The sequence below is a fragment of the Coturnix japonica genome, chromosome 5 (assembly GCF_001577835.2).
Source record: "Coturnix japonica isolate 7356 chromosome 5, Coturnix japonica 2.1, whole genome shotgun sequence".
Taxonomy (NCBI): Eukaryota; Metazoa; Chordata; class Aves; order Galliformes; family Phasianidae; genus Coturnix; species Coturnix japonica.
In genome coordinates, this window is record NC_029520.1 from 34,614,397 (window position 1) to 34,672,072 (window position 57,676).

General features: G+C 50.4%; 3 protein-coding genes across 4 annotated transcripts; 1 reads left to right on the forward strand and 2 right to left on the reverse strand.

Moving 5' to 3' along the window:
• Window positions 1–265: 265 nt before the first annotated feature.
• NEK9 (NIMA related kinase 9) lies at window positions 266–20,247 on the reverse strand. Of its 2 annotated transcripts, XM_015865087.2 has the most exons (22): window positions 19,944–20,245; window positions 19,332–19,509; window positions 17,791–17,846; window positions 16,892–16,962; window positions 15,471–15,576; window positions 12,775–12,906; window positions 12,307–12,417; window positions 11,698–11,762; window positions 10,717–10,767; window positions 9,964–10,156; window positions 9,404–9,548; window positions 8,478–8,678; window positions 8,045–8,091; window positions 7,030–7,185; window positions 6,745–6,853; window positions 6,038–6,199; window positions 5,478–5,648; window positions 5,201–5,260; window positions 4,462–4,652; window positions 4,057–4,221; window positions 3,162–3,374; window positions 266–2,773 (listed from the first exon to the last, which is right to left on the reverse strand). In XM_015865087.2, the coding sequence occupies exons 1-22, from the start codon at window positions 20,130–20,132 to the stop codon at window positions 2,651–2,653; spliced, it is 2,895 nt and encodes a 964-aa protein (XP_015720573.1). In that variant the 5' UTR covers window positions 20,133–20,245; the 3' UTR covers window positions 266–2,650. The 2 variants fall into 2 exon arrangements, with proteins under 2 accessions (XP_015720573.1, XP_015720574.1); XM_015865088.2 differs by lacking the exon at window positions 6,038–6,199 and having other exon boundaries at window positions 19,944–20,247.
• A 2,457-nt stretch (window positions 20,248–22,704) lies between these two features.
• TMED10 (transmembrane p24 trafficking protein 10) lies at window positions 22,705–37,369 on the reverse strand. The gene is made up of 5 exons (XM_015865099.1): window positions 37,109–37,369; window positions 33,698–33,818; window positions 29,425–29,498; window positions 25,423–25,549; window positions 22,705–24,969 (listed from the first exon to the last, which is right to left on the reverse strand). Exons 1-5 carry the CDS (start codon window positions 37,325–37,327, stop codon window positions 24,848–24,850), a joined length of 663 nt encoding a protein of 220 aa, XP_015720585.1. The 5' UTR covers window positions 37,328–37,369; the 3' UTR covers window positions 22,705–24,847.
• Window positions 37,370–54,128: 16,759 nt separating this feature from the next.
• On the forward strand, window positions 54,129–56,813 carry FOS (Fos proto-oncogene, AP-1 transcription factor subunit). The gene is made up of 4 exons (XM_015865233.2): window positions 54,129–54,430; window positions 54,862–55,110; window positions 55,228–55,335; window positions 55,447–56,813. The coding sequence occupies exons 1-4, from the start codon at window positions 54,290–54,292 to the stop codon at window positions 56,050–56,052; spliced, it is 1,104 nt and encodes a 367-aa protein (XP_015720719.1). The 5' UTR covers window positions 54,129–54,289; the 3' UTR covers window positions 56,053–56,813.
• The last annotated feature ends 863 nt before the right edge of the window (window positions 56,814–57,676 follow it).

Consider the following 57,676-nt stretch of genomic DNA (forward strand, 5'->3'; position numbering starts at 1 on the left):
CCCACTTGGCATTAAAACTGTTGAAAAGCCACACACACAAAAGGGCCCCTGACGTCACCAGGAGATACAGCAATAAAAGGGCCTTTTTTTTTGCTCCTAAGAATCAGAAAACATGACACTTTTTCCCATAGCAAGGAACCTGTAAGTCCTCAGGTCCCCTTTCCAGGACATAGAAGAAAAAAAACATATCAAACAACATGATGCCTCTGATAACATATGTATGTTTCCCCTTACTCTTCTGCAAAAAGAAGTCAGAACACGAGCAAACGAGTTTAAACATTTATTTAAACAGAAACTCCAAACCACTCCACCCTTTAACCTTTCAAAAAAAGACAACGACAAACTAGTTTTCAGCCAGAGTGTCAGAGCAGGCAAAAGTTGTGTTCCACTATAACAACTCAGTAGCAATACTAGCAGGAGACCGACACATACGGAGCTAGCACTGCAAGAAGGGGAGAAGTCAAAAGGATTTGAAACCGCTCAGAGGCACTTCTGCCCACTTGCCCTTCCAATTTCAGCCCATGACTAAGGTGCTGCTGGCTTTAAACTGCTTTTTTGGTTGCATAGCTGGCTGGTGTGAAATCTGTGGTCTGTAACAGGCACAACCTGGATAGCGTGAATCCTCTAAGGCACATTTGAGATTGTGGAGCACAGGGCACTCTATGTCAGGACCCTCATTCTCCACTAGATCCAAGGGGAATCCAGTCTGTGCACCTAGCTTCCCAACTGCAGAGCATTGAGAAATGAGGATAGCAGTGCACTGCAGAAGAGCGACTCCCATCAGCTTGGTGCTTGTTGGTTCGACATGGCTCAGGCTCAACTCTTTGCTCCTCAAAGGCACTGCTGCAACATGACCTACTCGATCATTTCCAAATGCAACAACAACCCTCAAGCCGGGCCCCTAACCTGAGAACTGGCTCCAACACACACGAGGGGAAAGGAGGGCAAAATCACAAGGGCAACCAAGAAACGTGGCCACACCAGAGCACTTGATGCCACCTCCCAGGGGGGCTGTCCTCCTGCCCTTCATTAGGGATGGACAAGCACATGGGTACTGTCCTTTTCCCGGACACTGCACTTTAGGGACTGCACTCAGTTCAGCTCCAAGATGCAAACAAGAGGCACCAGAAAGTATTTAAGAAGAATAAATTGCAAGGAGAACAGTTTGGCATCCACCTCTAGACCCAAAGGGGAATGCTGGCACCCAAAGGACAGTCTCTCAAAGAAAGACATCTAGAAGAGGTGATAGGATAACCAACTCCATTTGACCTAAGACAATTCTAGTGACATGTCTTTGATGGGGACTGTTTACTGAGATCCTAACTCCACTCTCACAGCAAAGGTGAGAGGGACTCAGGATTCCTTGGAGGCTTCACATAAGGTGGGGGGAGGCGAGCTTCTCCCAGTCATCCTACCACTCCTGAAAGCTTAGTTCAAAATCAGTTTGCTCAAAGTTTTGTGGGAAACAAAATTTACTTCATTCTTTAATGGGAAATGAGGAAACCCTGAGCATCAGACCGTGCCTCTTCCCATCTCCAATTTACTTTGGGAAAACCTCTTGCTTCTAGAAAGAAGGTGAATTCCAGACAGAGACTTGATCCTTCGTGGTCATGGGGGAAGGCTGCATCCTGTGACCGCAGCATTAATGACCTATTCTGGGTAGGAAAATGCATTCCAGCTTCATCACAACATTGAGTGGAAAAATACCGATTCTTCCCACACCCACACCAGGGGCTAAGCAGAACAGAAGCCAAGCAGGGAGCAGCTACAGGCTTATGCCAAGAAACCAGAAGCTCTGGCACCCAAACCAAATTGACAGCTGAAGCAAGAAACGCATGACTTAGTCTGAGGACCAGACGCTCAGCATCTGGTTGGGAAGCAGGTGGTCTAAAACCAAGTACCAGAGATCCCATCTCAATCAGTCCCTGCTACAGCTGTCAGAAACTGCATCCGATTCACTTATCTCTGTGCACTGCCTGGAAGTTGGAGTGCTCTAGGCACCCAGAATAAGGCCTTTAAACTCCCTGTACAGGCCACTGGACACAGCCATATGGCCAGAAGCTGCACCTCAGGACCAGGGACATGCTGTCTGCCATTATCTTCCTTAACAGGAAAATCTCCACTGCCTCCAGAATGAGATGCTCTCTGCTCCCTCTGCTCAGGGGCTGAGCCTCGCTGACTGGGCCTTACTGTGTGGCAGGGCCAGGATCCTAGCCCTTCACCCCTTTAAGCGAAGGTGGTGAGTGTTAGGGTTCAGCCAGCTTCAGTACAAAACACATCTCTTCCTCTTAGAGATGCAGCAATGAATACCGGGGTCCCAAAGGCAGCTCCCAGGAAGCAGTGAAACAATGAAAGGGCCACAAGCTGCTACCGGAGCTGTCACCATAATGGGGCCATACTGCTTCATGTGCAGAACTGACAGATAAGGTACAAAAAGGAGCTGCTGCTGCTTCAATCACTGAGCTGGCCTAGAGCTCAGAGGCCCTTCCCCTCTCAAAATCACTCCTAGTTCATATCAAACGTACATGAATGCTGCTCTGGAGCCTCCGGCCTCGCTCCTTGTCTGTGAGTGACCTGAAGCCAGGAAAGCCGCTCTCTGCATTCAGTTAGTGTGCTGTGAAGTTAGATGGATCCCTGTGGGCTCAGGAGACTAGAGGCTGGAGCGGCACGAGTCCGTTCCCAGGAGACACCAAGAATCTGAATCCAAGTCAGGTTTTGGATCCACTTCCATCTCCTCTTTGGCTGTCTGGGTTCCTTTGAAATGAACCTCCACCTGCCAAAACACACAGCAACCCTCTTAACAGCTCTAGGACTAGCTGCAAAGAAGCTAGAAGCTGCACAAGGCATGATTCCTATTCTCCACATCCACTTGGGACTCTCCACAATATCTGACTGCTGATCTCTTCTAACCAGGAGAAATAAAGGGGAATCCCAGGTCCCTCAAGATCTGGGCTGTCCCCAATGGAAACCAGCTTCTTGGCTTCTTTCCCATTGTTACTAGCAGAGCCTGAATCAGCAGCTCAACCAAGAACGAGGCAACACACTTCTACTCTTATGGAGGGGTCTGTTAAAAGCTGCTTCCTTCTCTGCAGCCTACATAGGACTAGGATCAGGGTACTAATCCCTGAGCATGGATATGCGCTCAGGTGATGGGTCCTCACCTGCTGCGTTCCCCCTGTTCCACTGCAGAACCTCTGGAGCTGGGCACTCAGACGAAGGGTTTCCTGCTGCAGTTTCTTCTGGTCATCCAGACACTGTAAGACCAGGCTTCGGAGGTGCTCCACCTCTGCTTGAAGAGCACTGCACATGCAGCCCGGAACAGGAGGCACAGCCTTACCTTCACTGCATGGCAGGTGTGGACTCAGGCAAGGAGGCTGCAGAGACAGAAAGAGAGGTCAGACTGAGTTTGGGTGGAAGGGAAGGAACCTTTAGGCCAGTTCTGTATGCCACAAGGAGAGGAAGTGTCACCTCATTTGAGTTGTTGACCTCCCAGACTTGTAACAGCCAGGTCACCAAGCTACTAATAGTTATGTCTTCTGTACAAGTCACCAATATCCTTTGGGAAAGCTGATCTTGTCCTTGCCAAAATTAATCTGGTCAAACCCCCTTCCCTAAGCCTGGGATCTGCACCTCCTCCTGGGGCAGAAAACTCCTGGAATGAGACAGTCTAACAGCAATTTCCTATATCAGTCCCACTTCCTATATATCACAGCAATTTCTGCTTTCTAAGTTTCTGCTTTCTGCTAGGCTCTTGCGCTCCAGGTTTCTCCTTTTTTTTTGTTCTTTTTCCCTTTCTATTAAATTAACCACATTTTTTCATATAACCGATCTCATTATTTTCCATTTGGCCAAGTCCCGGCTTCACATTTTAGATTCCTGTATAAAATGTTCTCTTTGCAGCATTGTCTCTTCTCATCAACCCTCTTTTCCTCATCCAGATGAATTAAGGCAGTCCAACACCCTCTTCCCAGCTCTCCTCATACTTCAGACATCACCATTTATGGTCCCAAGAGCTTCTGGCTAAGCATTCACTATGAAAGACCTGAATAACATTACCCAGGGCTCTGTTTTGGGCTTGTTGAACCCAGTAGGTTCCTCGGGGGCCACTTTGAGTCCTTGAAGCTCCTGGTAAGGCAGAGTCTCCTTCTCAGGCTCTGAGGATGCCATGCTCATAGGAAAAGGGCTGTCAGGCATGGGGATGAATTCAGCATTCTCTAGCTCCTGGAAACAGCAAAGAAGTACTGTTAGGTGTCTGCCATCCCAAAGCTGACCTCATCTCCTCTATCAGTGCATCAGCACCCTCTTGTGGTAAAAAGTAAAAGACAGCTAGACCTAACAGGCCCCCCTACACACCACAGGTCTGAGAACCTTCCCAAGCATCCCTTAGAGGCAGAAGTAGAACCACTTGCCTTTCTTCAGCCTTAAGCCCCATTTTAGTGCATTTCTAAAATACCACATTACCTTCCTCAGCCAGCCAGGGCAGGAGCTGATGTCAGCACTGTCACCCCCCTTGGCTTCTGTGGTACTGATCCAGCCCCCCATGCCACGATCTGCTTCCATGGTTCCCCGAAAGCCTCCACTGGGATCAGGCGTTTCTGCTTCCCGCTCATTTTCCTCTTCCTCTCCTCCTCCGGTGGTGCAGCTCTGAGCCACTAGCACACAAAATGACAAGTTTACGCTTTCCTACCTCTGCTATTCCTCTGTCACCAAACCCCGTCTGGAGCAGAAAAACTGGGGCTGTGTACCCACAGTGATGAAAGCACATGCTGGTGGCATCTTCCTTGACAGCTGCTTATCTCCTAACGCTCCCTGCAGGCCTTCCCACAACAGAACAGTAGTCTTTTGCAGCACTGTGGCCTCCCCCACAGGTCCAAGAAACTGGACTTCATATCTCCAGCTGCTGCCTCATAACCACCCCTTCCCTCACCAGTCCCCTTCAGCAAATTCTTCTCAGCTCTTTCTTGTCAAAGTGAAGATTCTCAACTCCAAAGGCCTTGCTGCATCTACGTGCTTCCCCTCTGCTTCAGTTCTCTCTACCCCTCCAGCCTGGTGCATTCCCTCCCAGGTACTGCAGCAACTTCTTCCCTTTGAGTTCTTCTGCAAAGCTTTTCAAACCCAGAGAAACAGTGCTGCTGAACCAATCTGTGCACAGTCAAATGAACACCAAACTTAGAACAGCTCCCCAGGGCAAGTTACTCACCAGTACCAATGGAGAGGCCACTGCTGTTTGAGCGGATAGTTTTAGAATTCAACACCTTTTCTGAAGGGAGAAAAAACATTGTTTTGGTTAGAAAGATATAAAGCAAAGGAACAAAAAAAAAAGCAAACAGCACACGATGGCAGTGCTGCGAAGCCTACAGCTCAGAGCAGCTACCCACATTCCCCAGAGCCACTCGGCCTGCTCCCAGGCAGGATTTACAGCCTTGTTCCCATCATCATAATCAAGATCTCAACATTTAATCCTAAACTTCACTTACCAACAACAATGATGGTATGCCAGCCACGGCATGACAGGTCTGGAACATGATGTAAAGATCCAAATATTGGCCGAGGCCATGAGGTACAAATATCAGAACCGTGTGCTCTCTCAGTTGGTGTCATTGCCAGACGCCCATTCCCACCATTACCCCAGGCAAAGATATGGTTGTCTGAGGAAAAGAGAAATTCAAGAGACTCAATTTGCTTGCTCCCTGTCAGCCTGTAATTGTTATAGGGATCACAGCCTCTCTTCTGTGACTGCTGTCCTGAAGCATTTGATCAGCCAGCTCCATTTTGCCAATGGGAGGACAAAGCAATAAACCTACTAGGCATCCTGCAGGCCAGCACTGCAGCCCAAGGGGCAGAAAATGCTTGCTGCTACACCGACAGTGTGGCTGGAGCAGAATCCCAGTCTAGGATGACCTTATTTATTTATTTACTTTAAAATATCAGAGCAGTGCTGTGGGAGGGCTCTAAGAAATGCACAGTGGGAGCCAGTTAACTACCCTGCAGATCTAGTTCAAAAGAATCCACCGCAACCTTGTAGAGACCCACTCACCGTCAGTAGCAGCTATGGTGAATTCATCTCCACATGAAACCCTGATCACCTGCTTACCCCCCAGGGGGCCTGCCAGCAGGTTAATTCCCAGGTGCTTCTTATAGTCCCCAACACCAAGCTGTCCGCACTTGTTGGAGCCGAAGGTCAGCAGGCGGCCTCGCTCTGAGAGGAGGAACGAGGAGACAGTCACAGCGAGGGCCCAACTCTGGAAGCAGCCATGCATGCAGAGAACTAGCAGCACCAGCCCATAACCAGCAAGGACACTGCTGAGAAGCCAGCCAGACTGGGAGAAAACAGTGCTTGCCTCCAGAGGAAAAGCTTCAGCCTGGAAACACCACCCCAGTTCCTCTGGCTGAGTTAGGCTTTGATCAAGTGACATCAGTCATAAATGATTCCTTCACTATCCCACAGGATAGTGGATTTCCCAGAATTTTTTCAAAAACAAACAAACAAAAAAAATACCCCAAGAAAAAATAAAGATTACTCTGGCAGCTGATGCTGCTGCTTCTCAGTTGAGGAATGGGAAATCTTGGTTCCTGGAGCACGCATGAGCCCTGATACCAAGAACATAACCTTCAAGGTCAAGGGGCTGGCAATCATTGCCTTGATAGCGCCACTTCACCAAGAGAAGCCAGGCTGAAAGGGCAAAGCTGATGTAAAGGAATGAAGCAAGTAGTAGTATTTGTTTCTTAACACATGTGGCTCACCATCAATGGAAGCTGTGTGCGTTTTCCCTGGAGAAATGGTACGGATCTTGTAGAAGGAGAGCTGCTTGGCCAAAGTCAGGGAAGTAGCATAGGGTACCTCACAGTATGTCTGAGGAAAGACACATGGGTAAGCACAGAGTGAAGGATCACACATTTATCAGCTAAGACCTACTCAAGCAGGTCTTGACAGACCACGTTAACCCAGACAGTCCCCCAGCACAGGTATAATTCCAGCATGTGCTACTGGCTGTTGGAATCTGAGGTCAGGGACCCAAATGTACTTACATCATGGTTAATTATCCCTGATGTGCACTGATTCAGGCCCAGCTTGTTAAACTCATTGAGTCCACACGCCAACACTTTGCCTGTCTGGGTGAGCAGGAAGGTCCCATCACAGCCACAGTGAACAGATACGATGTTCAAAGTCTTTGGAACATCCACCTATGTGGAAGAAACATACCCTGAGAAAACCAAAATCCCAACCAACGCTACATAGAAGCCAGCATAGGAAAAACATATGGAATTAAAAAACAGCAGTTCAGCCAGCCTGGGCACTAACAGCACCTAATTCAGTTGATTTGAATACGAGTGCAAGAATACCATAAAGTCTATAGCGTACTGAAATTCTGGTAGCAGTGCAGAAATTCCAAACATCCTAGATCTTGTGTGCAGACACCTCTGACCCAGCAGAGGAACCAGACCGGGACACATCCCGGTCAGCTGAGATCTACGAGTTGCAGCATGAGGCAGCCAAGCAGGGCTGGGTCTGTGCTATGTGGGAATGATACTGTGTGGCTGCAGAAATTTGGCTACCAGGCACACCCTCACTGGTTTCTAACCCTCAGTGGGTTATTTTACTTTAATTATCCCTTGCACCATGTTTCAAGAGGGTTCTACTTTGAACTCATCTTTAACACATTAAGTGAAATTCAAAGACTCCCATTTGTTTGCAGTGTTGCAAGTTTCCTGTACAGACCTGAGGCATGCAATTTGGTATTTCCTATGATTTCTATAATACTAAGTTCAGCATTTCCAGTTTCAGCTTGGAGATCAGCTCTAAGTCATGATGCTGGCTAGTCTGGAAGTAGCACATCCCTTTGCCATGATCTCTAGGGATAAATGAAGCAAAATGAAGTGAGTAAATGAAAATAAAACCCTTGCAAACTCTATGATACCTTAGCAAACAGACAAAAACCAAACAAAAACCCTGCTTGAGCCTCAGGCAGCTAACATTTCCAAACAGCAACAAATGTGGAGTTAGGCCCACGCAGATTTTGGGAAGAAGTGGTCACAGTCCTACCTTCTGAGGTGTATAGTGATCTTCTTCGGAATCCAAACCCAAGCGCCCTGTAGCCATGAAAACAGTACAGTCAGAAAGGGCCTCACAGGTGCCTACTCCGAAGAAATTCTGTGGTCTCTCCCTAGTCCCAAATATCCTCATAGAACTAGAAACCCACTTCCCTACAGACTGCCTGTCAGTCTTCAAAGTAATCAAATCCCATTCACAGAATGACTGCCCTATTCACAAGAAAGCCAGGTGGTGCCCTAGAGCTTCTCAGAGAGAGGTCTCAAGGACTCAGTCCCATTTCCCATTCTCACAAGGAAAAAAAGCTCCAAAGACACAATGTTCTTTGTCCCACAGCACACGCCAAACAGCCTTCAACCAACATGTGCACCATGTTGCCAACTGGAGCAATGCCCCAGTGCCTTTAGATTCCGTGGAGACTACCTACCATACTCTCCACATCCCCACGTGTAAACTTCTCTGTTCCTGGTCAGCACTGCCACGTGGTTATCTCCACATGAGACCTGCTCCACAGGGTTGGTAAGGAAGAAATCCAGCTGCAGGGGCTCAAGTACTTCAGAGCCATAAGCCTTGTCAATGCCGATGCATCCGTAATAGTCCGAGCCAAATGCATACAACTGGCCCTCATCTGAAGGAGGCAATGGAAGTTTGGTTAGCACACAGAGATTTGATTAGGCTGCACATTAACCTCTTAGGACATGGCCAAAGCAACTTTTTTCTCTAATTGCTCATCATTTTTTGTGCAGAATAATGTCACCAGGAGGCTATGGAGCTCTTTCTTGATCACACTAGGATGGATGACCGTGCAGCACAACATGCAGCTTTTTCAGGCCACCAGTGTAAAAAAATCTTAGGTTGAGCCTATCACATTTTGTAACAGAAACCCACAAACTGACCCTGTCGCTCCCAAATTAAGTCCTCCACATGCTGAGCATCTGAGCTCATCCCTGTCAAACCTGCACTTTTCCAAGCTTCTGTCATAACTGAGGCACCCTTTCCTCACACAGTCCAACAAAACATCACACAAGAGATGTGTGAGAAACAACATATGCGCCAATAAGAGTACGGATGCTGCACAGCCACAAGGAGTTCTGCACAACCATCACTTTCATCAACAAAAAAAGATGTATCCTCAGGAAAAAAAAAAATCACCCAGATTTCTTGGGAGTCAACATGTTCCCATGCAGACTGACTTTCATCAGCTCCACTACTGGACGTTTGGTCCACAAAATTGAAAGCTAAGTAACACACAGAACTTCCTCCTCTTTGCATAATGCCACTCTGTTGACCTTCTGTGAAGGCAAACAATTCCAGAGCATAGCAAAGTGACAGTAGTACCCTTCCATGTCTCACCTGTGATGCACACTGTGAAATCATCTCCGCAGGACACCTGGCGAATGGCTTTTCCCTGAAGCTTCTCCACATGCTTTGGCTGCCGGTAGGATGCTCTATCCCCATGGCCCAGCTGCCCATGCAACTTGGTGCCACCCTGCATGTTCTGCAAGAAAAAAAACCAAACACATCTGGTGAGGTTATGTATTTGCAACTCCTGATACGGTGCCGAGAATTACAGTGGCTCCAAGGAAAGACAGAAGACTGCACAGGACAAGAGAAAACATTAAATACTCTAGGAAAGAGATTGCTACCTAAGTGGCAACACTTTAAACATCAGCACAGTTCAAAAGCTGGGCACAAATGACTGATGTGGTCTCAGGCTTCACCCAAAAGTACGTTTGTCCTGGGAGACCTGAGTCAGTGCCAAAGCAGATGGCCTCCCACAGCGTCCACTGCAATCAAATCTGTCTATTTCCAGGCTGCTTCCCATCCAACTTTAACACACTCATAACTGGTTGGTGGTGGATTCTGACTTTCCCTTCCCCCCAACCCCCCTTCCTGCAGTTTCTCTCACTTACCACCCAGGTGTAGAGCTCCTTCTCCACCGTCACCACAGCAAAGTGAGTGTTACCAGCACACACCTGGCGTGCACTGCAGCCACTTTTGATGGCATCCAGCTTCTGGGGGGTGGACTTCCCGCCCCCCCAGACATACACCTCGCTAGTGCGTGAAGTCACCACTGCAATGGGAGCCTCATTCACGGTACTCGACCTGCACAAGGACCCCCCCAGAACACACATGCTTTTAATAATTTTGACATCACTGTCATCATTCATTTTCCTACTGCTCTCCCTCTACTGGTCTCCCCAAGCCCATGTTGCAGTCCTTCACAACCATTCATGTCTATATTTTCACAAACTGCTCTCTTCATTCAGTCATTTTGAGGCCTCAACTGTTATAGAATGGCTCTGGATCAAATACACCTCTGAGCAGAAGTGAAAACAGCCTCCAGCAAGCGTTAAAGAAAGCCTACAATCTTATTTGATGTCATTAAAAACAACAAAACCACTGGGTTTTCAATGAATTGCCACGGAATTGTTCTCATTTGTAAAGAAGTCACAAAATCTTGCTCAAATGTTTCTGAATCCCCCCATCTCCACTTTATTTAAATTACAGGCAGAGTAAAATGTGGGATGACAACAATGGATCAAACATGTCTAGTTCCTGGCATTTAAGGAAGGGCTGTCATAGATTAACACTCTCAGCAAAGTTCCTCACCGATGAGCTGTTCTACCCAGACTTCCTTTCCAAACATGTGCCAAAATAATTACCTTGGTCGCTTATTTGGCCCATTGAGCAGTGTGACTTTCTCTTCCATCTCTCTGCCAAAGGACAAAAAGCATCTTAGGAAACAAAACCACATCTCCCAAAGTAATTTACTGGTAAACAGCACACACATAGACTGATTTCCTTTCCTATTACCTGCTGCTCCCTCTTGGAGGAAATATGGCAGCTGTTTAACAGCTTACTGCAATACACAGAGTAGGGCAGAAGCAATGTGCCACAGAGCTAACAAACTAGATATATTTCAAAACTTGGCCAACCAATAGCCATATTGCACTAGGATTACCTTGATGGGCTGTATTTTATCAGGGTTTGGGATTTATGGTGGTGCATACAGCAAGACAAAACTCAAACTTCATTGATCACCAAGTAGAACAATATAAATATAATGGACTAAGATTACTACCCCCAATGCAACTGAAGGGGGATCCAAAGAGTTCAAAATACTGCTCTATCTTTAAAAAAAAGACTGTGTGCAGGCTGGTGGTCAAACTAAGTTAAAATAGACTATTTTCAGTACAACTCTCTCAGGAAAAAAGATGTACAGGAAAAAAAAATGTAAGTGTCTACACTGTGTGAGATATGTATTATGAAAGGCTTTTTTCAATGATCCTGACAGGGTCTAAATATAACACTTCATTCAGAGATCTGAAAAGCAGAATCTAGCATTCCTCCAAGGACTGACAGATGCTTCCATGTTCTCAATATACCAGCTCCTGAGACCAGAAATGCAGATATCTTTCTCAACATATCTGTGCTTCAACAGGCAGAGCAACTGACCAGAAAACAAAAACACGCTTCTCTCCTAAAGATGATGAAGTATACTTCAAAAACTGCCTCACATCAGGACAACTTAACTTAAGGACTTTGTTTCACAATTATAAATGCCAGTAGTCTGCACAAATCCTCCTGCTCTTTCTACCACCTGGCTTGATCAGATTTTCAGGCAAGACCATCTATCCAATTACCTCCTCCGTTTGCTGAGAAGGGGTTGTTCAAGCAGCTCGTCTGCAGTGGGTCTCTTCTCTGGATCCTGAAAGAAGTGAGCAGTAAGTCATTCTTTGGGAAACGTCCATCATCTACAGTGATATATTGGTACAAGGTTGCATGAACCTTCTTCCCTGCCTCCCTCCGAAAGAGAAAGGAATTAATTAAACATTTGGAATGAATTGGGATAAATGCTTGAGATATGCAGTACAGAATTATCCACTCTGAATATATTCACACTATCCTTGCTTCCAAAAAAATTATTTCCTACAGAAATCAGCAGTCATGGTCAGAAAGCCAGACTGTACGGAGATGAGGCTTCCACCTCCATAACACTGCATGAGAAAATAATTTCTTCTGTGAGTCTGTAAAATAGTTGCCATCACAGCAAACCCAGCATCCCTCCAGAGCCTGCAGAACTGAAAGGCATCCTGCGACAACTGGAGGAAGCCCAGCCTTAGTGATGCCTCGGGCCTCACAGAGATTACCCTGCAACTACCGCCCTCATCCTGAAACAGGCATATCATTCCCCTTTGCACCTGAACTGCACATATGGGCAGGAATTTCTGAAAATTAAGTATTTCACCAACCTGATCCAGGCAGGAATTCACCATCTGGATTAGCTCCCAAGAGTAGACAGAGGAATCAACTTCCATGGCGCGATTTCCCTGAACAATCTTCACACACAGGTTCAGGGGATTCTAGGCACAAAACAAAAGCCAGCCATAAGGGAACTGAACGGTGTACTGTGCCCAGAGGGAGAGGTGGTGCTGGTCTCCATTATTCTCTTTATCATTCTCCGATCAGGACACTCCAGAAACCTGATAGTAAGTACTGCAGTGCAGGTACCTCCAATAGTTAGGACTTGGTGACATCTGCCTTGTAATCAAATTCTCTAACAGTAAGAGGAGAACATGTTCCTCTCTGTATGCAAGCTCCTACACAGTATACAACACCACACAGTAGCATAGCTGATGTGAACTCTATAGCCAGGAAATTATGGTATTTTCACATGATTCTTTTAAGGTTATTCAGTCCATCCTGGTTTGCAGACTTACAGTAGCATCAAAGGTCCTCTTCAAAGTAAGAAGCTCAAAGATGACACAGCCCACAGCCCAAATATCTGATTTGAAGTTGTATTTCACACCCTGGCAGAGTTCTGGAGACATGTAGTAAGGAGTTCCTACCAGCTAGGAAAAAAGAACATTTAAAGATCAGAAACAACCCAGCAGTTCTCAGTTCTGAAGCATCTCACCTGTTTACAGAGGTTCGTGAGCATTAGGATTCAACAAAGCCCTGACACAGCATCAGTGATACAGATCACACATCCCCCAACATGTGCTGGAGGGATGGGAACAAGCAGCACACTTCTTCCTCCCTCGCCCACAAGCTTGTGCCTGCATTTCTAACAAGATCCTGGACATCTCTGCTCACCTTCTGATGTAGTACATGGCTCTCAAAAGAACAACAGTCATAGCAACACAACAAGGACTTGCCCCTCTCTTAACCATACTGCATTTAGGGGTAATTAGGCTTCACATACTGACCAACTATACAGAAACCCTGACAAGAGATTAATGGAAAAGGGACCTAGCAAAGTTTCTAACAGAGATGTCAGCCTGCACCTATGGAGCCACTCTGATGATAAGGTTCTACCAGACAAAGGCTACTTTGTCTGATTAAGGAGGGTTTACTTTGGGGTCAGTATGTAGAAAGCTGGCACTGGTCCTACCTGAAAGGCTCACAATTCAGAAGTGGGCTTTCCTGAACAGTATTTAAGCCCCCTGCCTCAAATCCAAGAACCCAGCACTTAAATAGAGAAGCCTTTGCAGCTGTAACAGAAATAGTGGTAAAGCTCAAAGTCACTAAAAGGAGATACACAGAGAGCAGGTTAAAAGGTGTAAGAATTAAGCTTCCCTGAACTGAGCTCATTTCCTAGCAAGCAACCAGACACTGAAATAATACAAAAAGACGAGATTTGAGAAAAGGGGAAATATTTATAGCTGCCCTTTCAACTTTCTCACAAAACTGCGAGGACTACAAAGGCTGTCTTTCATTAGACCCTGGTAGATTCTGAAAGTGCTTGTTAGGTATTTGGTGTACCATTTCCATTCTACCTTCCATTTCCTTTTACACGGTATGACAGCTATAGAGCTGCACAAGTCCTAACCACAGGAAGGCTCAGAACCTCAGCTAGACAGAATAGCACAAAAAGAACTAGGACACTGCATCTTTTTCAAGGAAAGGATAATGTAAGGCATATTTTTCTATGTCTTCCTTGGTAACTGGGAGGAAGGGTAACAAATTAAGAGACAAACATTTAGGAAGCAAGATGTACCTATTTTACAAATTCATAATTCGCCTGTTACAAATTTGATAATGGAAAATACCAACAATAATATGGTTTGCACTCATTTTACAATGGACAACTTGCAGACCGCCACTAGTCAAGCCATTAGACCGCAAATTGAACAGCTGGCCTGGAGCACAGCCAGCAAATACAAAAGAAAGATGGTTGGAAATATTTAACTAGAAGATTTTCAAAAGTCAGAAACAGGATGGAGGAAAAAAAACCGTTGTACGGATGAATATACCCAACATGGGCAAAAATAAGAGAAGGAAAATTCATAGCACAAACTGCAGGTTCTCTGAAAGTCAGCAAGCCATGAAAAAGGAGACAAAACAAATGGTTTTGCTACAGCCCAGCCTAGCAAGGGCTTTATGCAGCAGCCTTGAGGTCCCACTTACTGTGCAACTGCACAATACACTCATATTCTGGAAGGAAGTTGGCAAGCATTTAGCTCCACATCTTAACAGAGCACCAATAGCTTACATAAATCTAATAATAAGGCCTAGTAAGGGGATGTGCAGGTTGGCTTGCGTCCTAAACTGCAATAAAGGCCTTTAGCAGATAGGAGACATCCAGACAACGTTTCCCTTTCCAACTCTAGTGCGCAATCACAGAAATTAACAGAGCTGGGAAATCTAAGTCGATCATTCAGGTGCCTGCAATACAGCTTATCCTGTTTCATAACCACGGCTGTGGAACTGCTTTCTGGAAGGGTCTGGAACAAATCCAAATTTGACAGCCTTCTTGTAGAATTACTTTTTTCTGCAAGCTTTCCCACCCACCAACAGCATTACCAATAAACTATACATCTACCATAAGAAGCACCTCTCTTGCTTCTTCATAATTCAGAGTCTAAATATCAAAGAGACAAGAGGTCTATCTATGGCACAGTGCTATGTCAGGGAAATAGATCCAAGCTATCTCAGACCCAGCTGAGCCAAAATAGTCCTGCTAGCACAGCAGCATGACCAGGTTAACTTAACCTGCTGAAATGGGTTTCACTAGTCCATAGGGAGTGGGTTAGAAATGATGTGACCGTGCTCTCTGTGCCCTCAGATAGCAATACCTTCATGTTATGTAGATTCACCTTTGGAAGTGCCTAGGTACTAGAGAAAGAACAGTGCTCTCTAATGTAGTTATGCTGGCTCTGGTGCAACTCTATGCCAACGGTATCACCTATCTTTAGTTTAAAGCTCAGAAAGATAACCTGGGAACAAGGATAATTGGAGGCTACAACACATCAGCAAATACACAGAGATCAGAGTTAGGGGAAAGAGGAAGGAAAAACACAGAAAATAAGTTGAGCATTCCTGATTTTCTGCAAGGCATGCAGAGATTAAATGGAAAAACAAGAAAAAACAAACTCCAACCCTCAGTTCTTCACAAAACAAAACATATACTCACAGTCTCAGCCATAGAATACTCAGAGTTCAGCTTCTTTGCCAACCCGTAGTCTCCCAGCTTAATCAGGTTTGCTTTGGTTAGAAAGATATTTAATGTCTTTATATCTCTAAAAGGAGAAAAAGAAACATGGCTTAAATATACTTCCAGATTTCAGTCTCCCACACACTACTATGCTCCCCCTCCCCATAAGGCAACTGCTACTCTAAGAGCAAACACTCACACAAACAGCTCTCCAAGTCCCTCAGCTTTACACCTTTGTAACATTCCTTGTCCTCTATAGCTTCCCAGTGTAGATCAGGACAATATCAAGTAAAGCAGCACTTTGCTTTTGTCCCCTTGGGGCATCACAAAGTCCTGGGTCCCTCTGACAATGTCTGCAGCAGAAGGAAATCACTGCAAACATTTAATTAACTGTTCAATTAATTGTTATGGATGGACGTTGGGCCACACGTTCCCCAGCTGCAAAGATGGGCACCAGAAAGCAGGAAACTACTGCAAAGCAGCACAGACACAACATCTGCTTTAGGTCAAAAACTTAGGTGATGCTTTGTTGAACACAAGGTACTAACTGTTCATTACCAAGACTTGCTGATTAACCAGAGATTCAGACTGTCAGCAGCCAGGATGCTGTCTCAAACATGTGAGAACCCTCACACAGCTCTACTCATTACAGAAGGACGTTGTGCAGCACGCAATCCAACCTTGCTGGAAACTACTGTCTATGTACGCAATACTCTATGGAACGTCACCACCTCCTCACTCTGCCCACATACTGGGCACTCTTAAGCACACGTAAGCAATGAAATTTACCCCTCCTAAACAGACAAAAAGCAGCAGAAAAAGATAACTTAGCTTCTCATTAAAATCTCAGAGTCAATGTGTAAATAAATTACCACTACCTGCTAACTTTCTTAAATAACAGATTAATAACATGGTATTCAGCCAAGCCTGGGACAAACCCTCATCTCAGTGACCTTACAGCAAAAAGCCAACACAGAACCTCCATTGCTATGAGCCTCCAGGAATCAGATGGGTAAGGATGTACATATTGTTCTGAAGCTATTGCTTGTCCAGCAGGCGTGAAGTGCCCTCGGCCAGTAGTAACCGTTCTTCCTATCCGCTTTAGCAAACACCATTTATGTGCTGTGGCAGTAAAGGACCAATTTACTCCTTTCCTACATGAATTAACTCTTTGTTCTCAAAGGTGCAGCCAAGAGACACAAAATTTCCATCACGTTTATCAGAAAACCATTTCTAGCCCAATAAAAAAAGCCCTTACAGAAGCAATATTTGACATCTAGGTAGATTGGCTTTGCCTTGAACAGAGGATCTCATGGTTTCCTTCAAACACAAAAGCAAAGGGTACTCAAAGGAGCTGTGCACTCACATCCACAAGTGGCACTTGTTACCTCAGCACATACCTGTGAAGAATTCCTGCTCGATGAATGCAGCTCACAGCTGATACAATTTGGAAGAGATACCAAAGCACCATCTGTAAAGGTAGGAACAGAAGTCTTACGTGAGGCTTAAACAAAACCCAATAAAGACCCGTAAAATAAAATAACTTGATATCCCTGTCACAGAGAGGCACAGCAAGGAGGCTTAACCACATTCATTCCTCTCTAAGCAATATGAAAGCATATCATTACCTTCAGGAATTCCTGTTTTGGAAAACTCTAGTGCCATTCACAGTACCTGTCCTGACAGGCAACACAGAATTCAAGGAGTTAAAAGAATTAGCAAAGACAGTTAATGACAAGATAGGAAAGATCTACAACCGAGCTCTCTAGAATTTAACTGAGATCATTTAATATTCACCATGAGTCAGGAGGCCTTAAAATGCTTTGTATAAGAGAAATAAGTATATCCATCATCTCAGCATGAGGTAGAAACAGTAGAATATGTATTAAAAAACAAGTCCACAGTGAGAATGCTTCAGAGTAATTACTCAGAACAGAAGTCAGAAAATGGTTAAGAGGTGAAATGAGCATCAAGCATGAAGAGAGATTTTTTTAAAGAGAACTTTTAGCCAAGATGATGAGACGACAAAAGTCAACTGAGTGCTCTCTTTCATTACTCCTCGCTAGGAAGCTTATATTGCCCAGACATAGCCTGAAATGGAAATAACATGTTTCTGATTGTGCACAAATGTCTGCAGCATTCAGTTGGAAAGGACGGGTGTCAGCCACCAGATTTACAAAGAAAATTCCCATCAGTGATACGGAGGAGAAAAAAAAGGCAGCATAAACACTGAGATCACCAGGCAGATCTCCAGAGCACAAAGCCAGCCCCACTGCTCCCCAGAACCAGTCCAAATTACCTCTTCTTCAAATAACTTGTCCTTCTGGCGCAGAATCTTATCGTACAGATTCCCTCCTGGAACAAGGAGTGAGAAAGACAGAGGATCATCTTAGTTAATGACAGTAGTTTCTCTGCTACCTTACTACTGGGAATGCTCAAATCCCATAAAGACCCAGCGTATCAGTACAGCTCCCTCTCCATGCTCTCCACTTACACTGGTCAGGCACACACAAAATTAAGTTCTTCCATCTAAGAACCTCCCTGGCTTCTTGGCGCATGCAAATATTTAACCTGTACGCCAAATCACGTGAGATTAAGTCTTGTGTTTCCAACAGAACAAATATATACATATATATATTTAAAAACAAACAACGAAACACCAGTGCTGTAAGACACACAAGTCTCTGCAAACACCAACTACTGCCTTTCCCCGCTTAATCTGAGCTGCCTCTCCACCTGAGCTGTCAAATACATTGATGAAAGGTTCACAAACTGCTGACAACAGCAGCACAACCAACAGGAGCCTGAAAGCAGCAAACGCAGCCTCTTCAAGGCAACCCACAGGCTGAATGGAGCACTAAAAGAAATCACGTGGAGTGCTGAGGGCAGCGAGACTCTGCCAGATTAGCACCTTACCAGTAAACACCAAATCTACTGTTGCTATTCTGTTTCCCAGTTATTGCATATTAAAACCTAATAGTAACAAGTGTATGCTGTAGTAGGTACAACTATAAACACAACCACTGGAAACATCATAATCTGAAGCGTAAATGAAGTTCTCTCCTTTTCACACCCCTACTTCTGTGCCACTCACACAGCTGATAACCCCTAAACACACAGAGGATGGTTAGCCAGGTGAGCTCTCCCACCCACCACAAAAGCAGCAGCCTGCAGCTCCAGCTGGTCTCCTGTTCTAGCAATATCATTCACATCCTACCTCTAGCAGCTGCAGCTCAGACACCCATCTCAAATCCTTCTTCCTCTCCATCCCAGCCAGGGCTGTTTACCCTGCAAGCTGCAAATGCCACCATCTGATCTACTCCTGGATGAAATTTGAAAGTTTTCTCCACCAACAATGGGACTGTATTATTTTTTTTATAGCTTTTTATAGGAGCTGGCAGCACAAGGCAGGAAGAATTTCTGATCTCAGAACACCAATAGATTTTGAAGCTCTGACTTATAAACAGACTCCTTCATTTGGTGATTATGTGACTGAAAGCAGCCCCACACTGTACTGGCAGAGAGGCCCAATATCCTCCTACTCTTTTCCTACTGTCCTCCTGCAAGAACAAAAGAAGGCAGGTTAGAAATGCATGCTACCAGTAACCCATTTCTCCCATTGCACCAACACTCAAGAAACCGCCCCGTGAACTGTCTGCACTGACTACAGGGACACAAATCAACCAGAAGGATTTTCAATCTCTTCTTCAGGAAGCAGCAGAATCCATCCCTGTTCCCCTGCCCCCAAAGGACACCCCAGCAGTGCTACCCGCAGACGGCGTAGGATGGTAACTCAGCAATGCAGCAGCCTGCTTTGGTAAGAGGGAGGAGGGATCTCACCATTACAGTACTCCAGCTCAATCAGCAGCGTGGTGTTATCCATGAAGTGATTGTAATACGCAATGATGTTCTCGTGCTGCAGCAGAGCGAGGATAACGATTTCATTCAAAGCATCACGACGCTCTTTCTCTGACAGCCGGGTCAGGTCCACCTCCTTCCACACCACCAGTGAGTCATCCTGAAACACAAAAACACCTTTTAATTAAACACACGCGACTCTGAAGGGAGCGACGTGCCTTTATGGCAGGAAATTAAAGCTTCCAGGACAGGCAGACGGGCTTTCCTGCCTTTACGGATTTCAGACAAGGGTTCTTTGCAACAAGGAGCTCCGAGCTGTGCCGTGTGTCACTGGGCACGGCGCCCTGCAGCCGTCCTTCCAGCCGGGGCACTGGGGAAAAGGAACGGCCAGGCGTCCGGGGACAGGACGCCAGTTTTGCTTGTCTCAGTTCAGTAAAGGGGAGATGGAACACCCGATCCGCCGCCCGCACGGTGCCGTACACGAGCGGCAGCCCGTCGGGGTCCGCCCGGCGGTGCGGGCACGGAGCTGCGCGAGGCCCCGGCGGGAGGAGGGGGACGAGGCCGCGGAGGAGCTGCCGGCCCGGCCCGGCCTACCTCGGTGCGGCGGTACAGGGTGGCCTCTCCGAAGGCGCCGCGGCCCAGGATGCGGATGGGGATGTAGTGCAGCTCCTCCTGCTCGCCGGGCAGGCCGCCGCCGCCGCGAGAGCCGCCCCGGCCCGAGGACTCGTTGCCGAAGTCGGAGCTGATGGAGTCGCAGTGCCGCTCGTACTCGCCCAGCGACATGGCGGCGCGGCGCCGCGCGGCCCGGCCCGGCCGCTCCCTCAGCGAGGCCCCGCGCGTCCGACGGGCTCCATGTTGGCTCCCGCCGCCGACCCGGAACCGCTTCCTGCCGCCCGCCGACCTTGGCGCTCCCGCCCCCGCCGGGCCGAGCCGGGACCCGCTGGGCCGCAGTGTGCGAGGGGCGGCTCCGGCCTCACGGGGGTGGGCGGCCGAACCGGGCCGGGGCTCCTGACCGCGGGACGGCGGCGCTCCGGGCCGGGCCTGCGCCGTGCGGGCACTGACTGCGCAGCTCCGAGCCCGGGCGGCCCGTCAGACTGCGCCGGGTGGAGCGGGCCGTCAGCTGCAGCGGAGCCGACACTTCAGGGCTGCTCTCTCTGAAAGCTTTGGAGATGCGCCCTGATAGACGCTGTGTGAAGGACCCGATGCGTGCTACCGCGTGGCCCAGAGGGAACGTGCCATTCTGACTCCTGCTAAACGCTGCACAGGGGTGAATTTGGACTCAGGTTGCACACTGCTATTTAAACTAAACTGCAGTGAATGTGAGCTTTAGGTCAAGGATGTCATGGAGGGGTTCCAGCAGACAAGGCAGCACACTGTTCACACTACTAACAGAGGTGGGGAGGGAGAAGTACCTCAGGCATATATCAGTTATGAAAAGGAATAAGCGAGAGGAAACCACAGCAGTGAGGCTGAGCAATGCAAGAGCAGCTCCATCCCGGCCTTTTTTGAGGAAGTTATTCAATGCTTTATTGTAAAAAGCTGAAATAAAACAAGTTAAACCACTTGCAACATAAGGAGCAATCAACGGCCACCGTTTTGCAGGCACTTTGTCACTTAGCTGCAGCTGAGACTGAGCTTCCAGCTTCTTGCAGTGCAAACAGCTTCCAGCTCACAGCAGAACAGTCTGCGAAGCAAACACTGAGCAAATGCAAAGGGATTCTGTGCTGTGGCAAAAGCTTGGGCTCAGCAGCTCCCAGCTTACAGGAAGGCCCCAGGAATGTCAGTGTGTATGTTTATCTCCAAGGCAGGCACCTCCCAGAGCCACCACAGCAGCACTGGTGGTTGTCTGGGGGTAGAAACAGAAAAGAAGAAGGGATGGGCCTGATACAAATGTTTCAGGTGGAGGAAAGGAAGCAGCTCTAAGAAACGTGCCCAGTTCAGATCTGCGCTCCCTCCTCCCCACCAAACTTTGTTTGCTTGAAGAAAGTCGAACAAAGAGACTTTGTTCCACACCGGCAGAGCTATGACAGACTGCAGCAAGACAAAGCACAGCAGAGGGCGCAGCTGAAGCGCTGAGACAACTCCGTAAGTCTGCAGCAGGTAAGAGAGGCCTGGCTGCCTTCTCAGGATCCCTCTGCAGTGGGAATCCCCCACGGACCCTGCCAACCGGTTGGGAAACCAGTTTGAGTCAGAAGTCCCTGAGCAGCTGCTCCACAGCTCAGCACAGTCAGGAGGCAGCACAGGTGTTGCACACTTGGGTTGTTTCTCAGATCTCTGAGCAATTTGCGAGAAGGAGCAGCGGTGTACAATGTTCTCCTCCCACAGCAGCTCTGCTGGCGGCTCGTACCTCGCTGAGGAATGCTCACGCACTGTGTGATAATTAAACTGTTAGTCACATTGACAAGTGGGTGGAAGAGGCTGAAAAGCTCTGATGCAGTTTGCCACGGGCAATTAGGGATTTACTAGCGATGCATCTGTCACACACGGAGATGGGCTTGGACCCAAGTATCTGCAACAGCTCAACTTTAACCCACTTCCCAGCAGTAAAACAGAACGAACACACTGCTCTGCATCCACAGCGCATCACAGACCCACCTCCAACCTACCGCATGGGAACAACTGTACAATCTCACATGCTCAAGTATTCATCCAAGCAAGAACTTGTAGGCATTCATCCTTATCCAGAGATCTGGGAGTTTACGCTCTTGAAATTCTGCTATTACCACCTAGTTGTGTAGTTTACAAGGCCTCAGCTCTGCCATGTGACATCTCACTTGGTCACTGCACGACAGGAGCATCAGTGGCTCAGCAGAGGCGATGTGACAGCAGAAGTAAATACCAGTACCTGCTCAGTCCCTTCACTGAGCATCCGTCACTCACAAGGACTGACCCACCTGCCTGACAAGTTCCATTTGCCTCTCAAGCACAAAACTGACAGTAATTTGTCTTAACAAACCTGGGAACCGACAGTGAAAAACTGAACCTTGTGTCCCATGGCACCAGCCCTATTTCACTGCCAGCTGTGTGTGAAACAAATTGGCCTAGACCTCTCTACATAGGGAGAAGATGATGAGGAAGAATGGAGGGGAAAAAAGGAAACAGAAGGTAACTTCTACTAGCAACACCTTTTAGAACGGCCCAGCATTTGTTGTGCTAATCCCACTCCTGGGAGAAACCCACACACCCCGCACCCCAACACAGTCTTTAACTCTTCAGTTCAGAAATGAACTTTTGCTGGAGAAACCCAAATGCACAGCGGGGTCTGTGCTCCTCCTGCTCCCTGTGACAGCCCAGCCTGGAGGAAACAGCAAACAGCAGGAACACGCACAGAGGAACAGACACAAAGACAGGTGGGTCTTTTTTCCCCAAAGGAATTTTATTTGAAAACAAACAAACAAAAAAAAGATCAAAAAAATCCCCCAACCAAACAGTCATTACAAGGTCAGTCCCCAAGAGCCCCCCACATCCGTTCCCCACAACCACACCAGCACAGTGAGGATCAATGCGCAGCCCTGCAGCGATGGTACCGTAACAGTCAGCTGGGGAACTTAAGGCTTCACTGCCATCTTTGGGAACAAGGTATCTTTGTGTTCTGCTGAGGACGGGGAGGGATGTCATGGTCAATCAGAGGGGAAGCCCCTTGTGTGTCCCGTCTTTTCAGACTGTATAAAAACAGAAAGCAGATCTACAGGCTTCAAACCATAAGACCCAAAGCTACCTCCAAACGACTTGTAATTCAGACCCGTGGCTTCACTGCTCTTCTGCACTGTAACAGCTTCCAAATCTCTGCAAGGATAGTGTGGAGGCAAAGGGAGAGGAGCGGGCTTGGATTCCTAACGTGGCTTTATTAAAAAAACACTAAAAGCAATATAAACACTTGCCAGTAGATCTAACAACTCCAGGAGCTCAGCCGTGGCAAAGAAGTGACAAAGCACTGACTTATTCAGATGACTGTCTGTCATCTTTTCACCCTCTTTCCCTCAGCTTCACCCTGGACAACTGTTTCCCTCCTGGCAATCAATCAGATTCAAGTTATAAATCATGAATGCTTTTTTGTTTTTTTTTTCCTCTTTAAAACGTGGTATGCTGGGCCCAGGGCTGCGATAACCTTTTGCCATGCCAGAAGGGTCGAGACCAAAAGCAGCGCTGCCGAACCGTTTGCTCTGAAGGAATGAAGAGAAGGCTTAAGAACTTTAATCAGTGCCTAAAAACTGCAGCACGCAATTCCAGGAAGGTCACCTGCCTGTTGTTCCTCAGCCCTGCTTATTCAACATAAGTGCATCTGGACAGCTGAGAAGCTACAAATGGCTGCTTGCTCTCACTGCGGTACCACAGGGACTAACAGCTCTGTGGAGGGCACAGTTCAGACACCCCTCAGATGCACCATTAATGTATTCCCACTCTGCACTGCTTTTCAAGTTCATTCATGTCCTTCCAACAACTCCTCTGCCAACCTGCAAAGCTACCCTTGCATCCTCAGACCTTAAAGTAGGGTATAGGCCTTTGTGCTGCACAATAGTGACAGCAGCCCACTTGGCTTTGATGTCTCAGCAAATGAGGTTCAGTCACCTGCCTGCTGAATAAATGTTATACTGCTAGGTGACAAAAGTCTCCGGCTCAATTTAAGATTGAGTTTCTTACCATAACCTGCTCCAATCTGCTCTGTGACTGTATCTAAGTGAGGCTTCTTCTCTGCACAAAAGGTCACCAGTGATCACAGCTTTCAGAAAACTGCCACATCATTTTGGAACGAGAGAGCCAAATCCAACACAAACACAAGGAATAAGGACAGGACCAAGGCTGGACTGCCAATGTGAGCAAAGCAGACTTCTCCTTTCCAAGCTAAATCACATTACTAAGCCCTCCTTCCAAGGCACCCCCTTCCTCCAGACTGTTATCATATGCTTAAGTGCCTTGACCCATCAGCATAAAAACTCCAGCTCCCACAGGGAGAAACACCATGACTAGGACCAAACCTCAGACCTTCCTCCATCCTCAGCCCCTGCTGGAATGATGAACCTATTGTTTTGCACTCACCTTTATCTGCATGAGGCTTAGATCTCAGCTGGTCAGAACAGGGAATCCCCAGCAACGCCCTGGTGCAAGCTGCAGGGCACCTAATGCACTCAGCTGGATCAGGTGGCTCAGAGTAACACTACAGTCACAGACAGATGGGAGACATCACCAAGCCAAGATTATAAGAGGAGAACAGACAGTGCAAGAGCTCGCTGCAGCTGTCATAGAAAAATCATTTTTATTTAATCGCTGCCCCAGGAATCCCCAACCCATCACAAGCCCCCCACCCTTAATATCCAACAGGATTTCTGAAGTCCCCAGTTGCTTCCAATATTTATGCTCCCCTCCCCTTTTTGGGTTCAAGTTCCTGCAGAATAGCTCCAGTCAGTAGGTGTCATCTGTGAGATGGCTCTGGGAGGACGTGGCTGGGTTCCAGTGGTGTCCAGCTGGGGCTGTGAAGAGGGGGAGGAGGACTTGTTCCTTTACTCAATCAGTTTCTTGGCCTTGAAGAAACGACGCAGGTAGAACACCTGCCAGGTGGCCAGTCCAATGAGACAACACATGGAGAAGATGCTGAAGTACAGAACCCGGGTGTTTGTTGATTCTGAAACACACAAAAAAGCCATAACATGGGAGTCTGACAGCATTAAATGCTCTGTAGGAGGGCAACATTCCCAGGATTTTCCCTCCCCATCTCTGAAAACCTTCAGAGACAAGATATCGAATGACATAAAGGTACAGTTACCCAAGCACCAGCAATACGTGAGAATAAATGCAGAGGGAACAAGGTAAAATTATGGTTAAAGAGCAACACTAAGTAGTACAGAATAGTTCACATTATGAACAAAGAAAAAAAGACGAGCTTTCTAGAAGTGGGCCACACAGGACTAGGCGACTGCTTCAGAAGAAGAGAAATATCACAGCATTTTTTCTTACTAGAAACAAAATAGGCAGAGCCCACTGTAATTGCTTGGTCTCCAAATGCTATCCTTGTAACATTCAATGGAAGTGAGGGTCTTAGAGCTCCAGCCCTCTGAAGGAACACACTGGCTCTTACCATTCGTGTCCCTCATTTCCTCTTCTCGTTTCTTCATATAGGCAAAGTCGTTAACAATGGACTCTGAAAGATCTTCCAGGCGTCTCAGTTCTACTTCGAGAGGCTTCAGCTTCTCCACTTTAGCAATCTAGAAAACAAGATAGTCAGACGGTCACTAAGCCAAAAACGAAAACTCCCACGTGAGCTCTCACTGCCAGTTTGAACCACTCCTTCTCACATACTCCAGATCTGGGGCATCCTTCCCCTTAGGGTAACACCTCTGCCAGCCAGAAACTACCATTGCATAAAACACTACCACTTCTCCCACCTGTTCTTAAAAGCACACTTAGGTCTACCCCTCCTACTCAATGAGGAGCACAGTACCCATACACGCACGCTGCTTCCTTATTCAGCCTACAGTTATTCACAGTTTGTTTTTGATGAGTGGGTAGAAGAGCCTGCCACATGGCTGAACCTCTAGTGAACAGAACACACAGACCAAGATACAAGTGATACACTTGCATGTGTGTGCAGCATAGTTACACATGCACACTGCATATTAGCAGTGCCAAAGTCAGGGCAGCCTGACTCCTGACAGCAGCGGTTCGATTACATCCACAGGCACTGAGGGCCTTTGTAGTTTATCCTGTCAGCCTCAAGGCCAGCAGCACACACACAGAGCACAGATCAGCCACGGTGTACTCCGCCAGAGGACGCTGTTGGAATATGTATGAGATGGGCTCCGTTTAAGCCAGTTAAAACAATTATAAAGCTTCCCCTCATAAATGCTGGTTTTATAGGACATCGTATTTGTGCAGATCACTCAACCTGCAAGTTACAGACTCGTATCTAAGAGAAAAATCAACAGGAAATTCAGTCAGCACAGTCCACAACAGTAACTATTTGAAACGTATAAGTTCATCTGACTAAACCTTAGGTAAAAGTGGTGACACAAGCACAGCACAAAGAGAAGCTGACTGCAGATCCTGCCACTGCTACAATGTCTGTTTTGGATAACCCTGTTTTTTGTGTAGAATCTGTCACTGCGTATGAATGTCCTCACCATGTCATAACATAACACAGAGCAAGAAAGACAAGCTACAGAAAATGAACGAGGTACGTTTGGATCAGACTAGCTCTGAAGCACTGGGCTCACCACCATGACTCAGAAACGAGGCCAGGATGGCATCTCAGTGGTGCAGACACTCGCAGGCAGGCAATAGATGGCGCTCAGGGAGCAGGCATCCCAAAACATTGCTGCTGGAAACAGTCCCAGGCTTCAGAACCGAGCTGAAGAGACACCCACCACCAGGACACTGCCAGCTAATCAGACACTCCACTGAAGGGTCTACACATGACACACGCAACCTGGGAAGCAGCAGGCTCTCAAGCAGTCATCTGAGTATTTTTATGCTGAGGTGAGCCATATATTATAGTTCTGCCAGCTCAGCAGTATCAATTTGGAGTTCATGTGTGAGGAGGTAGTAGGAAATGGTAGGTTAAAATGTCTGGACTCTGCTGACACAGCTATAGCAGCAGGCCTGTAGTATCCAGAAGGCCTCAGGCATCACTGCTGACGAAGTCAAGAGTGGACTGGCTCTGTTATCCTCTCGGATGGTGCTCTTTCATATTCGCAGAAGGATAGAAAGGCCCACTGGGAGAAACTTGGCTTATGTGTTCCATCCTGCATTCCCTTCAGCTACTCTTAATATGTACAGGTAGAAACACTGGATAGCTAATTTCAGTACTCTCAGATACTCTCTGCTGTGCAATGTGCACGCACAGCTGCTCCAAGAGTTTGTAAGAAGCCCCCCAAGCCCTGAGATGGTGAAACACCATCCTGGAAGGCACAAGAACATCTGAGCCAGCATAACAACACAGGCAACAATGCCACTGAGCTTCTCAGTGGGGCCACTTAAATAAGCAAAGTCTAACTCTTTCCCTAGTGTAGAGAGAAACCATAGGCAAGTATCAGCAACAAGTAGCAGACCTCAATCCCCCAGACTTCTTGGTGTTCTCTGAAGAGACCTTTCACTTTTTCCTACCCTCATTTCTACATACTGAATGGAGAAGATTATGTTTCCTTATCATTAACATTTCCTAACCTTAACATCTCCAAGTTGCTTTGCCCCAAGAGTATCTCCACCTATGAAAGCTCGTAAAGCCGGACTGGGACACTATCCCTCCTCCCACTGCCTATATCCACACACAAGAAGGTCAGCATTGCTGACCCTCGATCAACTCTTCATCAACTCTTCTTGTAGCAGTTCAGCAAAAGGAACTGAAGGGGAAGGCAGATCACTGGTGTGCTACTGGACACAAACAACATAAGCAAGAGGCCCCAAAAAGACAGTAATTCCAGAAGAGATCTTTGGGCAACAGTCCTCCCCGAGACCTTACAACAACCTGTCAAGTTAAAAAGCACGGATTCTACAGCAGCCTGGGGGGGCAGAGGATGAGACAAACGCACTGCAAACCAGTGTGACTGAACATCAGTAGCAGTTATACAAACACTAGATGAGTCAAGTCCCTTGCAGACACACTGCTTAACAAGGCTTGAGACAGTCTGTTACCTAAAGGTCCTCAAAAATCAAGAATGTGTGCTAGCAATGTCTAGATCTGCCATCAATTGGGACTGTAAAGCTAAATTCTTTTCCCATGTTTGTCACTGGACCTTTACCTTTGGTATAATTACAGTGGAAACAAGCGTAACACACACTTGCTTTTACGCAAAGACAGTTTTATCAGTATAGCCAGTAAGTTGTACTGAGTTGTTCCAAAGAGAACCATTCTGAGCTGGAACAATGCTTCTAGGTAACGCTCCTCCTCCTTAATGAGGACTACCCTAATGCACCTCAAGAGGTACGTTACACTACCTTAATGTAACTCAAGAGTATGCCACAGGGTTGATTTAAAGAGATGCCGTAAATGCAGTCACCAGAGTCTTCCCAGTTAAACTCTCAGGGGTCAGCCTGTAAGATTTCAACATCTTGTAATCCTTCAGCAGTTGGTTTAGCCAGGCAGCTGGCCCAATGATTACTCTGCTCTTTCCTGACCCCAAGCGGTTTTTATTCTTCATGTAGGTTGGGCTCCAACCACGGGTGAACAGCTACTCCAAAACACAAAAGGATATAAAAACTCCTGCATGACCATCTGAGAAATTCATTCATTTTCTAATTGTTCCCATATGCAGACTCCTTTGCTACCAGCTTTCTTCCCTCAGACATCTCCCAGGCTGTTTTAAGCACTGAGCATAGCGATCATTTGCAGGAACTTCTCTCCACTAACAACTCTAATTTCCTCAGGCACAGGCCCTTCTGGAAGCTTATTGACCCCAAACTCCAGCAAGCAAAAAACATAGCAGCAGTCATCAAAATTCAGCATCCAAACCAGCCAGAGACTGTCCCAGCCACAAAGCAATTGCTATTCTGCACAGCTGCTCCTCAGTCTAAGAAAGCTATGTCCTGCTAAGATGGAAACATTTCAGCTTTTATGCCTGTTCCCAATGTCACACCTTCAAACCAAACACCCATCTCACACCAACTAATGCTCTGCCAAATACCTTCACATTGATGCACTGCCAGTTCTTACAGATGCACGAGTATCACTTCAGGGCTGTCAAGCCAGTACATCCTACAGTGAGGAAGGTAACGACAGTAACAAAGCAACCTGACCTTTAAGAGGATCTGATATTAACCTAAAACGCTCTCCAATGCTGGGGCAGGGAACACTGCACATCTCAGTATCTCGTCTAATACCTATGCCCAGAAGCTGGGTCACACTGTCCTGGCAAAAATATTCACATATTAAGCTCGAGTTCACAGAGCACTGAATGAATTTTAGCTGATGTTTGCCTTTTTTTAATTCCTCTTGCATACAAAGCTTCACTAGAATAGCAGGTTGCAGACAAGCTTTCATCACCGCTGGGAAAACAGCTTCCCATCATGAGCCCCAGATCTGCAAATAGCACCACGTGAGTGCTGGGAAAGGGGAGTTTGAAGAGCAGGCAGCCAGGGGACATACCTCCTCGTAGTTCTTTGCTTCAACTCCATGCTTCATATCCAGAATCACGAGCTGGTCCGGCATCCTCCCTGTTCCTGGAAGCATAATGAAAGGATTCATTGTGTGAAACAGTCAGCCTGCCAGGAAATCACCAGCTCTCCCCAGCGCTGAGAAAGGACTCACAACATCCCGCCCCTCCATGTCTGCAACTAACTGCGGAGGCAGCACAGTCCAGCCTAAAAATACAGAGACTTCAGAATAAATCCTGGCAGAAAGAAAGCCTCCCAAAGATAATGGGAACAAGCTGTAACCAAAAGTGCTAAGTATGTGTAGGATGCAGGTTGCTGTAAAAACTGCAGAGGATTAAAAGAGCAACACCAGCTGCAATGAGACAGCCTGGTTAAAGGTAAGTCACTGGGGGACTGATATCCAAATGGGAAGCCCACGTTCTTCCTTGCAGGAAGTGCACCAATAACTTATCAAGGTTACTGGAGTTGTAAATGATTTTACATTTAGACCAGAAGGAAGAAAGCTTCTTTAATGGAGGAACGTGGCATATGAGGACTGCTGACCTCCTCATGCTGCAGCATTACAGATTTTAAGGCAGTACCTTTTCCAAAATGTCTTTTCAGGGGAAGAACTGACCAGATGTCTTAAGATCCACACTGCTAATGCAAATCTCAACATGTCAAGAGACTAATTAGGGTTGCAGCCAACAGCACACCAGGTTAACTTTTGAGGCTGTGGAAGCCTGTATCTAATAGCTTTTTTCTTTGTTTAAATGGCTACAAACCATAGTATCTGAGAATACTCACAAGAAAGAAAAATAAGAGGCTATGCATTTAAAGATACTCTAAATAATGTAGCACATCAGCTGACCTGAGAATCATACTCCACTATACCACCCACCTAGGAAACATCTGTACATAACACATTCCCAAATCCTAACACTTTGAGGTATATGGTTGTTCTCAGCTGGCTGCCAGAACAGCACAATGTTTGAATTCACTCACACTACAAACTTCAGAGCCTTGATCCAGGAGCACGTCCAATACCCACACAGCCTCAGGTGACTGCCAGGTGGCAAATCTCTCAGTTCACAAACAGATTCAAAGTACAAGTTACACAGGGTCACTCCAGTCAGAGCCAGGAACGTATCCCAGACCTTCAGTACAGCACCCCTAAGTTTTTTCTCTACTCACTAAACAGCTCTTCCAACACCAGAGTGGAATCACCTCCATGTTCTACCGCTACCAGCACATGGAATAATCTCCCACCAACATGGTCCATATCAACAACCCAAAACTCAAACTCAGCTATATAAAGAGACTAATGGATAAACTAGGAGTAGGATGGAACTTTTCAGTTTTCTTATTCAAGGTCAGTTACTGCAAGAACAAACTTAAAACCCAGCACTGTTCTTTAGCAGATACGATGACTACAACCACCCAGTGCTCCTCTCTCCAGCCAACAAGCGTTGACTACCTATGCCTTATATCAGCATGCCTGGAGTCTCTAGGCAGGGTGGCCAACAGTAGCTGCAGAAAAAAGATTCAAAGCACACAGTTCAGTGAGAGGGGTTTTTTTATGTTTAAATTACAGCAACTTGAGTGAACAGCTGGAGCTTCCAGGAAGGGATGAGAAAGATGAAAAGGCCAGCAAGCAGGAGAACAGAACTGGAAGGGTTCAGTTGTCAGGCTGGAAGGAAAAGATGCCAAGAAGCAGAAAGCAAGCAGATAAAATGAGAGCTGCTGGGTGCAGAGGGATGGAAAGGAGACATTCTGCATTGTCAGGGATTGCCCTGGAAAAACTGAAGCTGCACTTCTAGAAGTGATCGGAGTATAAGGCACAACAAGAAGCTTCCTTTAAGCTCATCAGATCCTCAGTAACTCCCTGCTCCTCCTGCAGCTGGAGCTCACCAGAGCAAAGCAGGATCAGGAGCAAAGGAAAAACAAACAGTAACTATCAGAGGTCTTGAACTAAACTATCCAACTGATACCCACATCTCCCACTTCAGGGTCCTCAAGTGGCCATCTCAAACAAGCACAGAGCTGCTTCCTGGGAGACTAAGGAAGTTCCTAATGTACCAAGTCAAAGGATGAACAAGATAGTCAAACTGGATGTAAAAAATGTTTTGCAGAGAAATGGTAGAATAAGTAAGTCATAACTGTGAGGTCAGGAAACTAAAGATTACAGAATGAACAAAAAATTAAAGATGGAGAAGGCCTCTTTGCCCTGAAGCGTAGTGACAGGACAAGGAGCAATGGTTTTAAACCAGAAGAGGGTAAGTCTGGATTCAAGAAGCACCCTCAGACCTCCTGCACTCTCATAATATGTACCTTCTATACAGCATCTCCTTCTCACTTCCTCTTCCTTATTTCTGTGGTTAAGGATTGAGAAATCCCAGTTGCTTAGATCCTTCAGGGCCCAACGGCTCCAGGCTTCCTCTATCAACAGTTCTCCTCTTCCAGTACTCCACCAACATCCTCCTTAGCTGGAGCACTAAAAGTCCTGATTGCCTACTTGAAGAAACTACGAAAAAATAAAAGCTTTTGAAAAGAAACACAGGGAGAAGAGACATCTCAGTCAGCCGCCTCATTCCTTTGCTCACATTATAAAGGAACAAGGTACTTGTAACACTGCTACTTCCTCCTCCTAATCAACTTAAACAAGTCCTGCAGATGGTCAGGCCTTACAGTGCCACCACACTGTCCTCAGCATTTTTGTTATATCCAACACAGGCATGGAAAATCGGGAGATCTCCATCATACAGTATGTATCACTAGCAAGGATTATGGCCTCCACCAGGTCCAAAAAAGAAACCAGTAGCTCAGAGGGACCTAAAGAGAAAGCCTTTGGAAGAGGATCCAGCTGCTGAATTGAACAGCTCTAGATTTTGGCATTCTGATCCCCCAGTGGTCACCAAGTAGAAGCTGGACTTAGAAATATTTTATCCGGTCTAGGCAAGAAACCCCTGGTCACAAACACTAAAATAAAGAGTCTAGACACAGCTAAAGAAAGAAGCTTTTCCCACTTCATTGTGTGATTCCATAGAAGCTAGAAAGGATTTATTGGTCTGTCTGGGGACCTCCCAAACACCCAGGTGTTGGACAGTACAGAGCAGGAGCGACTCTCCCACATGAGTCACTAGTACCTGCATGTCTTGATGCGTTAAGGAGCATTCAGAAGCCCTATCTTCACAGTGAAATAAAAGCAGAACCCTGAGCATTTAGAGTCAGTTTTATCTGACAAACATGATAGAAGAGGTGCTACAAGCCAGATGCCTCTTAATAAAGATACCTTTCTGTTTCTGAAAAGTTCTCTTCAGTTTGCAAACTATTTGCATATTATAAATGGAACACAACAGCAAAATACATACTGCATTTCAAGAGACAGGAGGAATGCTGCTAGTGACTGCTCCATAAAGAACTTTGAGATCTTCCAAGATAAGACATGAGAGAAGTGGCTCCAGGGAGCAGAACTCTGACAGTGACTGGGGGAAGATGCAAGCACCTACAATCTTGCACATACTTACTCAAAGCTAAGGAGACTGGAGCCTATGTCAGCTGCTTTCAGCACATCTGTCCTGAAGTTGAGCCCAGCCACTCAAAGCAGCACATGCGTCATGCTCAAAGGAAACGAGCCTCAGTGCTCGTTAGGCAACCATCCCTGCAGCACAAAGGCAATACTGACGTCCTGCTCATTTCCTCTTCCCTTTACTGACCGCTCGGCAGTTATGGGTGCAAACTAAGGCCATGTTCTTTTGTACACACACAGGAACTCCAGAAAACAGTTGCTATCCTAACAGGACCACTGCAAAGTACTCATTCTATTGAGATTACATTCCTCCAAAGGAGGGGAGTGGGTCAACAGGACAGAAAAGCTACGTCCTGGAGACGAGGGTATTCTGCTTTGTCTTTGCTTGACTGCAGGATGGCAAGAACCACGAAAAGAACAAGAGAGGTGCGTTTTGCTCCTTGCTACCACCATTCATAGCAACTGTGGTAACCTGTGTAGGAGGAACACACAATTCCCCTTTCTTCTGCCTGTAACAGAAGAAACCTGAGCACTCTATACAACAGCCACAGAGGAATACTTAACTTCCAAATGCAACACAGACAGCAGATATTCTGCACTGCAGAAAATACACACAAACTCATGAAACACGGCTTTAGAAGTCAACATGTTCTGTAGACTATGCTCAGAGTGACTTTATACATACCACTAATCCAAACATCCACATCTACACAAACTTCATCAGAAGGTGAAGGCAGCCAATGGTTCTTTCACTTACCCACAGGAAGCTTGCTCTCAAAGCAGGCCTCAAACATGTCATAGTCTTCAGTGGTGAAGGCAAACTTGCCCTTGGTGGCATCCTCTTTAGCATACAGGATGTGCCCCGCTGAGTCAGTTATCTGTAAGAGAGATAACAAGGGTAAGAAATGCAGCGTTTCATTGCTGTAGGCTCACACTACTGAGTTTAGGCAGCACGAGAAGTGTTCTCTGAGCCTCCCTTTTGGATCAGATACTTTGCTTTTCACACTTTTCCTACTTCCTGGCAACTACATCAAATCCTCTCCTACTCATCCTCAGTGAGCTGACAGAGTGCATCTCAGGCAATCACTGACTGTTACGTTAAAACAAATATAGAAAACGGACAAAAAGAAACATAACAACAAAAAGAAACCCAACCCCAAACTGAAAACCACACTGATTTCTTTTCCTCTTATGACATCTGAATACAGACAACATTTAGGAACTCTGGATCTATGAAGTGTCAACTACTGCCTTCGTTTTGCAAGCAAAAATTATTAATTCCCATAGTAACAAATACAGAGAAGCCTTATGGGACAAGAAAGAGTGATTCCCCACAAGATGAGATGGCGAAAGGCACATCTACCTCTCTAGAAATGAATGACCAGTGCAGCCCTGAGTTACACGAGGTCTGGGTGCCAACATCCATCAGATGTATCAGAGGACAATTCAGACTGCACGGACAGAATAATGACAGCCATATTCCATTTCTATACCATACAGAAAGGCTATACACCTAACATGATTTTCAGGAAACACTCCTGTTTTCCTATCTGAGCACCTAATGAACTCCCCAGAGGGTACCACAGAGGCCTACCACCTCCTAGGATTCGGAACCTTCTGATGGATAATGAGGGCTGCTACACCAGACAAAAAAAAAAGGAAAACCTTCAAGCCTTCGGGTATAACACAGTAGGATAAAACTTCCCGTACATACAGAGTATTCCATATTTGTGTGTTACGGGTTTTGTTGTAGCTTCCCCTGCACCATGTGGTATTTGTCAGCACCTGAGAACAACACAGAGCGCTGCTGTGCTGCAGTGCTGCAGCTCCTTTGCAGAGCTCTACCCGTACTGAAGCAGCACGCAGATACACATCCATCCAATGCAGGCAGGCACAGGCAGCTGTGCTGCTGTTCTCCCTGCAGCTGGACACAGGCCGTATCCTATTTGGAAGCCACCAAACTACCAGAAGCATTCAGCTCCAGTGAGCAGGTTCTGCTGCAGTGAAGGACTGTCTGCATCTGGCCATGGCAAAAGAGCTTGGATTTTGGTCACTGCACACCCTTCAGCACTGTAGTCCTGATACAGTATCACCTGCATACTGGGTTCTCAGTCCCAAGAAAGGGTGACAAGGACACAGCAAAGAAAGCTTTCAAATGACCCCATTAAGTTGCTCCCTTGGGGCTTTCTATGAACCAGAGCTAATCTTTAGCTAGAGGATATTGTGCAGCTCGATCAGTTTCTGTCCCTTACAGGTCCAGCAGCATTCTGTTCACAAACAGGATTTCAGATAGCCAAAGCTCTGCTATCTGCTTCCATCAATATCGAATGCCCTTACCCAAATCATCCAAATGCCCATTCAGTTGGGCGTGCGGGGGTGGGAGAAGCCGCTAATAGCCCAGCCAGAACACTTGAGGGGGAGAGGCTGACCTGAATAGGATTGTTCATGATATTCAAACGTTATTTACAGTAACACAACCCTCCACAGACTCGGCATTGTTTGCCCTTGACAAACAGCCCAGCAATTCCCCAAGCCACCAGTCCCAACAATGGCACTGACGCACGTGACCGGGTCCGAGTGAGACGTCAGCCACCCATGGGCCTCCCTCCTGGAGCCAGCTGGCACATTGCGCAGATTCCTCCCAAACAGAGGGTGCCACTGTTAGTGTTGGAGCATCACAAACACAAAGCTCGGCCCATGGACAGGAACCGTACCGAGAGCAGCCAAAATTAACTACCAGCCTCCTACGCTCCATGGCCAATCCAGGGACTGCAGACAGCTGTCCAGTGTGGGGGGAGCAACACCACCTGTAAGTATGGTGCCCACAGGAAAAAGACAAAGCAGCCGCCCCAGGGACTGCAGCACTTCCAGCAGGCCCAGTGTGCAGGGAGCCAGCACATACCTGAGCCATAAGAAGGGGAGCAGGAACAGCACGGACTCCTATTTCTCCTTTGTAGCTTTTTGGAATAGCGCAGGACATCTATTTATTTTACATCAAACTGATTTTAGAACTCGTTTTGTGAGCGCTCCTATTTGGATACCTGCTTCAGCAGCAAAGCCGGACCCCAGTGCAGAATTCACTGCCTTGCCACCTGACAAGATCTCTTGCAAACCTTGTTTTTTATAGAGCCGGAGCCATAGCGGGACAACAGGCAGTGAGGGTGCTTGACAAGAGAGGCAGGAATGTGCCACTCAAGCTGAAATACATACACCTCAACAAGCAAACATTAGAGCACGGTTGTAAAGCATTACATCTGTATGACTGGCTATACACACACAGATTTCCTCTACAAATGATGTAAGATGCAGAAAAGTACCTTTTTTTTTGTTCTTTTTTAAAAGGTTTCCCAAGTGACCTGCTCTGCCCATAATCAAGCACAGCACGAAGCTCACAATGCCTCCAAGCATCTGAGCGCAGTGCTGGAGAGGCAGCCTGATTCCAGCACCGTGTAACACTCCCACTTCTGGGCCCTGAGCAGCCCACCGTGTCACCAAGAGCTGGGTACTAACTTCTAAGGCTCTGGGAGCTTTGACAAAGATGAAAGGCAGACAGAGAGCTGTTAACAACCAATGATGGAGCAACAGGCCGTACACAACCAGCTGGGAAATCAGAAGAAATGCAGATTGTAGGCAGCAAATAGTCGAGGTGTGTTTCAGTAGCTGCCTGTCACACCGACAGGAACGCTCTCAATGTTGTGCACCCCCTACGCTGCAGAGGGTACTTGACGCTGTACCGGTACCTCCTCCTGTACGTCACTGATGGCGGCGATGCTCAGCTCAGCACAGCCGCACAGGAGGCGCCTCGTTCCAGCCCCCGTCCCCGCCGCTCCCAGCCCACGCCGCACAGCACGAGGCAGCTCCGCGAGAGCCACGTCATTGCAGCCCTTCCCTCCGCCCGGTGCCAATCAGTGCCGGCCCAGCCCGGCCTAGCGCAGCGCGCAGCCCCACGTCCCGGCCCCGCACCGCGGCCTGTGCCCCGCTCGCCCCGCGGCCCGGCCCGGTAGCAGCCCCGCGCGCCCATTGCTGCCCGGACAAGGCCTCCCCGCCGCCCCGCACCAGCACGTCAGACAGCGCGGCCCGCTCAGGCCCCGGAGCGGGGCGGGGCCTCCACGCCGCCGTCCGCCCGCCCGCCCCCGGCCCGCTGCTCCGGGCGTCGCCACGGCCGCACCTTGAGGTTGGCGGAGGGGCCGCTGTTGGAGCCCGGCGGGGCGCCGATCTCGTACTCGCCCGTGACCAGCGTGTCGCGGTGGATCTCCTCGCGCAGGCACTTCCGCGCCTTGCCGGGCAGCTGGAAGGAGATGGGCCGCGCCGGGCCCGCCAGGAGCAGCAGCGCCAGCAGCGGGGCCAGCCGGAGGCGGGGGCGGCCGGGCGGCACAGGCAGAGCCATGGCGGCGGCTGCGGTGCCACGGGCCGGCCTCCCACACACGTGACCGCGCCGAACATGCGTCACGGCGGAGCCGCGCGGCGCGGGGCGGGGCCGGGCGGACGGTGGAGATGGAGCTGGAGAGCTGTTCATTTGTATGGCCTTCACTGTGCGCTGCAGGGTAACCTGCCCTGATGCAGGAGGAAGGGAATACTCCCTGATGTGTGGTCATGATGGACTGGCTGTGGTCAGCGCCTGGAACTGGCTGCAAATGTTTGGCTTTGTTGAGATACAGGGAAGGGTGGGAAGAAAGATATGAAATTAAACAGACAAAACTCGTTTATTTCTGTTAACTTAACTAAAGAAAAAATACAGGTTTGCTTTTTGTTCCGTATCCTAAGTGTTGCTCTTCCTCTCTCTTTGAGCAGAGTTTGCCTTTAGCGACAAGCAGTAATCAAGAATCACTGCAAATCTCAATCTTAAGAGGCTTAACCCAGTGGACTTCGTGCCTCAGTGTTCACATGCAGATCAGGATAAGCCAGGCCTTGCCCACAGCGTTTTAAAGAACAGCTCCTGTTTGCATCCATAGGCTCCTGTTTACTGAGACAGCACGATGAAGGTCTCCATGTGAGGAAATGGAACTGCAGACAGTGCACTATTAGCAATAGCAAACAGAACACTCATGAATAAAAGCCTCTCTTAAGCTTCATTTAAACAGTATTTTAGGGGAACACAATTTTTCCTTAGCATAGCACGTATCTTTACGTGAAGATCGGCTGTGCTCAAGTGTTTGGTCCATTACTTCATGGTCAAAAAATGGGATCTCTGGTCATTTGTTGCACATTTCAGTACATGTTTGTTTCTTTGAATCAGTTTGCAAACCTTTCCCGACTTGGACAGTTACATTAGTTTGAAGTTCAACCTTAAAAATAAAGAAATGTTTAGCTGTTTCTGCAGTATGTCAAAGTGTATTTGCACAATGAAAACATTCCTTCCATTGCAGCACTCGAGGCAGAAATAGATACTATTTCCCAAGCTTTAAGAAATATAGGTTACTAGAATCTGAAGATATGAAATGTTGTAATGTGCTACCCCCAAATTCCCAGTGAGACACACGCAGCACAACAAACCTCTCCATGCTGAACATTCCTTATACCAATGGTATGCCCACAGTCTTCTTGCAAGTTTAAAGCATTCAATAACATCTTACTTGCTGGGGCAAATACTGGAGAAACTGTCTCATTCATGTTGAAGTAACCTCATTCTCTAAAGCCAAAATGTGAAGTCAGCTATTGACGAGAAAATATTTAACAATCCCTTCCTATTGTGTCCATTTCATCACGGTACATTTTTAGATGAGTTACATCTATGACTGGCAAATTTCTCATCGTTTCTGTTTTAGCTTCTCACGTATTAATGCATTGTGTTTTATAGTGCCATATACACATTCAGTTCTAATTATAAAAGCGTATCATACGTGGTTTAGTGCATTAGCATGTTGCGAAAGAAAGTAGTCCCTGTTCCTTGCAGGGGAGTTGGACTAGATGACCTTAAGGGTCCCTTCCAGTACAGTTGTATGATCCCATGAACTGTTGAAAGTCTCTTTAAAATCCCCATTTCCTCCCCCTCTAACTGCTTAAAAATGCAGTGGGGCAATCTTCAATTTGTGCGCAAAGTAGCTTATAGCAGATGGAAAGCATTTGAAGATCCTTTCAGCTACAGGTTTAGAAATAACAGTCTTGCAGGGACATGCCTTAACATTTCCACATATTCGAAGCTGGCAAAATGTAATACTTCCTGTAATTCTGAAACACTTAACAGATGAAAAGAAGAGATTGATAACTCATTACACAACTTTCAGGATGAAACGATGACCTATTTTAGTGCAATTTGCTGTGTTACACATTGTAGGAGCTCGGCAATTATGTAAAAGCAGGTATCATTTCTCACTACCATTCATCTATAGACAAATGAGTGTGTACCCAAAGAAAGCATTGCCTTATTGTCCACTAACATGACATACTGACAAAACTGAAACCATTTTGTTGTGGTGCTCAGGGATATGATTTAGTGGAGGGTTTTTAGAGTTAGGGTACTGGTTAGGCTGCATTTGGACTTGATGATCTTCAAGGTCTTTTCCAACCTGGGTAATTCTATGGCATACATAAAATGGTATACATTGTCCATTTTTAAATATCCCCAATACTGCCTCATTGCTGTCTTGGAAGAAATTAAGAAAGCAATTAATTATTTAGCTTTCAACCCTGAACTCACAAAGAAGACATTATCAGCATTATCGTGGTTTTCACAGTGAGAAGTTAAACAGTTTTCTTCTTAAAAACTACTCTACACTTGTACACTCTTGCATTCTACCTTGCACCCAGCAACTTACCACCAGCTACTGAGAAACCATTCCATGTTTTAGTTAAACATGCAAAATTGTTCACTCGCTTCTGGAAAGTGCAAGGCTTCTTCCTTTAAGGGGCCGTATTTGAATCCAGTGCCAAGATATAACCATCACAGGCACCATCGTGGTCACAATCCAGATAGCGACATAATCCAATCAACTAAAAATAAAGCAGCAGCTAAACAGCCATAAATCTCCACTGCACTGCTCTGCCTCCCCTGTAATCTGTCCCATGGGCTTCAGATACGGTGCCTGGATCTCACAGCTAAAGAAATCACGTTTTGATGAGAGGCATGGGGAAAAATAACCATTAGACGTCAGTAGGAGGAGCACGTGGTAATTCTAGCTGCATTTTGTATGAAGATACAAGCTATAGTCACAACATATTTATACACATCTGTTTCCATTTCACTGAGTTTTGCTTGAAATAATCAATGTGAGACTTAATCTAAAACACGAGTTCATTTGCGGAAGTGAAACATCCTTCATCAAAGATAGTGCAGATTCAATCACGCACCAACCACTTTGAGGAACCGAGCATTCACAGTACTTCTCATTTGCTCCCTGCTCCTAGCTGGTGCCAGGCAGGTTTCCAGCAATAGCTGCAGCACGGGCCTGCAAGGCTCCCTTGGGGCTTTTTGAGGAAATCCTCACTTTACTTCCTGGGAACTTTGACCCACTGCCCTCCTGAAGTTCAGTGCTGTTCCTCTTTCCATTTCCAAGCCCGTTTCTGCAGCCGCCTCAGCACAGGAGCTCACAGGCAGCACCTGCTTCAGGAGAAAGTTCTGCAGACACCAATGGGCAGCCCACCTAGAAGACTCCACACCCTCCAGGCCTGGTTCTGTTCTCTGTCTCTGTATGTGATGGAGCCTGGGGCTGGAGCCCCCTTCCAAGAGATGGAAATAAGGATTTTATTCTGGATACAAGAATCTCACTAGACATCTAAAACTGAAGGGAATAAATACCACCTTAGGCTTCTTCAAACCAAACTTATGCTGAAAACAAAGTTTGATCTATGCTTTTATTTCATGTTGCTGCTCTGCACAAATTGGAGCAGTATCCTCACCTATGAAACAAATGAGTGGAATAAAAATACCCCATGTCTCAATGGCACCTTAAATAAGGTGGTGGGTTGTTGGCTGTGCTAGTTGGGCACAAAACTTGCCCTTCAGCTGTTCCTGATGGGAATGCTGCCAAAAGTGCACTCAATGAAGATGGCTGCCCAAGGTGAGGGAAACAGCAACCAACAGGAATACAGGAGCAGGTATGAGGAAAGGCTCGTGTCTGAGTGTGTTTAAAAATACCTCTTCCCAAAGATCCCCAACTAAGACGAGTTGTGACTTGAGCAGCATTCTTAAAAGAACAATTCTGAAGGGAATTGTTCACACAGCCTCCCAGAGAAACAATCGCGTCAAAAGGATTGTAAAAAATAGCCAGCACTTAAGAAATAAATATTCTTGTGTAGGCTTTGCACATGAGAGCAGTAAACATTTACTGTGTAGGAAGCTTCAAGTCTTTATTCTATTATGGTGATGATTAAATGTCAAAAAAAGTTTGTTAACAGAGGCTGCACTTCTTCAAGGGCTGATTTCGATAATTCTTAGCTTCTCAGCTATTTAACATTTGCATCTGATTGTTCTCAGATCTTTTCTCCTTATATGTAGCAAGTGAGCACAAGAACACTGGGAAAGAAACACCAAGATAGGAGAGAGCATGAAGCACTATTTTAAACACAAAACTAATCTCAGCTCTAACTATGGAGTCACTGTTTCTCAATGATAATATCCCTGTGTCACCTGGTAACGATAAACAGAGGACACTTATACACAGGGCCACTATATATTTTAAATATATTTTCACACTTGGGACAAATGAGGTGCAATGGACAACACCAGTCCTGGCTCTCCATTGAAAACAATCTAATGAATTCTTCCAGATTGACATGATCTCTTCATGGTCAGAACAGTCTTACTGGTTATTTGAAGATTACATGAAGAAAATGCAACTCGTGATCAGCAAAGTGATCAGCATCTAACTAAGGGTTTAAAAAACAGTCATATATATCAACAGTAGAACAGTTGAATGCCACTCAAATCAGCAGAGCTTGGAAAGAGGCTTGGCAGCAAAGAAGGCAGTTAGATGGGATGTTTATTGGATGGCTTCCATCAGCTGCACTGTGTGGTGGCTTGAGTGCTGGATTATAAATATTTCCCCTTGTGAAAAGGAGAAGCTGGCTGGATGAACACTGAATCAGCAGGACATATTCTTATCCTCAGCAGAGATTGGTTTGTAAGAAAGCAGGAATGGGAAGCATTGAATTAGGCCTGGGAAGTCCCTTCTCTCCACAGGCACATGAGAAGAGCACTTATCCTTGGAAGCTAGTCAGCATGGCACGTGGGCAATGGGAATATTAATAATTTCTAAGGCAAGACTTCTGTGGAGCAGGATGGCTCACCAAAACCACAACCTCTGTAGCCGCTTAGTGCAGATGGGCAACTTCTGCATTGCAGAGTTCCTTTTGTGAGGCCAAGCTGGGCCACCAGGCTGGATGTGGGTGCACGAGGCATCTCAAAACCAAGGTGGGAGATACCTCAAGGGCACTGATTTTCTCACAGATTTACACAGGCAAAAAGTTCCTCCTAAAGTTTACACCAAAAACTGATGGGCCTTGCTAGCCCTGTCAGTGGGGTGGGCTTAGTGAGTCCCGAAGACATGGATGACCATTGCATGCAGCACCTGAAATGGAAAAAGACTGTTCACGTATAAGCCTTTTGTTGAGCAGCGCAAGGCTTTCCAGCCAGAGGGAAGAGAAAACCAGGTGACTGAGATGGATAGGAAGTGCAGGATGATTCTCATCCATGCTGCAGCATGGCTGGGGAAAACTGATAAGGGTCAAGTGAGGGAGCAGTGGAAATTTTATTTGCCTTGCAGTGTGCATGACAAGACCCCCCAGGAGCTTCCTATGAGGAGTGGGATACAGGAGAGATGTCAGGTTGCGGGACAGTTCTGGTATTGGTGCTACTTTTGTGCAAGTGGCTGTGAGTCACCACAGCAGTTCTGGACCAGGGGAGTTTCCAGGAGCCCAGGGCTGAAATCCCCAAGGATGTAAGTCTAGACAGGGTGCTCTTCCCTTTGACCTCATTGGGGGCATCAGCTTCCTCTTTATGCAAGTAACACCAACTACCAGGACAGGTTATTTTGAGCTACAGAACAGTTATGAAAGAGCAATGTGCTGAAGGTTTGAGGGAAAAGATGCTCTTGCTGTAAGCATCCTTTTCAGACCACTTATGTGCTAGGCTGTTTCTTGCCACTGCTAGGAAAGAATCGGTATTCCTAAAAGTCTTCTAAGGAGACTCAAATAGCCAGAGAAAGGCTCTTGACTGACGCGAGGCAAGAGCTCATTAAATAAACTCTAATTCCCCCAGGATAACTGGAGGGAAATCCCATCATTAAGTCTTCCATCAAGTGACGTAAAAAGGATTGCAAATTAATCCTGCTCCCCATTCATCTGATTGCAGCTGAGAGCATAGCAATAAATACCAGCCCCCTGAGCAGCTCTGGGGGAATCCCAGCCCCTATTGCCTGCTCTCCGGGTCTTTTTAACAAGTGCCAGGATACTTGATGTTCACACATACTTCTCTCATCTCTCAAGAGCTGGTGTGCAGGTTGAGGCATGGATGAGTGCAGTGGGAGCTACAGCTGGAAATATCACATGCATCCTGTGTTCACTCTTTTGAATCAAGGGGCTGTGGGTGCTGCAGAAGTAACATGGACACAGAAGGTGGGATTTGGTACACAGTCACATGAAGGCTCTTGATTCCCAGGCACCCCTTTTGAACTGCTTCAGTGTACACAAAGATGTCCCATGCTGCTTCTTGAACCCCAGTGTGCCTGTGCACACACATACTTCCCTTGGTCTTACATAAGCCAAAGGAGAAATAGATAAAAGAGAGCAGAGAGCAATTGCTGATTGTTTTGCATGGCCTTGTTTGACCCCTGGATTCCAGCATAATTCCTCAGAGAGCCCAGCTATCAGTGAGATAAGATAACAGGCATTCGCACAGACAGAGACTTAGCAAAGAATGTCCCTGAGAAAACTGAGCAGCTCCTAGTTGGGCTTGGCAGTCCTGTTGGCAGTCCCCAGACAGGACGGCGTGAAGGATCCACCATGTAGAACAGGTACCTTCCTCTCATCTCACTATTTCTCCCTTTGTTTCCACTGAGCTATTCAGCTCCAGGAGCTCATGTGGAAGATGAGCAGATTTCATTTGCTCTATATGTGCCTTGGGGTATTTTTGATCCCAGAGTGAGGAGCTGCTGCTGTTGCTGCCTGGCTTGCTCCTTGCTGAGCTGCTATTTATAACTGCAGTGCCTGCCTTGAGAAGCTGGCTGGGGTCGGAGGCACCTCTCTGAGCAAAGGTACCCAGTGTGCTGTGTGACAGAGCTGGGGGGAAGGTGGCAGGACTCCAGAGGACAGGGTGTAAATTAACTTCATGAGTGGGCTAGGAATTTTAAACCTTTGTCCTTTTTTGTTGTTGTTTCCCCGTAAATAATAATGAACATAGAGACTTTCTCTGGAGCTGATGTTGTCTTCAGAGTGTTCAACAAATATTAACTAACCCACCTTCCCAAATCCTTCCTCTGTCAGCTGGAAGAGGATGAAATTAGCCCCCAAGAAGAGAGTGGGATTCTAAAGCATCCACACATCCACACGAACATCAGGGAAAGATGTGCCCAAGGTCACAGACCAGGTGGGCAATGTCTCTGCTGCGTTCCTGGCTCCCTTCCCTGCTTTCAGATCAGTAAACCAAACAATAAAAGTCTCAATTGCAGTTTCTCTTGTTATGGGTGGAGGGCTCAGGCCTTATCTGGGTATGTAAGCTCAGATGTCGGCAGCAGTTTTGCAGGCTCTCACCGAGCTTTTTGGTTTGGTTCTTTTTTCTGGTTCATTTCTCAGAGGACCTGAGCCTCCAGGCACACTTTGTGAATCAGCACTACAGAGCTGGGGGGCTCCCCGGAGCTGCACAGCCTCCAGAGGCACAGTGAGGCCAGCCCATGCAGGTCACACTCAGGGAACAGCAGCTCTGACTGCTGGCTCTGCAAGGAACACGACAAGCTCTCAGAGAAATGCCCCTGCTGCAGCACCCCCTACTTAGGGTCAGCCTGTGTCCAGGCGTTTGGGCTGCCCCAAAAGGGGTGAGGCATGAAGCCAGGCCCTTGCCACCACCTCCGCATGCATACATCTGTCCCTGCAGCCAACCCGGTGGGTGGATTTTACTTGAAAGCTCTGGCAGCTCGTGCCACTGATGGCAGAGCCCTGAGCCATCTCCCTCTGTCTCCCTGGAGTCCCTGTGCAGACGTAGGCACACGTCACCGCTTGCTCTAATTTTATCCACGTTTGATGGAAGAGACTAACTGAGCAGTGGGGAGGCAGCTATTTTGGTTTTCTCTGTGGCTTTGGGTTATATAAAGCATCCTGCCATGACCTGCATTGCTCGGGAGCTGCTTTTCTTTCCCCGCCGCAGCTGCCACCAAACATCAGCTCGGGTGCTCCCCTCAGTTCCCACGGCACCCATGCATGGGGCATGCAGCTGTGCGTGTGTACAGCATCCAGATGTGCCGTACACATGGCATCCAGCTGTCATACGCGTGGCATCCAGCTGTGTCCCAGGTGTGCAGCATCCAGCTGTGTCCCACGCATGCAGAGGGAGCCTGTGGCAGTGAGATTCACATCTGCAGGGGGAGATGGGGGTGTTTGCTCTTCTGTGTGGTTTTCACAAGTGTGACGTGCACTCAGGTCCCCCCGTGCCGATGCCTGCGGTACAGGCACTACCCACACAGCAGCACTCTGTGTGGGCACCACCATCGTCCCCCCACGTGGTGTGGAAGCAGCTCTGTTAGGTAGCGGCAGCAGCGGCACCTCCAACGTGCAATCCGCAGGGTTTCTCCAGTAGCTCGGCTCCTCCACGTCATGTGTGGTGTGGGGGGATCCCGGCACTCACAGCAGCACCCGGCCCCACGCAGAGGCTGTTTCCCAACCGCAGGGAGCCAAGCGTGGCTCCTCTGGTGGTTTAGTCAGTGATGCTCCGCTGCCTGAGGCTGGGAGGAAGCAGAGGGGGCCGGAGGTTTGCTGGGTTTGGAATTGTTGGAAGGAGGCAACGTGACTGGGACTCCCTTCTCCTCCCCTCTGTGGCGCAGGCAGGTCTGCCAACATCTGGGTTATGCGCTGGAGGGAGTGCTGGGGAATGCCTCTTGTTTTTGTTTCTTGCGCAATCAGCAAATTTAATAGCACAATGCAGAATTGGAAGCTAAAGTAAACATGACGTGTCACGATGCAGTTGCAAACAGCCCATTAGCCGTCACTCGTGCCCTTCCCCAGCTCCAAACATGCCCCCTGATCCCATTCCCCCCTGCAAACAGCCGAGCCCTGCTTTCCTCAGTGAGCTCCCTGAAGCTTCGTGCTCCCCTCTGCAGCTTCTTTGCCTCCAGCTACCTTCTCCTTAATGCCCCCTGAGCGCAGGCTGTGGCACCCCTTGCTCCCACACAGTTCCCGCTCGGCCGGACGCACTCACTTCCTAAAGAGTCACCTCCTGGAAGGCAGCCGAGCCTCCGCGCCTGGCACAGTCACTGCCGGGGCAAGTCAACCTGCAGGGCGTGGGGCTGTGCCACCCCCATCACACCAAGTACCCATGGAGAGATGACAGCAGAGCTGCCCCGTTGGGCACTGGGACCTGTGTCCACCTTGCATGTCCCTCATCCATGCTGGCAGCAGCAGCTCATCAGCTTCGAGGTCACTTCCCTCTGGCACGTGCTCCCTGGGGCAGTATCTCCATGGCCCCAGGGAAACCACCGGGGGCCACAGCCACCACCATGCGTGCATGTGGCAGCGTGCATGTGTGCACGTCAGCAAGGAGGAGGGAAGGATCTGAGTGCTGCAGGCACTGTGAGTGGCCAGTACGGGCTGGCAGGCAGGGATGCCGCTCCAGTAAGGAAGTTCAGCTGTTTCACAACAGTCACAACCGTGCCGAGTCCCCTTAATGGGGGCGGGAGGGAGGGAGAGAAAAGTTGGAGCAAGGAGGATGGCTGCAGCCCAGCCTGCAAGGTGGGTGGCTTGGCTGCGTGAGCTCACAGCCAGGTAGTGTCACCTCGGGTGAAGCTGCTGTGCACCATGCAGGGGTCACTGAAAACACCAGAACCAGCACTGAATGAACACGAGCTGCTCAAAAAAAACAAAACCAACCTAAAATGCTTCAGGAAGTGAAAATATTACAGGATCTGGATAAATGTGAATAGGAGAACAGCCGGTCACCGTCCCCTGTCAGCTCTGTCTGACATTGTCAGTGTGCCCAGATATGCAGAAGGGAGGGGAAAACAGCACCGTGCCCCCCACTACCTCATATCCAGCACTCAGTAACATCTGTCACAGCAAGGCAGTTCAGCACAGAATAGCACCAGGCGTGGCCTAACAAAGGCTCTGCATATAATTGGAGCCCTATTAACTTGTGGCTTCTGTGTGGCCATGGTTACACCATTTTGGTGCTCTTTGAAGTGGTCTGAGAGATCAGCACTCATTCACACCCTCCCCGTGGTGCTGGCACAAGAGCTCATGTACCTGTGTGGTAAGCCAGTTCCTGGAGCTGATGAAGCAGAAAAGGGACCGGGTTCTGTTATTCTAGAGCTGCACTCCTGCAGGAGCAGCTCACCGCTGGGCTGCAGGGCACTGCCACACTCCCCAGCTCCTCCCTGACCTGCGGCAGCTGCTGTGGGCCCAGGCAGTACCAGCACCTTGGTGGCCCAGGCCTGGCTGCTGCTCATTCCAGCTCTTTGGCTCAGCACCCAGCCACCTCCTGACGTCGCTGTGAGCTGTTTCACCTTTCTCAAATGGCAAGGTGCTAACTGACAGCAGCAGGGGGTTTTCTGCTGAGGTGGCACGACGAAGCAACTCTGTGTGGGGAGGGCTGGGGGCTGGGCCGGAGAAGGGACTCTGGCAGCTGCCCTTGCTGGCAAGTAACTTGACGTTCAGTTTTCAGCCAGGCAGCATCCTGACCTCCTGCGGGCAGCACAAGGAAGGGGTGGAAATACACAGCTCGGGCAGGAGGGCTGCAGGAGGACACTATGCTGCAGGGCTGAATCGGAGCTGTGGGGCGCCCCGTCCCCCTGAGCCTCTCTCTGCATGTCACAGCCCAGCTGGCCCACATGCCGCAGGGCAGGGCGAGCTCAGGAGCCAGCAGCCAGGGCAGGGCTGGGCTTGAAGTGGCACTGCAAGGTGAGCCCCGCTCTTTGCCCTGGGTGAGGCCCTGTGGCTGGGAGGGCTGCAGCATGGCAGCTACGCGGGGTCACCAACAGACAGAGGGCACAGCGTGGCTACACAGCTGACAGGGATGGGGCACGAGGCAGTGCGCAGAGGGCATCAAGCTGATCGGCCTCTCTGGCAAGAGCCTATGCTGACAGCCGCACTGTGTGTACGCCAATCCTGCTGCATTAACTGCAGGGCACCTCAGTGCCGCTCCTGCCATCGGCCACCCACACTCTGTGTTTCCACATGGCGGCCATGACCATGCGCAGCTCTTCGCACGCACAGCCATGGCCTGACGGAAGGCAGCACCACGGGCCTGCCCCTGGGAAGCAAACACTAATGGCGGCCCCACCCTTTCCTGCCCCGGGCGGCAAGGCGAGGGGATCCTCATGTACACCGTGTTCGCAGACACGGGCGTGGGACAGGAACCAGAGCTCGTAAAATGGCTGGGCTTGAACCCGCTGCCCTCCACCTGCCAAAACAAACAGAGCTGATGCAAAGCCAACAGCGGTGACAGCAGCCTGGCTGCTGCCGAGGGCTGGGCCGACAAGTGCCTTCCAGTTTGCTGGCCTCAGCAGATCGGGGCAGGAGCGGGCGCTGGGAGTTCCCGGCCCCGGGGGTGCCGCGGTGGGGCGGCCCGGCGGTTCCCTCCTCTACTTTCCTTGTGCAACACCCGGCGCCGACGCAGCGCTCGGGCCTCGGGGCAGACCCCAAATGGCGTCAGCGCCCGCCCGGCCCCGGTGCTCGGGGAAATGCCTGTGGGCGGGAGGCCCCGGCACCGGGCTTCACCTCCGTGCGGTGTACGGGAGGAAGCCGATGTCAGAGGGAAGGGCAGTGGCACCCCGCGGCACGGAGGGGGCTGCCAGGACCGCTCGGTGCACGGGAAGGAGCCTGGGCCCTGCTGGGCACCTGCACAACAACCGGAGCAACGCCAGGCACCGAGCACAGCAGGGCGAGGCTTCGCGGGGGGCAGCACGACGAGGGAGGAAGGCAGGGAAGGAGGGAGGCAGGGAGGCAGGGCCGCCCCTCACATCAGACAGGGCTGCCGTGAGTCACAGGGCACAGCTGGTTCCCCCCTGTCACTCGGTGGCTGTTTCTGGGGCTCTCTTGGCCGCACAGCTCACCCCCGCGCTGCAGAGGCTGTTTGATGGGTACACCGAGCTGCCGGGCTGCACACCTCACCGGCTTCAAAACAGACACAGCTTTCCAGCACGATCACTGTTACCCCGGGCCCGTTTCCCCGATGCGGCCGTTCAGGCTGAGGGTGAACTCCCCGCCCGGGAACGCACCGACCCCAGGCGGCCCCGGCACGGGGCCGAGCCAAGGGGGGGAAAGCCCTGCCGGGAGCCGAGGCCGACCGGGCGGAGCGCCCGCGGGAGCACAGGCCGCCCCGAGCTGCCGCCCGGCCCCGGCCGCCGCCTCCCAAACAAACAACAGCCGCTCCCGCCGCCATGGCGACGCGGCCCCGCCCCTCCCGCACAGGCTGACGCCGCCGCCTGCGTCGCCCGCGAGCTCGGGGGGGGGGAGGCGGGGATGACGTCCCCGGTCCGTTACTACGGAAACCACGCACCGACGTCAACAGCTCTGTGTGTTGTCAACGTTCCGCCGTCTCCCGGGCAACGTCAGGCGGTCGGCGCGGCCCCAGCAACAGGCCCGGGATTGGCCGGGAGGGGCCGCGGGCGGGACGGAGCGGCGGAACCGCCTCCTCTGGCGGCGGCCCCGGGGCTGCGGGCGGCTGCGCGGCGCCGGGCGGCTCGTGGGGTCGTTGTGCCGGCACAACGCCGATACAACGCGGCCTGGGTGGGCCACGGGGGGGGCGGCCGGGTACCGGGCCTCGTGCCCGAGGCGGGGCGGCCGCGGTGCTCCCAGAGCGACGGGAGTCCCCCGGTTCCCGGAGGAAGGCAGGGGATGCCGTGGAAACCCGGCGGTGCTCCCGGTGAGGAGCTGGAGCCGGGCCCCACCGCCTGTTTGTAGGGCTGTATTTCTGTCTGACATGGCTGGTGGACCTGCCTGGGTAATGGCGAGTGCCCCTGTCCTCCACCGGGCTCTGCTTGCAGTGCAGAGCACCCCAGCCGAACTGCACATCTCCCGTGCTTGGTAGTTGTTGCACTCGTGGCCATGTAGGCCTGAGTTCACACAAAGGGTTGTGCTGCTCCTCTCAGCAGCAGCCCCCACAGCCAGGCCAACCTGCAGGGCAAGCCAGGGTCCCAGGGAGGATCAAACCTCAGGCCAGGCTGCTTACACGCGTCGCATCTCTTACAGGTGCTGTTAACCCCAAGCCCTCTAATTAGGTTGAATTTTGTACTCAATAAATAAATACCCCCTGAGGAACCTCACTCTCCTGGGGTTTTCCCCGTATTTTCTCCGTCAGGCAGAGGAGGACAAATCCCTCATGGCTTGTTCTTGTGTTTCATTCCTGGGGTCTCTCCCTGCAATAACCAGGCACTGCATGAGCTGAGGTCTTTCTGGGCCCAAAGAGGCTGTGTTTGAGGTGACAGTTGTCCTGTGGAGCAGCCCCCCCTGTGCTGCTCTCTGCACCCAAATAGCACTGGGACAGGCAATGCAGGGCCCTCCTCCTCCAGAACAGGGCTGTTTTAATGGGTGGTGGTAAAGCCTGGGGCTCCTTTTGCCTTCCTCCAGGCTATCTTCAGCCTTGTGATTCCTTGTCCTGGAAATCCCTTTGAGCTATTCCCCCGGGCGCTCTCCAGTCAAAACAATTAGAGGGTTTCTCTCTACCCTGAGCCAAACAATCCCCAACATCCTGTCCCTTTCCCTGAGTCGGGTTTGTTTGCTCTCCACCCAAAGCACAACCTCCCTTTTCTCCTTGATCTCAGTACTTCCTCCTTCACATTTGTCCTAGTTCCCTCCAGAGCCACAGTGCCAGCTGCACACGGAAGGGCCCCCGGCCCTACCCAGCCTCCTCACCCCCTGTGTAAGCACCATGACCTCTTGGCCTGCAGGGAAGAGGAGCTTTCACTGCAGAGGCTTCACTTCCAAATACTAGGCAGTTCCCCAGGTGTCTGCTCACTTTGTTCTAGGTGTTCTTCCCTCCTCTCCAGGTGGAACGGTGCCCTGGGGTGATAACTGCGGGACGCGCCTGTCGCCTTCGCCTTCCAGACGGCGCAGAGATAAGGGGTCACGTTGTGCCAGCTCTGTGCAGGCAGCACAAGGAGCCGAGGGACCTTTGTGCTTAAGATGTTCCAGCCTATTAAATGCTGCTCCTGGGGTCACTGCTGCCAGGGGCTGAGCCAAGGGCTGTCAGGGCACAGGGCAGCGTGGTGATGGGCAACGTGCCACTCAGCTTCACCATCTGTGAGCAAGGTGCAGCCTTGTCAGCACTTGGAATAGGCTCGGGGGCCCAGCATTGCAGCCAGCACAGTGCAGGGAAAGGCGCCGGGCAGAGCAATGGGGCCAGGTGGGAGAGATCAATGGCACAGTCTGCGGTAATTGGCAGCTGATGGCATGGGGCTGTGCGACCACAAGATGCCGGGATGTCTCCACTCACAGTGTTTATTCTTCAGGACGTCCCTGTCACACACCTAGCTGCTGCGATTATTAATTACTATTTATAATTTGCTTTGGGTATGCATTGCAATAAAGGTGGGAGCCTCCTGGCAGCTCCCAGGCTGGGTGGTGGGGCCACAGCTCCAGCACGACTGCGGCTCGGCTGCCCAATGAGTAGGAGGCCCCATCACTGCCCCATTAGACTTCCGATTACTGCGATCTCATTCTAACTACTCCAGAGCACTGCAGCCTCTGCCCAAGGCAGGCAGATGGAGAGGGGATTCCTAGTGCTGTGCTGGTGGCACATGCAGTGAGCAAGGGCACCGGCAATACAACACTACAGCCCATCAAGTCCATACTGCAGTGGGCGTTCCAGTGGTCGTGTGGATTGTCTGATGGTGCGGGCATGCTTTGCTGCCCAGGGTTCCCTCCATGCTGCCTATAGCACAGAACAGGCCATGTTACCACTCCATGCTTTGTGCTGTGGGCAGGGGTGGGTCGGAGCTGTCGGCTGGCTGCCAATGGGCTGCACTGCGACATGAACCTTCCCCTGGTGAACAGCCAGATGTGGGCACGGCTGCCACCTGCCCCAGGAGGCGGTGTGGGCTGTGCGGGTTGCACTGTCCCACACATCCCGGGCGCTTCTCTGCCGTGACTTCCCAAGCCCACGCTGTCACAGCCCTGCTTAGGGTGGGGTGTGGAAGTGGGCACAAGTTCCTGTGCGGTGGTTGGGACCAGGGCACAGGAAGCAGCTTGCCGGGGGGCAGGCAGATGTGTTCCCCTGGGTACCCAGGGCCAGATCCCCTTTGGGTGCATGTGATGCCCACGCAGAACCACGGCCATGACCCGGGCAAAGGGCTCGTGCCTCGCCTGCGTGCAGCCCTGTGCTACCACTTGCTTCCTCTTGGTTTTTTTTCACACTAGCTGTGGAGACATGGTGCGCACCCCGTGTCTGGAGCAAATAACAAACCCACGTCATGTGTTTTCGGTTTCTCTGTTCCCTTGCCTCAGCGGCACGTGCTGGAGATGCACAGCAGCACCTGGGCACTTTCCGTTTGATACAAACACGGTGCCCTGGGTCACCGGTAGAGATGGCAACAACACGCTGTTTGCACGGGCACCCAAAAACATTCGGGGCTGTCGGTGGAGCTTTCACTCCACTTTCACCTGCTTTCCAGAAACTTCCTTCTGGGTGCAGTTTGGCCAGAGGGACACCGGGCGGTTTGTGGCGCGTTGCCCCTGCTCCTGCCCGGGACGTGGCAGCGATGCTGGGGTCACGGCATCGCCTGTTTGCGGCGCGTCCCTCCGGCAGCAGCGCCGAGGGCGGCTCTCCGAGCTGCGGCCAGAGCGAGGGGCGGGGGGTCCGGGCCGGTCCCATGGAGGGAGCAGCCCTGGCAGGCCCGGAGCCGGTGAGAGCAGCGCCGGCCCATGGGCCCCTCGGCCGGGAACGGCGGAGCCGTGCGCTGCGGCAGTCCTTGGCTGTCCCCTCGGCGCTGACGGGCAGCGCAGAAATAGCAGCTGGCCCAGTTCTCCCGCCCCCGTGGCCCAGATCTCTAAGAACGGAGGTTGTTCGCGCGGCAACAGCGGCAGCGGCATCAGGAGCCGCATTTAGACTGTGAGCTCAAAGAGCGGGAGAGGCTGCCAGCAGGATCCCAGCCTGCACGGGTGACGCTCCTGCTTGGAGACTGCGCTGCGGGCTCTGTTTGTTGCTGTAAACACGCTGCCGCTGCAGCTTCCCTGTTACTATCTATAGCCGCGATCTCTTGGCTCCCGTGCGAGGCGAGGCTGCGGTCTGGCCGCCGGCTCTGCCTGCCCCGAGCCAGGGCTGCCGACATCCCCGCCGTGGGTGGGTGTCTCCGGGCTTCGCCGCGACGGGGATCAAAACAAAACCCAAACTGGAGGAAAGGACGGGCCTCGCCCTCGCCGCTCCCCCCGCGCCCCCCGCCCGTGCCCCCGTCCCGACGCCCGGGGGGCTTCCCCGAGAGCTGCCCTGCCCCGGGCCGCCCCGCACTCCTTCCCGGCCCTCCGTGTGCGTGACCCCGCCGGGGGGACGCGTCCCCGCCGCGCTGAGCACCCTCCCGCCGCGGGGCAAAGGGGACGAAGGGCGCCGCGCCCCTCCGCACCCCACGCGTGTCCGCGGCCGGCTCCCATAGCACGAAGCCCCGCCGGGCCGCTCGGGGCGGGGGCTGCCGGCCGCGGGGGAGCGCCGCGAGGGGGGGTCGGGGCGGCCCCGTCCCACCGCGTCCCGTCCCGTCCCGCGCCGCACTTGGCCGCAGCCTGGAGCGCTTCCCGTCAGTCACGCCCCCTCGCACAGGATGTATCCCATATAAGGATATCTGCGTCAGTGGGTTCCCGAGACCGGCCGTACCACTCCGCGAGGGGGGGGTTATCCCGGAGCGGCTCCTCCCGCCCGTCCCGCCGCGCTCCCCTCGCCCCGCCGCGCCTCCTCCGCCCCGCGGTGCCGTCGTTCCCCGCACTTGGAGGCGGAGCGGGGCGGGCGGCGGGGCCGGGAGAGCGGGGCGAGGCGGACGCGGGCAGAGCGGCCCCCCCCGCGAGCGGGCGTGGTGCGTCCCGCGTGACGTGTGCGATTCACGCGGAGCAGGATATAAAGGGTTGGCGCCGAGCGATACTCCAGCGGCAGAGGCAGCTCCGGCAGCGGAGACAGAGACGCGCGGCGCGGAGCGGATACAGGGACGCAGCCGGCCCCTCTTTGCGTTCTGCCGCGAGGCGCTCCGCTATAGCACCGCAAGGCCCCCGCACGGCCACGCAAACAGCCGACATGATGTACCAGGGCTTCGCCGGGGAGTACGAGGCGCCCTCCTCCCGCTGCAGCAGCGCTTCCCCGGCCGGGGACAGCCTCACCTACTACCCGTCCCCGGCGGACTCCTTTTCCAGCATGGGTTCCCCCGTCAACTCGCAGGTGAGGGGCCGTTGCGCGGCCGCCGCGGGGCTGGGCTCTGGGGGTGCTGGGGGGAGATGGGTGCGGGGGGCGCGCCTCGGGCCGGGTCGGGGCGATGCGGGACCCGAGGGGGGCGGGTGGCTTCAACCGGGCCGGGGACAGAGTGGGGAGCGGCCGCGACGCCGCCGCGGGGCGGGCGGGGGGAGCCGGGGTCCGGGCTGCGCGTTGCGGCGGGTGTGTAAAGCGGCTTCATTGATAAAACGCGAGTTCATTGAGGAGACTCCGGAGCGGCGCCTGCGTCAGCGCGGACGTCAGAGATATTTATATCGGGCCGCTCTCGTGCGGAGCGGCGCTGGCGGCGCGGCCCCGGGGGCGGCGGGGAGCGGCTCGGAGGGGAGTGTCGGCCGCAGCCCCCCGCTCACCGAACCCCCCCCCCACTTTATGTCCCGCAGGATTTCTGCACCGACCTGGCCGTGTCCAGCGCCAACTTTGTACCCACCGTGACGGCCATCTCCACCAGTCCCGACCTGCAGTGGCTGGTGCAGCCCACCCTCATCTCCTCGGTCGCCCCCTCCCAGAACCGCGGGCACCCCTACGGCGTGCCGCCGCCCGCTCCCCCCGCCGCCTATTCCCGCCCCGCCGTGCTGAAGGCGCCGGGCGGCCGCGGGCAAAGCATCGGACGAAGGGGCAAAGTCGAGCAGGTGAGCGGGGCTAAGGGGAAGAGGAGGGGGGTGGAAATGGGGGGCCGGGAGAGGGGCCGGGGCGCGGGGAAAGGCGGGGGGTCTGACGGACGCGCTGACCGCCCTCTGTGTCCGCAGCTGTCCCCGGAGGAGGAGGAAAAGAGGAGGATCCGCCGGGAGAGGAACAAGATGGCAGCGGCCAAGTGCCGCAACCGGCGGCGGGAGCTGACCGACACGCTGCAGGCGGTGAGTGCCGCCCCGGGATCCCGGGGGCTGCGGGGCGGGGACGGGACCCCGCGGGTGGGGGCGGGCGGGTGAGGTTGGCTCCGGCTGACGGCCCGATCTGTGCTTCCGCAGGAGACCGACCAGCTGGAGGAGGAGAAGTCCGCTCTGCAGGCGGAGATCGCCAACCTGCTGAAGGAGAAGGAGAAGCTGGAGTTCATCCTGGCGGCGCACCGGCCCGCCTGCAAGATGCCCGAGGAGCTGCGCTTCTCCGAGGAGCTGGCGGCCGCCACCGCGCTGGACCTGGGCGCACCCAGCCCCGCCGCGGCCGAGGAGACCTTCGCCCTGCCGCTAATGACCGAGGCGCCGCCGGCCGTGCCGCCCAAGGAGCCCAGCGGCAGCGGGCTGGAGCTGAAGGCCGAGCCCTTCGACGAGCTGCTTTTCTCCACGGGGCCGCGGGAGGCCTCCCGCTCCGTGCCTGACATGGACCTGCCCGGAGCCTCCTCCTTCTACGCGTCGGACTGGGAGCCGCTGGGCGCCGGGAGCAGCGGGGAGCTGGAGCCCCTCTGCACCCCCGTGGTGACCTGCACCCCGTGCCCCAGCACCTACACCTCCACCTTCGTCTTCACCTACCCCGAGGCGGACGCCTTCCCCAGCTGTGCTGCCGCACACCGGAAGGGCAGCAGCAGCAACGAGCCGTCGTCTGACTCCCTCAGCTCCCCGACCCTGCTGGCCTTGTGAGGGGCTCGCCCCGCACTGACTGACCTGCCGGGCCCCCTCCCCTGCCCACGCACCCCCACGGACTCACCACGCCCCCCGGGCCTGGGGAGGGCACTGCCGCCGCCACCCCCACCCCATCCATCTGAGGCCCGGGGCCTGATGGAGTGCCTGGGCCCATACCTCCTCCAGAGATGTAGCAAACCGCATGGAGTTTGTCTTGTCCCCAACGGCCCATCTGTGAGAGCTGGTAGTCTGTAGCATGTCCCACATGGCTGGGTTGGTGACTCCCCCCCTCCTTAGTATCACTAGCATTAACTAATTAATCCCTTGGTTTTAAATGATTGGAATTAACCTGGTGCTGGGTATCTCCGACTTGTATCTAGTGCAGCTGATTAACAATAACTACTGTGTTCCTGGCAATATCGTGTTCTTAGCAACGACCCATCTTATGTGGGGGGGGAAAGAGACTCTATTTTATTTTCTAGTAGGTAGATGAATAGCTATATCCATGTACTGTAGTTCTACATCGATGTTCATTGTAACTTTACTGATCATGCGTTGTTGAGGTGGTCTGAATGTTCTGACATAAGTTTTCCATGAAAACGTTTTTATTGTGTTTTTAATTTATTTATTAAGATGGATTCTCAGATATTTATATTTTTATTTTATTTTTTTCTACCTTGAGGTCTTTTTTGACATGTGGAAAGTGAATTTGGATGAAACTTAAGCATTGTTTGCTTATTATTGTTCAGAGACATTGTCAATAAAAGCATTTAAGTTGAGTGCTGGTGCTGTCCTCACTTTACCTTTTGCGCTACTCCCTCTGACCCCAGTGGGGCTCCCTGAACTCTACTTGGGGTTGGGCTTTACCGAAATCTGACTGCCGTAAGCGTAGGGTGCGTTGGGGTGGGAAAACCATTAAGTGCAGATCTGTCATTGCCCTGATGTGTTAGTCAGCCCTGGCTGTGCCTATGCCCTTCCCACCCGCTGGTGGGGCCACCCCTCCCCTGACCTTCCGGCTTCCGTGGGCTGGTGCACCTCTGTGTGTTGCCTGCCGTGGCCTTTCTGTGATAAACCAGAGGCGTAGGAGGGGTCTCCCCCCTGAACTGCCCGGGCCATCTCTGTGCTGGGATCTGCTCTGTCACTTGCATGTGGCTGGCAGCCCAATTTCTTCCTTCATAGGGAGGGGTGGGACTGCAGCCTTGCTTTGTGTGTCCTGGGCTTGCTACTGCAGGAGCAGCTACTGAATGTCTTCTCATGATGTTTGCACACGTCTCTTTGAACAAAATAACATATGGCACAATACATTTCCTCAGTGTTTTGTATTGGTTCTCTTGGTCCTTGGATGAATGCAAGCTATGGCAAGCAGCTTATGAGCTCTCTCCCCACCAGGGTCTTGTCTGTGCAGCCTGGACTCTTCTCTGGCTCATGTGAAGAGGTTGCTGCTCTCTGTTCCTCCTGCTGCCTGCACAGCAAAAAATGTTCCTTTGGTGGGCAAATGTCTCTGTGTGCAGGAGGCTCTTCTGCTCATCTCTTGATCAAGAATGTCATTTCCAAGATGATGGCAAAGATGCCACCTGTGCTGGCACATGCAGCTGGCCGAGGATTGCTTTTTCCTTTGAGGAAAGCCTTTGTTACTTTGAGG

Coding starts and splice junctions, on each gene's coding strand:
- FOS (XM_015865233.2), top strand. CDS start 54,290: ATGATGTACCAGGGCTTCGCCGGGGAGTACGAGGCGCCCTCCTCCCGC. Junction 54,431..54,861: donor GTTCCCCCGTCAACTCGCAG/GTGAGGGGCCGT, acceptor TATGTCCCGCAG/GATTTCTGCACCGACCTGGC. Junction 55,336..55,446: donor TGACCGACACGCTGCAGGCG/GTGAGTGCCGCC, acceptor GTGCTTCCGCAG/GAGACCGACCAGCTGGAGGA.
- TMED10 (XM_015865099.1), bottom strand. CDS start 37,327: ATGGCTCTGCCTGTGCCGCCCGGCCGCCCCCGCCTCCGGCTGGCCCCG. Junction 33,819..37,108: donor GCCCCTCCGCCAACCTCAAG/GTGCGGCCGTGG, acceptor TCTCTCTTACAG/ATAACTGACTCAGCGGGGCA. Junction 29,499..33,697: donor TGAGAGCAAGCTTCCTGTGG/GTAAGTGAAAGA, acceptor TTATGCTTCCAG/GAACAGGGAGGATGCCGGAC.
- NEK9 (XM_015865087.2), bottom strand. CDS start 20,132: ATGTCGCTGGGCGAGTACGAGCGGCACTGCGACTCCATCAGCTCCGAC. Junction 10,768..11,697: donor CTTCTCAGCAAACGGAGGAG/GTAATTGGATAG, acceptor GTCCTTTGGCAG/AGAGATGGAAGAGAAAGTCA. Junction 10,157..10,716: donor GGGCCAAATAAGCGACCAAG/GTAATTATTTTG, acceptor GTCCTTGTGCAG/GTCGAGTACCGTGAATGAGG.